Source organism: Nestor notabilis, unplaced genomic scaffold (genome assembly GCF_000696875.1).
Source record: "Nestor notabilis isolate BGI_N333 unplaced genomic scaffold, ASM69687v1 scaffold18604, whole genome shotgun sequence".
Classification (NCBI taxonomy): domain Eukaryota; kingdom Metazoa; phylum Chordata; class Aves; order Psittaciformes; family Psittacidae; genus Nestor; species Nestor notabilis.
The window spans coordinates 1-68,648 of NW_009924509.1; the positions used below are offsets into that span (position 1 = coordinate 1).

At 37.5% G+C, this 68,648-nt stretch overlaps 1 protein-coding gene across 1 annotated transcript; it reads right to left on the reverse strand.

Annotated features, from left to right (window-relative positions):
* Positions 1 to 32,370: 32,370 nt before the first annotated feature.
* TOX3 (TOX high mobility group box family member 3) lies at positions 32,371 to 60,597 on the reverse strand (the record flags this gene model as incomplete). Its single annotated transcript, XM_010012641.1, has 7 exons — positions 32,371 to 34,409; positions 36,290 to 36,370; positions 37,608 to 37,835; positions 39,715 to 39,984; positions 54,860 to 55,111; positions 59,017 to 59,082; positions 60,355 to 60,597. Coding segments are annotated over 7 exons (1,878 nt in total), but the record flags the coding sequence as incomplete, so codon positions are not given.
* Between the last annotated feature and the right edge of the window lie 8,051 nt (positions 60,598 to 68,648).

Consider the following 68,648-nt stretch of genomic DNA (forward strand, 5'->3'; position numbering starts at 1 on the left):
TTAGATAATATTTTAATATTAGTGGAATAAAAGATAGATGGGCTAATTTTTGAAGTCTTTCTAAGTGACACAAAAGAGTTGGACTTTGTGGACAGTTCCCCAGCCATAATATAACTAACTGACCACATGTCCAAGATTTTCTTCTTGTTTGTTTTAGGAAATTAACTTTTTTTTTTCCCACCATGAACCCCAAAAAAATTATTATGCTGTTTTAATGGGTGTCTTAAGTATGCATAAATAAGCCAAAATGTTGTCATTTTCTTACTTTCAACACCCAAAGCCAAAAAGCTACCTCCATCTTTATTTAGGACCATCTAAATCTCTGTGTCTTTAAATAAAAATATACTATAGTAAGTTTCAGTCCTAGCAATGACAAAAAAAATACCCTTATTAATTATAAGATGCCCCTTTTTCAAAACCTTACAAGTAATCCCATTTAAAAGCAGTTGAAACTCTAGTGAGATCACATGTTAATTTCAGATAGTCATCACTAAAACTGTCTAATTATTCCAATTCATTATTCATTATGATGACTGAAAACTCCTTTATCAACTCTTTTGACCTCTATATTTTTATTATTCTTTAAATCATTTACAGCATGTCTCTTACTATAGCTGAAATTATAATTAACCTTAGCAATATCATCAAACATTTTGTCAAATTTGTCATCCAAAACTTTCAGAAAGGTTGAGAATAGTGGGCAGAACTAAAAATATAATGTTCTTAGTCAATGGACTTTGTTCATCCAAAACTTGTTGTGAGATAATGATGTAAAATTAAGATTATATACAAATCATAAACTAAAAATCATCATGCTTACTTTAGAAGAATATTGCCTGAGCTCCTTCATTAAGAAGACAGTATTTTTAATTATATCAAATTAAACTCAATAAACCAATTATCATTAACTCTCAGAGTAATTACATCTTGGCCCGACAAAGATCATACTTCAACCAACATGCTAGCAGAGCTTAGAGACTGAATAACTATGTGGTTTACCTCACAAGGTCATGTCCCTGATATTATTGTCCCTGACAAAGGAGTCAGCAGTGCAAGAGTAGAGCAAGATGGCAAATGTGCACACTTCTCTGATCATGCTTTTGCCCAATTTCCTCAATAGGTAAGTAACATCTCCTGTCGAAGGTTAGGAAAACTGCACAATTCCAGCCCTTCTTAACAAAAATGGAGGAGAAAAGCAATCTAGCCATGCAGGAATTAAAGTAGGAAATGCTAAGATAATGCAATTTTACTCCGTATTTGCTGGAAAAGCTGGCAGAGCAGAAACAAAATCATCCATGCATGGTGTACTTGGGGAGATGCTGCAACTGTGAGACTCTTGTATTTGCTTTAGAAATGGTGAGTTGTGCAATTCTCGGGCTGTATTTCCCAGCAATTCTCTTCCTGTGTAAATATCTTAGAGAAGAGCAAAAGATCAAACCAAAATCTTCTGTTTTCATTCTGTTGTGGTTTAAGCCGAACCCTGGACACATTCAAAAACAAATTCTGCAAAGTTTATAATATCATCTTAAAACACCTCAGAAAATGCTTGAAGATGGAACAACTACTGATTTCACCATACCTAGTTATGAGTTCAAACACAAGCATTTTCTTTAGATTTTATTTAGTTTAGATTTTGCAGAATCCATCTCCCACTAATCCAAATATCAACATTTTATTAGGAAAAGACAAGGCTTTTCCTTGTCTTTTTTGATTTTATTTTGATCCATTTTTTTTGGCAGATGGAAACCCTAGAAAATGTATTTACTACACAGCATTACAACCCTTCCTGATGACGTTAATATCAGCATAATGTGGATATCTCAAAATGCAAAACTGAAAGAGTTGGTATACATTCCTTATTATGATGTATACAATAAATTTATTTCTGAATTGTTTTTGAATAGATCTCCAATTTAGCTACATTTTCTTAGCCCATTCACATTTCCCTAATACCTTCACTTGTTTATATCAAAAAACCTTAGGAAAAGAATTTGGAAAGAGATAATATTAATTCTGCTGTGACACATTTAATACTGTGCCAGATTTGACAGTTGGAAAAAAACTCTGTTTTTCAGCATGAATCTTTCCATTTAATCTTAACTACAGGATTTGAGTACAGATTTTAAAAGTTACATTTGAACTTCAGTGGTAAGCACTTCATATCGGGAAAATAGAGAAGAGGTGAAGTGTTGCTCATGCTTGTGAAAGATGACATCCAGGGCTAAATCCTGCTCTGAAATTCAGCAAGAACTGATTTCAAAGGCTGTTCCTTTTTCCTTGACTCCAGTGAGATTCTACCCAAGGGCACAACGTCTTGATGAGGAAAGGAAGATAACTGCATCTAAGCACCTTCTACTAAGCTCTCCTGCTGTTTGCCAGCTGATACAAATAAATACAGGAAAATGAAGATTTTCTTTATTGGTAAATGGGATGACTTGCAGGACTCACTCAGACCAGACAATCTGAAGGTTCAGGGTTTGTATCCAGCAGAGGGAAGCCACATCTGGGTGGTTGGAATTCCAGCAAACTTCTTTTTCAATTTCACAGCACATCTCTGAGATGTTGTTCCACAGATGTTGTGTATATAATCTTAATAACATACCAATTTAATCAGGTCTGTCACAGTACCTTGGCTATCATTTAACTGACTGAGGTTTATATCTTGCATATTTAATAGTTACATGATTTATCTGCCTAACCAAAAAAAGACAAATATTAACAAATGTTACACTGTGAACTCACATTAAATGTGATGGTTTTATTTCTCTGGATTTTTTATTGTACTAAATAAAGCTCTCAAGCTGAATCTGTAGAGGGGAAAAAAATGTTCCTAATTATACCTTTCCAGTCTCTTACAAGAAAATCGAAGCATCATTGCTGATACAGCTAAAAAAGATCTCATTATGTCCCACTCATCCTTAGCACCAGGTCTTTTTCTAGTAGCAGGTGATCTTTTATTTCCCATTTTTTCCTTCAGGTTAACTGCATTCGGCATTTGTCCAAAAGGCTGCAGCATGTCTCATGACATTTCATAAGCTTTATAAATTCAATTTTTCCCTTTACTTGTTTCCTCTGGTAGTTTTAAATCAGTTTATCTCTCCCACAGAGCAGAGGTCCTGACCTGACATGGACCTTTGACCATCACACTGCTAACACAAGAGCTCACTTATCAGATCCGAGTGCCTTGGAAACCCAAAGACAGCTGGCACTTACTGAGAATGGGAGGTGAGTAAAATTAATGATGTTGTACTGAAATGCAAAAGGTAAATATTATGATATGTTAGAAGAGCATATATACCCATAAACCACATCCATACGGATGCTGCATATGAGTGGGGGCTGAGCCGGAAAGAGAGAACCAATACCAAGTGACAGTAAGTTGTTGCTTCCTTTCCAAAAAAGTTTGTGATTTTTCCTCACGCATTTCTATTTTCTATAATTGAGTTTAAAAATAAAAGAGAGGTCATTCTATTCAGCCTTGGGCTTCCTGGAAAATTACTGAAAGTCAGAGATATGTGGAAGATATCATGACCTTTTCTGCACACCCCATGAAGGGGCAGCCAGGTGAAATTCTTAACTCAATTTGTCATCTAACTTATGACAAATACTTGAATTACATAAAATATTTTGGCGATAATATATCCAAAATGAAATGTTGATATCAAACACTAAGAAGAGGTAGATATTATTTTAGCTAATGTATCTATTTGCTTATTTTAAAGAAAATTAGGAAACAGCTGTATTTTTTGCATAAGGTAAAAGCAAAAGCAATAACAACCTTCAGGACCTTTAGGGTTTATTTAAGATCTTATAAAATCAAGGAATACATAGCATGAAATATATTTTCCTCATAAAGTCATTCAGTTTTCACCACTGGAGGAAAAGAACTGGAATATCTGTAGAACAATTGCTGTTTTAATTATAGCAATACTGGTTCAAGTTTCCTCTTGCTGCCATAATGTTCATATTTGCTAAAAGGTTTTCTGGGTATCTGAAGGAAATTCCTGGATAATTATGTAATCTTGAGCAATTTAAGAGGGAGTATTCACTGCATCCAAAATTAGATCACTCTCAGGAAATAGATCTGGAATGACAAAAGATAATTAATTTGTAGTTTGATGGAGTAAATGTCAAGGTATGAGTTAGGTAATCAGTCTTACCACATTAACTTGAATTGAAATTTTGTATTCCTGCCTTCCTCTGCCATCTCTAGGTCTGCACTGGGACCAAGACAAGAAAACACCCTTTCTGGTTTGGATTTAAAGCTGGGAAAGTGTGGCTATTGTCAGAATCTGCACAGCCCCATCCCAGCAGGGATGCACTGAGAACTGGAATATCTGTTACTCAGCAGGACACATGGTCCTTCGATGTAAAGGTCACATTTCTTTTCATGTTTCTTGTGCTTCCTTACATCCACGTGGGTGACATCCATGAATAGTGACACAATTACCTGGATAGCAAGTAAGCTGCTTCCTAAAAGCTGTGAAATATCTGTAGCTAATGTTTCCAAACAAGTTTTGTAATTGTGAGCAGAGAAGAGGCCACCAAATTTCACCCAGTAATCCATCCAAGTAGTCTGCATTTGTACCAGCAAATATGCTGTGATGTAAGGATGTTAAAGAATGGGCAGATTACCGTATTCCTTGTTAAGCACTTCTAATATTTAATTATCCTCATAATATCCTGCAGAGAAGTGTCATCTAAGGTGATTTGAGGTCCACTGACTTCAAGAAATAAAATTAAGTTAAACTTGCACTGTTTAGCAGAAAGAAGGAAAGAGAGATCAGCAGTAGTCTTCAAAAGTTTGAAGACATTGGCATAGAGGAAAGGAATCATATGTGATGGCTACAGTGGGAAGCACTGGGCAGCCCCTTGAGTGGAAGATAAAACTGCACCCTGCAGTTTTGAGGACAGATTCAAAACATCTGCCAAAAATCCCACCTTGGCATAGAAAGTCTGCCTTCAGGTACTGAAGTAGGTGCCCACTTGAGGAGTCTTTCCAAGATAAACTTATGCCATTCTTTGTTTTGAATCTTGATGTTCATTTTCCACCTACTGTAGTATGACGTGGGTTTATTTGCCGGATTCATGAGCACCATAGTGTCAGGTTTCTGTTTCTAATACATACTCATACCTGCATTTTATTTAAGATTTGCACTTATCATATAGATCAGCATGTCTTACCTTAGGCTAGTCTTACCAAAAATGCAGTCTTCACTTTCATGAACACAGCTAGTAATGTCAATAGGAAAATGTATGAGTAGGAACATGCAAACAGGCTCTTTGTCATTAGATTTTGATTATTCCAGTGAAAACTAGCTTAGCACATAATAAACATGCTGCTATTAACATGTTAACAGGAATATTAATATTACTGGTGAAGTTAAGATCCCAAAGGTATCAATAGTTTTTTTAAAACAGATTTTTTTTTCCTACCAGAAGAGTATAATTCAACACAATCACTTGCCATTTACAAACAAGTTGTGCATGTACTTTAATAAGAATTTTCCTTTTCCATAAGCACAGAAAAACCTCAGGCCCTGATGTTAGCAGGTAACCCCCTGCCTTTATGAAATTTAATGTCAGTTTTGCCATGGGCTTCAGTAAAAATAAATAAATAATCAGGATTTCAGTTCAGTCCTTACATGTTCATTATGCTTTTCTTTCTTGCTTTTGTAATCAAGCACACTCTAGTTTGCTCAATGAAGTTTGTATTATTTTCTAAATAAATCTTTCATTGTCACTATTCTGCAGAAATGGACTAATCATAATTTAGAACATAATTTATGGGAGCATAAATAAAAGAAGGTCTCTTTTCCCCCCACTCATTCTGTCTTCAAGTTTGACTTTGATTAGAGTGGGATTGCCAGTAGTGTTGGACAGTTTACAAGCTGTCCCCCAAATCCTGAATGATGTGTTTCATGCTGAGTCTATGCCCCACAGGATCTGCCAAGCAGGCATCTCACTAATCCAGTATTGAACTATTCAAGCATGTGGGAGTTCGAACTGTCAAGAACTGTAAGAATCATATGCAAGAAACTCAGCTTTTCTCTCTTTTTCTTGCCCATTTTATATAAGTAGCTACATTTATCAATATGTTGTGTGTTCATCTCAACACTAGCCTATTTTGATTTCTTGCTTTGAAGAAGCTGCTATAATCAATCTAAACAGTTCAAGGAGTTTCATATATTCACTTCAGTAAGAGCTTCTGTGAAGAAAAGGCTTTTATAATTCACAAAATATATGAATGCAGTGGTGGGTAGCTGAAATGAGACAAATCTCAAAGTGGTCACAGACTTCCATGAACCCTGAAAAACAATTTGAGCCTCTTTTTCCTCTTATCTGCAAACATGGCCTCAGAAATCAGTGGATCAAGATCTTATTGAAACTGTTAACATACCAAATTTCCCCCATTCCCAAAGTTTAAAGATAGAGGGGAAGAAATGGGCTCACCCAATGCAGTGGAATTGCTTGGCTGTGTGATGCCTGCTCAGGCTCCCCCTGTCTCTCAGCAGTTTGCAAATGAAACAGCACAATTTGGTTTAAATACAGGGTTTGGCTTGGCTCTAAGGATAATGTAAACATAATTCTGAGCCACTCTTCAGAAATGCCTTGACACAGATTTACTTACAGGTTACACAGTGTAATTAACCCTGCATTTCTGAGAAAAGTCTTCAGTAATAAAGAAAAAAGTCCTAAGTTTTTGGTCATGTTCAGTGTAGAGACCCATTGTTGTGTATTACCCAAAAGAAATTAAAAGCAGATCAAGGTAGCAGAAATTCCTCAGAATTGTTATATGACCCCGTGAATGGAAAAGAACACAGATACAGCTCTCTGTAGCAAAGTGGGCAACACCTATTTCAAGAAAACGTTTTTATCGTTTATTATGTCATAAGCAAAAGAGTAAAATCAACTGTTTATTATCACGTATAAAATGCTTTTGACCAGCCAACTGAAAAACTAATTTCATTTTCTCATTACACTGCCTCAGGCGTCCTTTAACGTCAATTTTTATTACAGACAAAGAAGAGAAATTAAAATGATCAGTTACAGCGGAAGAAAAAAACATTTGTTTCAGAATTTTAAAAAGACTAATAAGCAGTGAAGCTGCTAATTATTCTTGGTAATTACCATTAATTTTGCAAGAAATGGAAGAGGGGTCCTAGGGATCTGAATTTTAATGCCCCAGAAGAAACTCTCCTGTGTGGAAGTATTAAGGTTTCCAAAAAACTTGAAACAGTAAAACCAGGAGTCTCTGCAGGGACTGTTAGGTCTCATTGCACTTCAGTAGGAAAGTTAGTTATATAGATGCTCCCTAAATGAGAATTAGAGGCATTTTTCTTGCTTCTAGGTGGAATTTATTGTTCTCCTTTGGGTACGATTAAACCAGCTTCACCAGTAGTCGTATGCCTTAACATCTCTTATACTTCTTTACTACATCACATTGCAACAGTTCTATGGGCTTGCCAAACAAGACAAGAAAATTCCCACAGGGGAGGTCACTGAGAGCCCTCCCCGTCTCCTGAAGGGGTCATCTCAGCCCCTTTCCTTCACAAAGGAGCCATGCTAGGGCAATCCCAGACTGAAAGTAGGCCCCGTAGTGATCCCTGAAAGACACACGGGAAAAGGTAAAAAAATATATTTGCGTTTACCAGTGGACCAGTAATTCATTCTGTACTGTGGCTTTTCAGCAGGTGTGAAGGCATTTTGGAGATATGTGACCAGGAAAACAATAAGAAGCAAGAACGAAACAGTTGACATAAGTATTTACCATTTTTTGGTTTGTTTGTTCCTTTATTATTATTTTCCTTCAAAGATTCGGAGTGCTGATGAGCTCTTCACCGTACAGTGACTGCCAGAGCTTACAGCAAAACATTTACTCATCTGGTTCTTGCAAGACCTTCCATGTGCTTCAGCTACTAGGGGACTGGCAGCAGGGAGGACCTTCATGGATGTAACATGAACTGTGCAATGATACCAAAATTGATGTCCTGCTCACAAGGTGCTTCTGCAACAAACTCTACAAAAGCAGCATGTTCTAACAAGACAATAACATTTCATTAGAAAAGAAAATGTCACATCTTTTTATGTAACAATTGCAATCCAATTCCCAAGCTACTCACAGATGCAGGAATTCAGGCTATTTATTTTCCTGAAACATATTTAGGAACCATCTTGTTTTCTTTCCTTCTTTTTCCTTTCTTCCCTTTCCTCTTCCATCATTTTCTTCCTTTTTGCAGAACACCTTGGAATTCAGTGGGAATGGTGAGTATCATCTAAAGATGGTAGAATACTACCTTAAGTGACTATCACTGTCTTCCTTGGAAAAGATAAGAGGGAAGTATATGCATGAAAATCTGAAGTTGGTGATGAATGGAGGAACCAAAGCGTAAGTGTGCACTATCAATGTGGTCATCTCAGGTCTTTTCTGGAGTCAAACTATAGGAAATCAATCCTTACCCATCTGCAAAAATCAAATTAGAAACCTCTTAAACTCTGATAAGATGCTAATTCTTAGGGGGCATTTTCTTTCAAAACATCCTCCAGGTCAGTCCTTCCTGGGACTTGGGTGAGAAGGATTGTTATGGCCAGTTCAGGCCTGATCCTCAGCTGTTGTGTTCTGGTAAAATTACTTCAATTTAGTCAGTAATTAGGCCAGTTGATGTCAGTTCAGAATATAGTTTTTACATGCCTGTTTGCAATGATATATGTGGTGTCAAACACGACACAAAAAATTTCCTCATTTAGACCTAAGTCCTAGACAGGTGTTTTTCTCTTTTGTTTCCTGAAAATTGTTTAAACATTTCAGGCAGATGCTTGAATGATCACCTTTAAAAGCTAACTTACTATCTATCTCCTTCCTAAACGACACATTGATTTAGGGCTATACGGCATACAGTTACGACTAAGCCTATCTAATTATCCTTTTATTTAAGTGTACACATTATCTAGGTGTTTCTCTGCCAGGCTAACACCAAGATTGTGGCAAGTACCCTTCACTTTAAAGTTTTTCTGGCTTGTATCAAGCAATAATAATGTTATTATTAAGATGTTGAATCCTAACGTAATTAATCTTAAAACAGGCAGCAGCAAACAGTTAATGCATAAGGATGATGAGCAAAGCTTGCTCTTAATGCACTCGCAGGAACCTACCACTAGCTAATGGTATGCAATACAGTTTGCTTGGATCTGTAAAACAATCTAGTTTTTCAGGATATAGAAGTAATAAAACTCTGGATTAAGGGTAAAAGTATTGCTAGAATAGTATTTCCAGAAACCAGGCAAGACAGTTAAAACAGAACACACTCACTATACAGAAGTAAACACAGTATTTTGAGAATACCTTCTATTATTCTTGTGAATATTCTCAGGGGGATAAGGAGGCTTTATATCACAGATAATTAAATGCAGGTTCTTTACTATTATATCTGTTGTATTCCAGAGAGCAGTAGGTTATAGGGCAATAGACTGAAATTAGATTTTAGCAGAACATGTGTCCTGACCTTTCTTTAAAGCAGATCTATTTACTTTATAATGCAGTTCATCTTGTAGGAACTGATGTACTCATAGCCAGTGTAAAGGTTAAGACATACGTGACTCTTAAACCTTTTTGCTTCTAACTCTGACATAATTTTCTGTGTTTATATTGTGCAAAGAGATATTTTAAATAGCCAGTGTTGAAAATAATCTTTTTTGGGGTGATGTTAATTTCAGCTATTGTAACGTTTAGACATGCAGTGGAGCAAATGCTTTTCTAAATTGCAAATCTAATGGGCCTGATCTTCTCAGCGTAAATCAGAGTAGCTCTACTAAACCAAATACTGAAGCCAACAAAATTTCACTGATTTATATCTAGGTACCTAACTTGGAGCTCAAATGGATTAAAGCCAGATTTACATGATTGTAAGTGATAAGATCTTGGCCTCATGTATTTTGATACTTTATGGACCAGATTGTGAAACCCTTATGTCGGTGGCACAACTTGCATGAGTAAGTGCTCACTGATGTGACTGAGGGCTGCACAATCTGGCTCTGTATTACACAGATGTAAACAAGTAACCAAGAGAAAGTTATTAAGTGGCTTTGATGATCTCATAAATAAACAAGTCGTGACACTTAAGTAGCTTTAATAGTACCAGAACCACAAGAAATATGTACAATCCTATATTACAGATGCCCTGTGTTGTGGTCTTTAAACATAATGGATGAGAGTTGATTCAACTATATCATGCCATGATTATGGATACCATTTGATTTGCAGAGAAAAAAATAGCATAAAACAGGACAATGTTGCACGATGCAATGCAAATAGGAGGGTTTGCACATTCCTCGCTACTCTTATTGTTGTTGTCTATTGATCACCCCAAATCTTTCTCCTTTGGCTTGTTGATCTTGGTTTTTTCCTCTTGTTCTTATTTTCTCCTCCTTCATGTAATTTATTTTCCTAGCAAGACCTTCACATTTTGAGCACTACCTTTTTTTTTGCAGTACGTACATTTATCTGTTAATGCTGTCAGTAACTGAATACCCATGCATATAATAGACATTATACGTGTGTGCGCACATTTCACAGACATTAATACACATACACAATATTAACAAATTTTGATTCAATGTATGTTATATATGCTAATTCACAAGAAACAGCCATAACTTTCAGTGGTCATCCAAGCTCTTGAAGCAGTTAGTACGTAGCAGATCTCTCAAATGCATGCCCAGCCCAGAGCCGCTGCTATGTCCTAGCAGAACAACACTTCCTGATGTGACATTCTGCAGCCATGTAGGATCTGTACATGTTCCCATAACACATCACTTAGCAGAAGGTGAGAGAGTTAGCTCATTGACCATGTCTGTAGCTCTTAAGCACTAACCACTACGTAAATTACAGCAGCTAGACACATGGGTCTTTCTGTAGTAACAGTACCATGAACAATAAATACAAAAAAAAAGTGGAAAAAAATAGCATTTTACTTTAACAAATGATGATTCATTTCAGGGAAGTTTCCTTTAAACCTAGCCTGTTTGACCAACTGGATTATGATCAAAATTTGCTGCATACAGGGATAATACTTAAACTTTTAATCAGGTTGGGAGAGGGAAGTGAAGAATAGCATCTCAGTAACTTCTCAAACATTGCAGGAAGCAGATCAACAGAAAGCTTTTACAAAGAAAACATCAGGAAACAAAAGAGTAACAGAGAAATTAGCAAACAGAGACTCCTGGAGATACTGTAGGCTTCAAACCTGTCTCACCCCAAAGCTGCTTGCTTCTTCTAGTGTGTTTTTTGTCACGGACCAGGAACCATTCACTTCCTGAGATGCAGTATTCAGCTTGTAGCACATTCGCCAGCAATGGCACCTCATGGGGCTGGAAATACAGTTCCCAAGGAGCACTCTGTCTATCTCAATTTTTATTAAAAAAAAAAAAAAGTTTCCACTTGGATTAAAGGGCATTCCCAACAAGGTTAACGTAATCTGAACCAACAAAATAGAGAGGTGGAAGTATAAAATAGGTTGTGCAACTACACAGGAACACAAAATTCTACCTTAATCTTCTTGAGAAATATGAAAGAATTATATGCCCTAGAGAAATATATTTTTTTAAAATAATTTTCACATTAGTTTATATACTCCTTACTATTGCAATGCCTCTCATTTATCTTATGGAATTCACATGAATTACAAATTCAGTTTTATAAACCATAGTAAAAAGAGCAATAAGTAGTAAAACTAGGATGTTTCAAGGGAAGAGTCTGGACCAATAGCTCTGTTCTGACATTACATGATAAATATTGATTCACCTGGATGTTAGTCGTTTCTACTGGATTATCCCAAGTCTGTTTTTATTACTGTGCAATAAAGACACATACAGCTGTACCACAGGTGTTAGCACAGTTAGCAAATAGTAGCAATGTGGAGTCCCAGGCCTTACAGCTTTGCTGGGGTTTGCTAATAGAAGGTTAAGACAAGACCAGAAAACTCTTAGAAAATGCAAGCCCAAATACCTAACTGGCACCTAACTATTCTATGATTCTATGACCCAGGGTAAGAGTCGCATTATTGCCTGTTCGGGTCTATGGGAAACCAGGCTCTTGTGAGGCACCACAGTTCCTCTGATATTCCTGTCCTTCATCACATTTTCGTCTGTTTTATGGCCACCTGAGTGAAGAAGTGTGTCTTACTAATTGCAGACAGGGAAAAGGGAAAAAAATTCCAGGTTTCTATGTGGGAACCAGACTTCAGAGAAGCCCTTATATATTCTGATGAACCAACACTTGCTACCAACAACATTACAAGGTAAAAAAAAAATTTTGATGGCTAATAAATACAGCTACAGCCTAACCACTGTCATGTCCACTGTAGAAATGGGAATGTTGAGGGCTGTAATCACTAATGTTGCTGTTGGTATTACAAAGAGCTTAATAGAGGGCCCTTGCAGTGACACAGCAGCACAGAAGTTTTCCCTGCAGCATCCTCTGTGGGTACCCCAAGACTCCAAGGTCTCTGGCAGACAATAAACTGCCACTGCCACAAGCAAGTAGAGGCAAAACAACAGAGAAAGCTGTTTGCCTCAAAGCAAAGTTTTTCTGTGAGAGGGATGATCTGTCCTGTAGTGGAAAAACAGCTTTGAAAGGAGGCAGCCCGTGTGATGGCTGCTACACATAGTCCGCTTACAGGAGCCAGAGGTAGCTGAGAGGCTATAACAGAACATACGGCATGCTGCGGTCTCTGTCTCCCGGCACTGCTCCCAAGGCAGCCATGAGATTTTCCCTGTGAGCTCTAACATATACACAAACTGGCTGCAGGGAAGCTCGTGCAGCCCCTGGCATGGGCACCTCTGTCCCCAGTTTCCCCTTTCTCTCATTTTATGACATTTCCCTTAAGTTTCTAAACTATCACTCATTCTCCTTTCTTAGACAAAGGCTGCATTATGCACAGGGACATAAGGGAAATGGTGAATCATGAAAAACAGTAATTAACGCTGAAATACCATGTGTGGTGTTTTTTGGAATACATTGCAGATTAGTGTTTTGTATGGATTTTTTTTTCCCCCCAGTAAAATACTAAGATTTCTTTCCTAACTAAAATAAAATCAAACCATGAAATGGCACCAAACCCACAAGCTTGGTAACCATCCTCAATAATGCAGTTTCAAATCCCACAAAAATTTACTTATTCTGGCAATCTCAAAATCTGTGGAGCAATTACCACCAGCATAATAAGGGAAATCAGCAGAGATTTAAATGTGAGCAAAATGGCTTCTGCAGTGTTCTTAGAGGAAAAGTAAATATGCTATAGAAGAGGCCTTACATCACAACCTTTTTGTAAGCTTGGATGGCAAGATGATTCTTTAAGACACTGAAGTCATATGTCATTAATCAGAAATTACAGTCTTTATTCATGTATGTTTGACTTAAACTGCATAATTTTAGTCTCCAATAGCCCTGGATAAATGACCCTAAGTACAGCACTTTTTCAAATTGACAGTGATTGATGATGGACCAAAAAATTATGAACACAGAAGAAGCAAACATGAAAAATAGACAAACCCTTTAGTATCACATGGATTTCTTATTTTCACTTTTTCAACTCTTTCCATCTCCGTTTTTATCTCTGTAACCTTGCTCGTCATGTTTTAATCATTTTTATGCTACTGATTTTGTTACATTTTGCCTGCAGTGCCTGCACACTAAACCCTGAGCTTGCTGAAAGATTCATTCAGATAAATGGAATTGATTTTATATTTTCCCATTCATGAAAAGAGTCTTTAAAGTTAGAAACTCTTTATGCAATATGAAACTAAAGAAACTGATTACTTCTAGGCAGCATTTATCTACATCTCTTGACAAAACTGCACAACGCTCACATGACCCTCATTCCTCTCACAGTTAACCAGCCTCACTGGGTATCCAGCAACAGCAGCTACCCTATAACTTCCAAGTCCCTTTTAGAAACACAAACTACCTGACTGACCATGGGATAAATGATGTAAATAATGTTCTCTAAGTAATTAAAACCCCACCCTATTGATCTTTTTACAAACCAGCATGTGCTCTCACTAATTGATGAAACAGTAAAGAGAAACCAGCATCTAATTAAATTCATTGTGCATAAACCAGTCTCGTCTGTAACAATAACCACTGCTGGAATTAATTACTGACCCTACCTTGGACCCGGCACAGCTCTGCACTGTGCCTTGACACCAGCTGATGCTCCCTACATGGAGAGAATGCAGGTCTGAGCCTGAAATTAAATACAGTTGATTTTATACCTTCCTCAAAGTATCTGCTTGTATATGAGGTTGTTTATGGCAAGAAATCTGTACTGGACACATCATGAAAAGCATCCTGTGGCAGAGGGGGTTCATTTATTGCTGACAGGGCTGGTCCACCTCTTTGTGATCCACCAGGCTGGGACCAGCTGGGAGATGGGAGAAGGGCAAGTGCTGCTCTGCACCTATTACCTCTGCCTCCTGCAATCAGTCATACGGTGAGATAAGGTATCTGATTTTAGATGGGCTTTAGATGATGTAGTCTACAAAACACATTTCATACCATGAGCAAAATGACAGAGCAAGAGGAAAGCCAGTGGCTTGTGTAAACGTTTGGATATATTTTGTAATTCATGTCCTTACAAAAACTCAAAGATCTGAAGATTAAATTAGAAACAGATGGTGGCCCTATTGTTGTTCTCTTCAGATCAAGTATTGGCCAAGTATGAGCAAAGTCCAGAAATCACCGTCGCCTTGCTATTCTATTTTCTACCAAGGCTGATGGTTGAGCTGATCCATTACACACAGTTTGATTTCCCCATTGCAGTCAGCAGTGGCTAGTTGTCCTGGCAACTGAAATGCAACTGTAGATGCTGCTTTTATCTGGAGCTGTACAAGAAGAATGTCTTCTGCCTATCAGGCTTAAATGAAAGGTTTTGTAGGTGTTTTTGGTTATGTGGGGTTTTTTTAAACCAGACAATTCTTGATTTGAGGAAGTACTGGCAGTTTTTATGGAGGTAAAATTGAACCTTCTGGGAGATTAAAATTCTACATCGTTTCATTAAGAACACACTGGTACATGTGCTGTTAGTCTGTACAAAATGAAAGGCTTTTACTGGCACTTTTCTCTATCATGAGAGTGACTTTCATATAGGATTAATAAGGCTAATATTGCCACTGCATTATCACTTTATGAAAATTTGCTAATGAGATTTAAAATTGCTTAATGAGAATATCACAGTTCTTCCAAACACCTACCCTGCCGATCACCTGCTGAAAACTGGACTGCACAGTGGCTGCAGCAATGGGGAAGGAGTACTCGATGCCAGGAGAGACAAACTTTGATTTTCTCACTGCGTCATGTAATGTCATCCCACATCAAGGTCTCCTGAGTTACACCATGTAGCACAGCTTATGGCTTCATGCAGTGTAACACAAGGCAACTTGGTGTAATGCAAAGCAATATGCTCCACACTAGTCTCCAAGCTGGAGTGGCCAGACCATGCTGCGACCACCTGCCTCAAAGAGTTGTGGGCAGAGGGAGCATCTGGGGATATGCCCTAGCACAGGTGTGCTGACAGTTGCCATATTTCAAAATAAAAATAAAAAAAAAAAAACCAAACCCAACAGCAACAAAAGTTATTCCCTGCTGTTTACTTTGAACAGCTTCCACTTTGGGGTTGAAAATGAATGATGCTATTTTTTTGTAGTGTTTAAGCTTAGCTTGTCCTCCTTTGCTATTCTTTGCACTGAGCTTTGGTTTGGATACTTGCAGGAAGTAACTGCAGTTGTGGCTTTGCAAGTGAGAAGATCTTGGAGGCTTTTATCACCCAGAGACACCCAGGAGCACTTTGGGACTAGGAGATCACGATAGATATTCAGACCAAGTCCACAGATTTGCAACAGATCCATTGAGAGGAACAGTTCTCGCTTCTTACAATAATTGCTGAAGGTCATCTGACTAGTCTGGAAAGCAATAAAGCTCCATTTTTTCCTGCCTTCCAGCTGTCTCAATTTTCTACTGGGCCATGAAGACAACGAGAAGGAAAGCTGGAAAAGCCTCAGTCATAATTCTGCATTCCCTGGCACATTTCTCAGCCATGGAATTATGCAACAGAGGAATCTGTTCTCGGGTGTCTGTTTTTCTCCTGACATAAGTCATGACTTGTAACACTGCATTCAATACCCAATGAAACAAAAAGAGCCCCTCTCTGTAGGAGGCATTTGGGTCGACGTTAGTTGCATGAAGGGCTCAGTGCAGGGCACAGTGTGCTGTGCTCCAGGGAGCATTGAATGCCGGTAGCATCTGAATTTCTTTTGTTTGGGTTTGGTAGGGTTTTTTTTTACTTCTTTACTATCTTTTCACCAAAGTGAAAAGCTTACGAGGAAGAGCCACTGTGCAGTTTAAAAACAGATTAGCGAGCAGGTGTTCATCTAATCCAAGCACCCACCATGAATTTTTGTTTATTATTAGATCATGTTTAGACAACAAGAAAGATTAGGCTGCTACTAGAGTGTGCATGCCCATGTTGCTCATTAGAAACATCCTACTGCAGGTTTTACTACAGACAAAAACAAGATTGGGGTTTTTTTAGTGGCATAGCCACAATAACATGAATAAGTAGCCATTAGGTCAAGAAGATCTACTTTCACACTGAGCTCCAGGTACCATCCAGATTTGCACCAGCTGAGATTCACCAACACTACAGAGATGCCCATCTGTGGGCCATTAGGACTCATTTGCAAACATACAGCCCAGACCATTCTAGATTTTCTGTTTGATTTCTTGTCACTTCTCCACAGGTTGATATTACTTCACATCACATCTATGCCATCTATTGGTTATGTCACAAATTAGTCAATCCCCAGCATGAAAAAAATATGCAAAGTTACATGAATCAATGTTAATAAAATATTAAAACAGGTACTCCCAAACATTCCACATGTATTGATCAGACAAGGGAAACCACAGAAATGAGCAAAACTCGAACCCCTGAGCCAACTTCCAGCATGGCAATTGAGGGACTCGGAGCTCCTCATTCTCATTCACACGAAGCTTACTGAGGCATCGCTCTGACAACATAAAGATACCTCAAAGGGGATATAAATATGCAAACTTTAAGGTCCATTTATATTGCTGGGTGTGTGTGTGTGTGTGCGTAAAATAGCCTTAGGGTAAATGAGTATTAAGATAATAGATTTTAAGGCCAGAGGGGAATCACTGTAATTACTTAGTCAGACCATAGAGTTTTACTCAATAATTCATTTATTGAGCTGATGTCTTCTGCTAGCAGGAGTGCATCTCAGTACCACAGGCAGTTACTGCACAGTGAGCCATAAGCATATTTGCAATCAATACACCAAGGCTACAAAGTACAGTGAAGTGCTTTCTTGTATCCTGACATCCCAATTGTAAGAGCTGGGCCCCTTGTGTTTGGGCTAGATCCCACCAGGCTGGGAGTGCTCAGGCTAATAGTACTGCTTGAGCACTTAAGCTAGGGTACAGCAGCAGAAAAAGCACACAGGACAGCCATGTAGGGAGAGTACTGAAGAGGAAACCTTCTTCAACAGTTAAGATTACATGTGTGCAGAATTCACATCCTGAAACCAGGGACTGCTGTTGGTGGTCATGGTCACTGATGGAAAGAAACATGGTGCTGATAAACACAGTGCTGAGAAACGCAGCTCTGGCAAGAAGTTAGGAGGTGGGAAGACTTCTGCTCAGAGGTGGATGCAATAGTTCCAGTTTGAAACACAAGAAGCAGCAGATGACCTTGGGGTTCATCTTCCATCCTTCTGGGTACAGAGGTTTATATGCACAGTGCTGGATCAAGCTCTTTGCACTCTAGATGACTTACTTCTAAAAAAATTGGGTTCAAAAGTAGGCCCTTGCAGAAAAAACAGATGCTGCAAGTGAGCTGAACAATCTTTGGTAATTAAATTGTAATAAAAAAAATTGGTCCATTCATTAACTATGGAAATTGACCAAAAAGCAATAGGACACCTGCTATTTTCATTAAAACTGTTCCAATATAATTCAGGATGCAATCTTCATGTGGAACAGGTCATTTAGACTTAACATGGCTTCAGATTATTTTATTAAACAGCTCATAAATATCCTCACTTTGTATTTCCAATCACTGCTTTCAACAGAGTTTGACCAAAGACAAATCCTTAGCCCAGAGCTCAGCATTTATACCAAATAGCAGTTCCCCAGATTTCTAACTGTTCTCATCTTCTTTTGGCCATTCCTCTAGGCCCTATCTTGCATGAAATCTAGTCTTTATAGATGTCTCAAAGTTCAGTGAGTGTTGTCTCCTGTTTTCTTTATTTGTTATTTAAATGTGATAATGTACCATTTTCTCATTATTTTTATTTATTATTTACAATGTGCCAATACATGGCAGTGTGTCCCCTGCAGAGTTACAGTCTGACAGACAGATGTACTGGAGATGGAACAGAGGACTTCTGTTTTTCAGCAGAGGGCTTTTTTTTTTTTTTACATCCTGCACAAGAAGGATTTATTGTCTAATTGTATGGATGTCAATGCTGAGGCAATTCCATTTCCCAGTTGGAAAGGGTTCTTACTGCAATAACGTATTTACCCAAATAGCAATCGCTGTGGCAATTGGTTGCAAGGATCCAACCAAACACATTTCTACCAGTTTTAATTTAAGTAGTAATGGAGTAGTAGTAAGTAGCAAGAAAAAGAAATAAGATGAATTCATATAAAGTAACAATTTCAGTGGTTTTCATAGTGTCAAAATTACCCCAAAGCTCCTAAGTTGTGTCTTGAGAATTTTAGCTAAGCTTCTACTTGGCTGTGTTTTGTAAAGGCTCTGCTTATTTTCAGTTTCAGCTGTACAACTTGTACAGCACATCGAATGACTTAACCAAGCAGATTTAGAGTTCAGTAGACAGTGTTCTTTGTTAGATTTTAGTCACATACCAAATTCAATAGACTCTCTGCTGCAGGCATACGTCAAAATGCCAGGAAGGCATGAGACATTGTTGAATATGTTGGAGTTTATTGTTTAGAAAAAATTAAACTTGGTCTCTCATTCAATCTTTTTAATTAAATAGTCATACTCTAATGCTTAAGGGACAAAGGAAAAGAGAGAATAAAGACAGTTGTTCTGTAAAACACAACAGATATTTCTTTATTTCTCTGTTGAACAAGACAGTATATATCATCTTTTCTGAAAATAAATACAAGTATTTTGGGTAAATGTGTTCCAAGCAATGAATTACCATCACTATCGCTAGCTATTACCTACATAAGATCATTAATGAACAGACAGCTTTTCTGCATAAATAGAGCTGTGTTTGTTTCCTAATAGGAACTGCCATATTCTCTGCTGGTGAATTTTGGAAAACAAGTCTCAGATCTCTCTGTAAAGACCTCACACAAAAACTGAACAGCCATATGTGGTAGCTAGCTAAAAACAAGCAATTTCTCTGCTCCCTGTCTGCAAATTTGTCTTTAACTATGAGCACTGAGCAGACTGTATGTTAGATCCCAGGCGCCAGGCATCAGCATTAAATTGCTTAAGCCCAGAGAACTGCTAGGAGTCTGCCAAGCCTCCCATTTCAAGGAATCCTTTCAAAAACCACTCTTAGTGGTCTGACCACAAACCTGCCCAACTGGATTTGGAGCAGGAACACTTAAAAAGTGCTCAAAGTGTGGGCAATCACACCACAGAAAAATAGAAGCCCTTAACTCCACCACCCCTGCACTCTCTGGGTCACCATGGGAAGCCTGCTGCTCCTCAGCAGATTTCTCGCTTCATTTTGTTAAACCATGGAAGCAAGATTTTAATTTCATGCCATGCTATGGGACATGGTCCTTAACACTCTATGCCATGTTTGCCAGACAGTAAAGCATGTCATCAGCCTACATTAAGAATAACAATGGTTTTGGATGCTTTCTAGCATTGCCTGTATGATTGTCAAAATAACTAACAACGCAAAGGAGAATCTCTTTTACCCTAGTAATTGCTAAATTGTTTGACGGAAGTGCTTTATTCCTGCAAATGTAATGAGAATGGGAAATGGTACAAATTCTAACCCACTGAATTACAGTCTTCAAATCGTAATCCTGTTTTCCTCCCTGCAGACCTTATTCACAGTAACTTGCAGCAAATCAATCAGTAGCTCTTTAAACTGAGCTTCTTAATATTCATATTCTTAATTATCTAGTTTATGCGGATAGTGAAAGTTCATTATTCCTCTTCACTCCAAATATTTTTAAATGCAAAGTGAAACTTTATAAGATTTTGACCAAAATATGCACTGTTTTCTTACACTGAATTGTGAAGGTCAGTAAAGTCATCTGACTAGCTGTGATCAAAGAGCAGCCACAGTCATACAGGCAGGATCCTCTCTGTTCCCATTGAAAGTGAGAGTTATTTGGCAGAGCAAAAGCTGAGTGTACTCAACTTTAGTAACATTTGAAAAATAAAATAAGAATATACTCCTAACGTACATACAGTTTGATAAAGAAAGAAAAAACATAGTTACTGTTCAGTGCTCATCAATTAGGCTTGAGCCTTGGAAAAGACTAACTTAACATGATACAGAAAATTTTTGCCACTTAGCCTCCTGTTTTACAGATTTTGCCTTTAAAGTTTGTTCATGAAATTCAGCTTTACCTTCCCCATTATGAAACTTCCCAAGGCCAGAGCAACCTTTGCAGTCATTTTAAAATTACTCCTTTAAACATAATATCTAAAAGTAGGCATAGCAAAGGTTTACCCAGCCCATTCTTCAGCATCCAAAATCAGCTGCTCTGGGACAAGAGTAAGCACAAGACATGCATAATATAGTATTTTCACAGATTTCCTTCCAGTCTTCAATAAATTTTATCTGGGAGGCTTCCAAAACCAGAAATGTCATCTTTGTATTGAATAAACCTGATGGGTTTTCCTTGATGAGTTTGACCAGTCCATCTTTTGAACCCATAGAAACTTTTAGCATCCTGTTAGGAGGAGCCCAAGAGTTTCAATATCTGTTCTGTAAGAGGAATGGCATGGCTGGTACAGGTGCTTTACAGACAAGGAGAGCAGGATTTAACTTTTTCCATTTCTTTAGCTGAGAGTACAGTAGCTACATGGCAGATTTTTGGTTTTGGTTTTTTTGGGGGGATGTGGGGGGATTGGGGTTTTTATGTTTGTTTGTTTCATTTTTTGTGGGTTTTTTTTTTAAGCAGAAGTTAACTTTTTTATTTAGTTGAACAGGTTTGAAGTAAATTTTACCCACTTTCATTTTCCAACTACAATAGCCAATAATTACTTACAATCCAGGTGCTGTCAACGTGAGCAAGAACCTTTTAAAATGTAAAATAACATGATTCTGTGACAAATAGAAAGGAAATAATTTTCAATCTAAAAGCAGTTGGAAAATTCATAATGTGTACTCATTAAAAGTGTCTTCAAGATACCAAGACAGGCTTTCTCTATAAATGCCAGATGAATAAGAATGATGATAGGTAAGCTATGATGTACAAAACACTTCAAGGAACACAGACAGTTTTGGTTTATGCTGTAGGTTAGGGGTTTTTTAGGCAAACAGATATTGCTTCAAAGAGCTGTATATGGACCAAAAGTAGGAAACACAGTAGAAAAAAAAGCTAGGTGAAGAAAAAAAAAAGCATCAATTGCTTTGTGACCAAATATTGGGATGGTGGAGGCAGTATCGTTTTTTGTATTGACCAGCTGCTAAATTGCCTAGGTGTGGAAAGTGAGACACTGCACTCACAAATACATGAATTAAATTGTACTTCAAGGGGAAATAATACCAGGTCTTTCAACACCAACCATCCCACAATTTTCCCCAAGCTCAGTATTGCTCACAATTGTTCCTGCAGGGCTATAAAGCTAAACAGGACTGCATCGGGCTCTGACTCAAGATGTCCTTCACCTCGCCTATAGCAGGCATTTAAGCGTAGCTCTGAGTTATAATAATTCTTTTACTTTATAAAAGTATTGAAGCTGCTCTGTCAGGATTTGGTTCAGTAGCACTGCAATCTTTACAATTGACTTCAAGAGTTGACGGCTAAAACCCCACCGGCACTAAACTAAAACCATAGGATGGAAATGCTATATATGATGCTGTAATGGGTTAATGAATCTTTGTTCAAGTTCTCTTTAATTCCAAAAGGAATTATCTATCTACTCTGTTCCAAAGTTTCAGTTTCTTTCAGTATGTGACCAGCAAATCTCAGTCACAGCAGTATTTACCTTGAGCTGTAGACAATCAGCCACTCACCCTGAGCTTTTTCACACAGGAAACCCAGAAGGATGCTTTAAAGAAGCAGGTGCAGTTATCAGCATTTAAACATCCCAGACTTTAATTAATCACCAAGAATAATAGTGACCTGGTTCAGCTTTTCATGAAGTCATCTATTTAATCTGCTGCTTCAGTTTTAACAAAAACCTCCATAACAAACTCTTCTTCTCACTTCCCTTTTATAAAGTGAAATCCTTAACAGAGCCAAAAACCAAAACAAAAGCAAAATATAAATCCCTTGGGAATTCTCAGTATTTCTATTTCAAAGTTCTGGAGAAAGAAGAGATAAATTATGAGCAGGCTCTTCTGCTGTTCCTAAATCTTAATTATGTTTCCTACTCAGGAACATACTTCATAAGAAGCTTAACTTTAAGCATGTGCTTAAGAGTCATTGAATCCAAGAAGAACAAAGGAGAGCAAGGATACCAGCAACTAGAAATGGTCTCTTGGCAGGCCACAGATATCATTCCCTTATCTCTGGGTTCAAAAGGTGACAGAGTCCATTGATGCCTGTGGGAGAATCGGGCTGGTTTGATTTGATCTGGGATTTATAATCTTTCTGTAATTAAAATCTATGAAATTTAAGCAGATTTTTACATCTAAACAAATGCTGAGTCAGTATCACCTATATATCAATCAGTTTGAACAAATGTTTTTGCATTGCACAGTAAGGGCTGAAATACAGTTATGCCAGCCTGAGGGGTTAGTGCCCCATACTCAGTCTCGATCCCAACATCCATCACCAAATCAGCCATCTGAACATCCATTTAGTAACACTGCTCCTTTCACCCACCAAACGACACAGACGGGGAGAATGGCAGTGAACCTCTGGAACTACTTGCTTTATTTAGACATTTCCAATCAGTGACACTAAGTCCCACCTTTCTCCTTATTACCTTGTTGCTAACTGTTTTTCAGTAACATACTGAGGCCACTGCACAGATCAGTTCAGCATTACAGCACTTACCATCCCAAGAGCAAACTGTCCTTGACCTCATGAAGTTGCAGTTTAAATACTTAATACTTTGCAACAGAAACAGAAAGGCATCAAACAATTCAAAGTGAAGGATTACAAGCCGGAAATCATCTCTCTCCTGTCCCTTCTTATCTTCCCCAGGCTTTTAATCTCACAAGACAAACATATTTTGTGCATGTGCATTGATCTAGTCCTTTCCAATAAAGTCATATTGGTTGTAGCTATGGATCCTCTAGTGAAGGTGTTTGAAGGCAATAAAAAGTCACCAACTATCACTTTCTGCTACTTGGTTGACAGCCTGCATGCGTGCTGGTGTTTCACAGCCAGCCCGCTTGGGTGCAGACAGTGCCTAGGGCTGAGCCAGTGCCACTGTGTGGCTGCACGTATAGCCCAGTTCCATGGCCCATGGAGCCCCCACGACCCCAGAGTCATGGGGTGACCCAGAGCCCCTCCCCAACAGCAGTTCCCACCAGCACAGCACACATCCTTTCCCATGCAGACAAGTTTTTCTTTCTTGCAAGGTCCTGCTCAGGGTGCACCATGAAGCAGCAAAACAGAAAGTTTGATGTGACCCCGCAGGCGAGTGCCTGGGGAAGACCTGCAGCTGGGTGCGCTGCTAAACACCTTCGTATTTCCCCAAAACTGATGCAGCCAGCAGTCAAAATGCCCTTAAACCACAGCAGGGAACCACGCACCCTGTCTCCCAAGGAAGGTTCCCTCATGTCTCAGGGACTGCCCATGATGATCCTGAAAGTCACTTTACCATCAGCGTTGCCTGGCTGGGACCACCTGACTGTTAAGAATGGGCATCAGAGGCTAATGACACGGCCTCAAGTCTGCATAAAAAGAGTACTGAACCAGTCGTAAAAAACGGGAAGCAACATTTGCCCTCAAGAGTATAGCTTGGACAGTGCCTACATTCGCTCTGCACCCTGCAGGGACTCTGCAAGCCTGTCATGTTTTTCCTAGTTGAATATTATGAGCATCAAATACAGTTCTGAAGGAATTTTTGCTGTACATAAAAGCTCACACAGTCTGTAATTTTGAAAGTTTGGGGTTTTTTTTTCATTTTTTGGTACTCTCAAATAACCTGAAAGCTATTTTATTTCTTTGTATGGTTTCTTGACTTATTCAGCTCTTATTGGCCTGTGTTCTCTGCCGAGATAGTATCATGTGAAATGCTTCTGATTTGCTGAACCAGATGATGCTGATACAGAGTGCTTGTGTGCCGTTGCATTTCCTTGGCTCCCAGATGTTGGCTGGATACTTGTGTGATTAAAACCATGCTTCGTGGTATGAATGCTTATTTGGAGTCTCTGCTTGCCCTAGTTTTGGTTGAGATAGAGTTTGGGTGGGACAGAGCCATACTCAGCTCCACATAGGGCATCAACTGCTCCTTGTTAGGCTTTCTTGAGGGTTCAAATTATCCAGAACAATAGTGTATGTACTGTATACCAAGAGATGTAGATGAGAAAATATCTAGTCATGTCCTTTACCTAAGATTATTTCTGTTTCATGCCTTTCCCAACAGAGAGGAGGGCTCCTGCAATCACCATACTTCCACCTGCCAACACCCAAAATTACTCTTCGAGAGCTATGGCCCTGCCATGGACAGGCTCCCACAAGAACTGTGTAACTTTCCAAAGAGGTAACCTTCCTCTGATACTCTGGTTTGTGGTACCTCAGTCCATCTGTTTGCTTGGTCTTCTCGTGTTCCTGGCTCCCCTGGAATGGCCCTGGAGAACTGTGAGTTACTAGAGATAAAAAAGATGAGGCCAGCACTCTTGTCAACTGGGACAGAAAGGACTTGAAATCCACCTTTACTACATTTGTGTTAGCCAAAACTCATGTCCAGTTAGGAATACTACAAATATTTTGCATTTTTTCACAGATAGGGCACGTCATACTGTTAACAGCTATTACCAGGTATAATTGCACTGTAGTTGTATAAAATCAAATGTAACATAATAGTTATGCTTTCCAATTACACAATAGTATTTGTGAAAAATTATACAAAATACCAGGCTTTTTTATGGTTATTTCTAACACTGAGTTTGTGTACACTCTAATAAACACCATCTGTAGAGAATGAAAGACACAACTTCTGTTTGAGCAAAGATATATAAAACTGTAGTGTCAACTTTCCAGTGAGCATCCAGTTAAACAGCTATTGTCTGTCTTCCTCTAAACCTCATTAATTCAGCAACTTAGCCATTTGGATTCAAAGTCTCGCTTCATTGCAGCCATGCTTGCATACCTTCAGTATTTGATTATTGCAAGAACATTTATGCATATGCCCTTGTCTGTACGACCGCTGTAGCTGAACCCAGGACAGCCCTGAATCCCTGACTCCTCCTCCATCCAGTAGCACCACATCCAACCCCTCGCACCAGCGGTTGACACAGAGCAGTGGTTTCTAAATTCTTGCTGTGAAAAGCTTTTGAGGTGTTTCAGTAGAAAGCTGCTAGTTGTGAACACCAAAGCAGGGGCTTTCCCCTTCGCAGCGGCCCCTTAAGTATAACGTACAAACAATAAAAAAGAAAAGCAATAAAAAAAGAGAGATCTGGGCTTTGAATCCTTCTTAGGGTCAAGCACTAAACCCTCTTTTGACAGCTACACAACCAACACTTGTCCTCCTCAAGAGAATTTGACCTCCATTACGGAATTGAATAAAGTATTTATTTTATCTACAGTCGACAAATATATTGTTCTAAAGCAACAAACAAACTTCAGATAAAATATACAGATAGCAATAGGAAAAAAAAACCCAAACCACAAGCTCCCAGAAAAGAAACCCCACTAAAATTTATGCAAATTTAAAAAAAGAACAAAGTATTTCTGATTTCATTGACTTTCTGTTGTATGGTAGAAGGTTAATCAATCTAAAGCATTATATTTCTCCTCTGTTATTAACCGAAGTCAAATAACATTATCATTTTGCTTAATGCATTTAAATCAGGAATATTTTCCCAGATGCTCTGCACAGGCACTTTGCAGATTTCAGTGGAAGTTGTTTACATGCTGAAGCATTGAGCCTGGATACAAACACTTTGCTGTGATAGCAACACATACCAAACAGTTTTCATTTTCTCAATTCAGGAAGAAAATTGCTGTTCCTCCCCCTCTTTCGAATTAGCTCTCTTTCTGCAAGAATTATTCCTGTGTTTCTTGAAAAAATTACAAGCATGTTCATAATGGCTGCATTTTTGTGCCCATCTTCAGCTAAGCCCTACCTCAAAGCCCCCTGAAATTGCTGCAATTATTTCTACTGGCTTCACAACCTCTTATTCAGTTCTGCAACTGATTGTGACCTGGCCAAGAAGATGCTGTGGTCCATGGCTGCCTGATCTTGCTCCCTTTGAAATTACGTTATATCTTGCATTGACTTTTGACACTGAAGTGATGTGAAATGAGATTAGAGCCTACATGGAGGGACCTACACCCGCTGCCCACTGCGTCCCTCAGCCGTGCTGCGGGCACTGGGCCTAGTGCACATTCACAATGTGGATCTGCCTCTTGTGCAGCTGAACTGGCAGAGATGCGGAGTCAGGTATCAATTAATTTTTGCTGATCAGCAGCTTTGAAAATTGAAAGAAATCATCAGAACAAACTTAGCCTTGGGTTTAAAGCCAAGTGCAGCTTCAGCAGACTTCAATGGAAGTGAATGTGAGAATGTTACGTTTTTATTACTATTTTTGTTCAAAGCTTGCCAGCAAGCTCTGGCCATCTTCTAAAGTTGGATAAGGATTTAATTTGCATTGAGATAAAAAAATAAAAGAAGAAAAGTGGAGCAAAACAAGAAAGACTGCTTATTCCTTAAACTGACACTTGGACTTACGAGTATTCCACCAAGAGCTCAAGATGTGCTGTAATATGCTATCTGCTATAAATGACCAAATTACAGATTTAGCTGCCACAATAGTTTAAGGGAGAAAGTCTGTTTATGCAAGGATGATAATTATCACTAGCTTCATCTATATTCTGTCATAGCCACAGTATGGTGAGCAGTAACCAAATCCCATGCTGCAAAGCACCTAAAATACTACCCCAAAAATCCCCTGACGCACACCTCATATTTACATATATTTTAGAGATTTTCCACATAAAATTAGGTGCACACATCTGGACATTTCTTTATTTAAACAGATACCTATCATGTATGTAGACTATTTATTCATTGCCTTGCAATCTCCAGGAATAGGAGGAACAAGAAGAGGAGAAGCTATTCAGGAGGAGCTCTCCACAGGTGGTGAACAGGTGCAAGACCTGGTATGGGTAAAGTAAGCCCTGGCTGCCACTGTGTTTAGCCAAGTATAAGGAAATGTGGATAGGGACAATAAGAGCGAGAAGAAGCTGAGAGGAACAGGGAATATGATTTGGGTGACACCACAGTGCAGAGCACACAGGGAGGCTGCTGTATGAGGTTGGAACACATACCTGGATTGCTCACTATTATCAGTTTATACTTACAGACACACACATACATCTGTGCAGCAGTGAGAATCCCCTGATCAACAGCTAATACAGCAGAATTTTCAAATGTGAGCTCTGATTTTCAGATGCTGATTATTCAGCACTTTCAAAATTAGGAACAGGAAAGAAATTAAGCAACGGTACAGCTACTTATAATTTTTTTAAATATCCATGCTGTATGGTCAATTTTCATGAATAACAGACTCTGAAAACAATTAAAAAAATTAAGCACCATAACCACCAGTATAACTCATGGGATTTCTTATTTATGTATGTTGTGCTAATGCGATGTATATGATTGTTTTCAGCGCACTATGGGATATAGCATTAAAAACATAACAGCCTGCAGTAACTATATCCTTCAGGTTTCACAAATATTGCCAGTAGGTAGAATGGTGCTTTGTTTGCCTGTGTTTACATCTGTCCTGTAAATACACATATGTGGTCAGGGCATCTGCTCAGTCAAGAGCTGTGACTGCTGATGCAGGTACAGGTTTTCAGACCTGTGCACAGTAAAGACCCATCTGAGTGACTGAGTACACAAGTCACCAGTCAAATGTGTAAATTCTTTACACATTTATGATGCTCAGTAGTCACTGAACCAGCACAAAGGTTAGACACCTGTACAGAAAAATCAGACAGAATCTAACAAAAAAAAAAAAATGCAGAAAATGTAAGTTAGGTTATGTTGAGTTTAGGTTCTGATTTTTCTTGCTATCATTACTTAGAACTGTTTGGAAAACAAATACAACATTTTGCAATTAGATCCCTGATCTATGAAAGCACTTGAGCAACTGTATAACGGAGCATATGAGCAGTCACTTTAATGAAATTACTACTTATATACATGAATTATCCACTCATTTTAAGTGATTTGCTGGATCAAAGTCTTTCTGTTTCAATTAGAGCAGCAGAGTTAAGGTAATGCAGCAACACCAGTTTGTTAAAAATAGCAGACCACAGTGACTGTATCAATAAAGATATTCCTAGAGGGGAAAGAAAATAAATGGTATCTGTAGAAAGTGCCCATGTAACTACACCGCATCAAGTATAATTATCCATTCAACTTTTTTTAACCTAGAAGATTAAAATAAATTTAATTTCAAACCCTGTAAGAAGATTCTGCACTATTTGGTTTGTGTACGGACTGAAGATGTTAATGCTCCAAGAACTTGGACAAAATCCTCACTATTTAAAATACCGTTGCTGCTTTTTAACTAAGGTAAACATTATAATCTCCAGCATAGCCTATTCAAGCACCAGGACAGTTCGTTCAAAGCAATGCATTCTCTTCTTAAAGATTTTAGTATTACATTTGAACATTCTCTCCCTCAGATGCACCTGAGAAGCATTAACTTTTTGGCGACTTAAAGAACCAAATCCTTTAATACAAAACTAGCTTTTCCCCCAGGCACTTGAAAATATTTACTTTTTTCAGTTGAATGCAATTTTCATAATAAAGTAACTCACTCAGCTACCTGACACCAACAAAGACACCAAGTGAGCAGCTCCTGCTAACTTAGGCAGAGCATGATCGCAACTCCCAGTTACATACGTAAGTAGGCTTTTAAACATCCAATTGCTGTAACAATTCAAGTAATTTATGTTATTGTTATATATTATATTCATTTTTTGTAACACACGCATTTTATTCCACAACATCCAGACATCAGGTATTGCATTGTCTCCCAGTCAACCTTAACGGAGGGGACAACTGATCTTAAATTACTGTAACATTAAATTCTACCTCTACGACCAGTTTGAGGACATCAAAGCTGCCTTTTTCTACTCTAAACACAATCTGGATGCCTAATTTTAATTTTAGGGGCTGGTAATCAGAATTTGTTTAATATAAAATCTCTTCTGCTACGAAGCAGATTCCTCCACATAAACACACGCCCCTTTCTGAACAGCACCAGTCCATCACTACTGATCACTACTGACACTGCCTCTCGACTTTTAGTCAGCTCTTCATTTAAATTTCACTGGCAAACCTCTCAGAAAAGTGTAAGAATGAGGTATATTTAGTTCTGTGCCCAAATACTCAGTCCAGTCTATCAAATCCAAAACGTTCCTATTTAACTAAATCTCTGGCAGTTTCAAGGGTATCATTTTAAAACTACAGCATATTTTGCTAAACCAAGCCCTACAATGATCTTATTTTACTTCCATCCACTTAGCCTGTTAATCCAGGCTAGTACTACGTGTTCTTGTGGCAGCAAAACCTAAAGTGTACCGGGAAGCTACAGTGATAGATTACATGTACATGCTGTGTCATATCCAATTAACTCAAATTGACTGTGTACTGCATTATGCTGTTAGTGCATGGAAGATCAATAAATATGGAGAAAATCCAACGAGGCTCTCTCCATTCCCATCCAATTCTAGTAGGTCTGAGACAGATCATGCTCCTATGATGTGTATGCTGCTGCTGAAGAGGGCAGGTGGTGCATAGACACCATTCAAACTTGGCCTATTCAATCTAAACTCCTCTAACTCGCCATTCATGCATAGCAAAACACCATCTGGTCCTATTTTGCCTCCAGCAATCACAGCTGACCAAAAACGATAATAACAGCTGTTGCAAAACAAAAGCCAAACAAAGGGGGGAGGGAAAGGTTAGAATGAAGTCCAGTGCTGCAAAATACTCCATGAAGTGAGAAATGGAAAAGGAACCATTCAAATAGGCAATCCCCATTGAAAAGAGTTAGTGTAAGACTTCTGGTTAAACTTGAGATATTTAATCCATCTGTCCTGCAAATCACAATGGTCAGGTGATAACATAAAATTGAGATTATGTTGCACAGAGGTATTTAAAGGCTTTGTTCTGCAAGTTAGAAACTAATGACCCTGTGTCAGCTAAAAATTAAACCTCCTTATGTTCTTTCATCATGTGTCAACCTGGGTTAATGTGGAAGTAGAATGTGGTTAAACAGGGTGATAAAGCATCTTAAACCTTGGGAAAGAAGGGAGCAGTTAAATGCTTGTAAATGATATGAAGGAAAACATTCTTTAAACCATACATAACACTGAAATCATACGGATACTGCATTTTTCCTGTATAAATTGCATATTAACTATTTAAATTAACAGTTTTATTTATGACATGATCGTGAAGTTACTCAGATTTGGGGAATATGAACACCAACTTGCACAGTTTGAAACACAAGATGTTCTGCAATATGCTATTGTGGGTAATGTAAAACATAATTTTGTAGCAAGCAGGGAGATCCAGTTTTTCAAGATTCAAATTTTGATATTTAAAATGTATGGTCCTGCTTCATGATTTTTATTTTTTTTTTCCCTGCAGTAATTAAAACTATTTTTCCTGGAATTGAACATCAGTAGTTCAGTAGCTCTTAATCAAATGTGATAAAACCCAGGATTTATGAAACCATTTAATGAGTGTAATAACACCTGCTTCTCACTGCAAATAGTTGAAAACAGACTTCAGTTGTAATTAACTCTTATCACTAGTGACCTTTTTCCAACGATACTTCATAGGTCTTCAAAATGACAATTATAGAACTAATACACAATTACTGTCACATGCAGTTTAGCAATTATTTCTGAAGACATTTGTCTAAAGGTTTCAAAACAACTATAAAATGGTTCCCTTTGTTATGTAACATTGGTTAAAACTGACACACACAGAAATCTCTACGAATCAGACATTTCTAATGCAGGCAGACTTCCTCGTGCCTGGAATAAACATCCTCTGTCCCAGACATTCTTAGATATCATACTAAGAGTATAAGGAGAAGAGGTAGCTGTCAGCTAACACCTACTATGAAAAGCTTCAATTTATACAGGATTTTTTTTCTGCTCCAAGAAATCTATAAATTTATAATTAGACTCTCTTGCTGTTCAATATTTGTACATAATAAACTGAGTACCTGAGGATGCTGAAATATTGAAAGCTGAGTTATTAATAAACTCACACAGTGCAGTACTTCTTCTCTCAAGTCTGGCTGCAACTTTTTGGGGATCTATATTCCATACAACCATTATTTTTTGGTTGTAGTCTGAGCATAATAGCCATGGACATCTCTTCAAACAGGATTAGGATTCTACTCAGGTTTGACACTTGCTGGTTTTAATTTTCATTTTATCATAAGCAGTTTAAGATTGTTGCCAGTAGTAATTTGCAATTTTTATCAAGACCTCTTCATTATAGCTTCTGACAGGACAGATGCTGTAATTAATCATGCCAGACAACTGGGGATAGTGGTCAGACTGCATTTGCTGCACAGATAATGCAGGCAAAAAGAAGAAAATAAAGAATTTATCCTCTCTGTCCAGAGAAAGACAGCACTAATAACCTGACAACACACTGGATATGAATGTTTCCAAACCCTTCATATGCAATACATGCCCTCTCCACCTCTCCTTTATCATGTCCTACTTTTATGATACAAGTCAGACAACTCTGGATCAGCCCAACTCTGAGCTGGGGGCTTATAGAGGGGAAGCCATGGCAGGAGCAGTATTTACATCTGAAACGGAAAGATACAATGAAAACCACAATTTGTGCTTATCTCTGAACATCACTGTGAGAGACAGGTTGTCTGTGGCCCTCTTGCAGAAAAATGTAACACAAGGTATCATGAACTCTTCGTAACTCTACCACCTGCCTTCTCTCAGAGATGTACACAACTCTTCAGCAGGGCATCCTAATGGGGACACGAGCTGATCACATTCTCGGATTCCATCGTACCTGCTTACCCAGTACGTGCAAGAAAAATCCAAAACATGAAATAAATTTTCCAAGGAAGTGTTTGCATAAGGCAACATTTTCGGGTTTTTTATCAAAGACTCATGGCTCATCAGTTTTACTGAAATGTGTTTATTCTATAGCAAGATAAAAGCATTTATTTTAGATAAGCAAAATACAAACAACTTAATTGCTGCTATCATAACTCATAAAAAAGTATAAAACAGCATAAAAACACAATAAGCAATGTAGCAATTAATAATTCATGTTACCAGTGTTTACATTAAAGCCTCATTTATGAAAACTTTACAACACATGATATGAAAACTTACAACTTTTAAAGAAAATATTTACATTGATTATTCTGTTGTGGAGTTTCATTTAAATATTCTACTGGTTTTACAGAATATTAAAAACTCTTGCTTTCATCTTAGCTCTCCATAACAACAGTTTTATTTAAGTGCATTCCCCTTTTAAAAATACAGTGTATTCAATCTGAAACTCATCACTTCAACACAGGATATAATACTCACATTTGTTCTGTAACTGGAATTAACGTAAGAATGTAAATGTCAATATATATTTTTTTACAAACTATGATAGGTTTATTTGGAAAAATGAAGTGAAAGGTTGTCTCAAACATTTAAGTTCAGTTACTTGCATTCTAAAGACATGTAGGAGAGAAAAAACTTAAGAGCTTTGGCAAAAATCTGTGATTTACTCTTTTTTTCCATGACAAAAATGCCATCAACTAACTCATGTCATACAAGTATGATTGTATGAAATCCAATCATCATTTTACAGGTAGTTACAACTGTGCTTTAAGGGCTTAATGAGTTCATACTGCCTTGAAGTGCATTACTCACTTTTAGAGAAAGTAGGGTTATATCTTATAACTCTGAAAGGCCATTTTGCAGTCATAAGGTCCAGGTATTTATTAGGCCATTTGATTCACATATTGTAGGTAAAGCTTAAATAAATTAAAAAGGCATCACATGAAAAAGAGCACAGCTTTTTTTTTTTTAAACAAAATGATTTATAATCAGCTAAAAGATGATACACAGCTACATTGTAGTTCTTTATTGCCTATCTAATAGACACTTTAGAGGCTCATTTGATCTGTTATGCATCCCTGCATAACTACCATCAACAATTTACAGTTTTCAGACAAATATGGTTTATGTTTATCCCCTTTATCAATAAAAAGCCATGTTACAGGACCATTTCTCTTCAGAAAATGCTGACCTGTGATAATACTTGAGTCTGTGTCTGAGATTGTATTTGTGACTGGTGCTGCTGAGGTGCTGGCTGAGGGCTCCCAATGGCAGGGATGGGAGAAGTGATCTGAGAGGCTACTGGAGAGTGCTGCTGAGGAGAAGGCTGTGACTGGTGTTGCATATGCTGCATTTGCTGCTGCTGCATTTGCTGCAGCTGCATGTGCTGCAGCTGCTGTTGCATTTGCTGTTGATTAATATGCTGCTGAAGATGCTGCTGCTGCTGCAAATGTTGTTGCATGTGATGCTGAAAATGCTGTTGTTGCATTTGCTGTTGAAGTTGCTGATGCATTTGATGCTGATGTAGTTGCTGCTGTTGCATCTGCTGCATCTGCTGCTGCTGGAGCTGCTGTATCTGGTGCTGCTGGCTTTGCATGGAGGGACTGACTTGAGATGGAGACGGTGTTGCCACCATATTTGTTCCCATAGAGCTTATCAGTGGGGCAGCAATGTTTGTTGGCATGTTTGGTGCAATGGTAACAGAAGCTACAATCTGATTCATTGGCAATCTCATGGTTAAAGGTTTTGGAGCAATTGCTCTTGGAAGGGGCTGTTGAAGAGCTTGAGGAGAGGCTGACACTGTTGCATGCTGAGAAAGAGAAGTATTCAGAATAAGGGAGGAAGACAGATTTGTGGATGCCAACGTTTGCTGAACAGAACGAATTGTCTGGGCCTCAGCAGATTCAGCAGCGGCCTGTGTTTGGAAAAGAATTTTATTTTTAACAAAAAAGACATTGTTACTGTTCACATGAAATAAAAGTCACAGCTACTCAGAGAGACTTTTTCACCTTCTGTTTTCTATGAGAAAAGATCAGTGATCCACCAAACCACTGTATTACCTCTTCCTCTGTCTCTGTATTGTCTCTATATTGTCTCTCAATTCTTTCTTGGCCAAAAAACTAACTCATGCCCTTGTTCAACACCAGAAAGTCACCGATGTCACGTACATCTTGTGGCTGAAAGAGCTAAAAAAGGCCCAACAATTTCTATATTTAGTTTTGAAAAAACCCTGTTCTTTGGAAGACAAATCTGAGCAGAAGCATATGACCCCACACCAGTTACAGCATAAGAGTTTACAAACAACAAAACTTCTCAAGCAACTTTTAAAATTTGCTTGTTGTAGGTTTTCACATCTAAGGAATCAAGACCAAGGTAACTACAAGAGACAAAAGCCTAAGGGAATGCTATCCAGACATCCAACTGAATACCCTGGAAGGGATACTGCTTAAGGAATGCTGCCTTCTTTCAGTGTTCTGGAGGTTTCTGATAAGACACATCTGACGGAAAACTACAGTCCAAAAAGGCCTATTGCAATAAATTGCATGCCTACTCTCAGCAACTACCTTGGATGAAAAAGCCACAGCAATTATGTCTTAGGTTGGAGGAGATGAGATGAAAACTGCATTTAGAGTACAATTTCCACTCCATCTTCCCACAAGTTACTTGGCAGCCTGGGTCCCACGGATATTGGGAGAAAATTATTTCTGATGTTTTTGAAAAAGGAACTTAGGATTGAAAAAATAAATCCTCTCAAAGGTATTTAGAATCCCAGCTGTCATTGAAGTTAGCACTGTGATACTAAACACTTTGAGGATATTATGTAAGTTCTAGAGACAACAGAAAAATGCAGCTTCTCAATACAAGGAGAAGAAATTTTCCAGCTTTCAGGAACACATGTATAATGTCTGCTATTGTATTTTTAATCATTAATTAAAACACACAGCAACTTTCTGTGCGATTTACTAACACTCTGCAGTTGTATATTTAAATAAATACTGTCAGGAGTTAGCATCACTTCCTTCTGTTGCTTTCTTCAGATCAAAGATATTTTTGTAATTGATCTTTATGAAATATTGGTAGAGAAATGACCACTTCGATTAACTTTTAATCATGTTTTAGAAGTCCATAAACATATTTCCATTTATGGTATTCAGATGCAACAGACCTACAACCAGTGTAGTGCTGCTGGTTAGAAAGGTAAGTTCTCATATAAGACAACAAAGCTTTGTTTTCTTCACAAGTTTTATTTTAATTCAGCATCCACTACAATACTCCATACAGCTTAGTGCCAGCTAGTCCATTTGTAAGTGCTCTCCAAATTCAGAGCCACCACACATTTCTTCCCCTCACCTGCAAGAAATACTTAAGCTTTGTCATGCAATAACTGCTCTCTAGCTTCACACAAAGCAAGTCTGTTTTTTGAGCAGTAGCACTTGAGGAAAAAACAGAACACTGCAAATAACTTGCAAATGTTAATGTCAAAATGTCAGTGTATTTTTCATGACTGAATTTTACTTTTGTAGTGAAGTGCATTATTTTGCCACCATAGATAAAAGAAGATGTATATTTGCAAAGTTATTGTTTAGTAATCATTACTGTGCCATTGGAGAGACGACTTTTTTTTGCAGAGACTAAGCAGGGTTCAAGCAGAAGCACAACATCTGGTAGAGCTGTATTAATGAAACCCTAAGATTCTACTTATATTTTGCATAACACCACACCTTCCACCACAAATATTTAAACACCATTGCCAAGAGCTAACTTCCATTACATGGAAGGTATTACCAGGCTTACCTTAGAAACAAGGCTTGCTCTATAGGCTGCAAGTGCCTTTAGGTATTCTTTTTTGGCAGCTTCAGTTTTTCTTTTATATACCTATTAAAAGAGAGCACAATTTCACCATCTTCAATTATTAAGGTGTTTTTGCCAGAAAGCAAAGAAACAAAAAACACATGCAAAAACCACCAGAAAATACTCTACTGTTAGATGTGCTTTTTCTTCCCTGGCTACAGACTTTCAGGTCTACTTGCTGGAGCAGAACTTAGGTTGATTTACTGTGAATAACAAAAGTGGCTAGAACAGCCAACTGTTTGACAAGACTAGCTATGCACACTTTACTTCCCCAGGAAATTTTATCTTAATGATCCTAAGTAAATAGAATATTAGAACACAGAGTATTTCAGATGCTAAGAAGTATCTGCAGTTGTATAAAATAGCAAAAGATGACCATGCAATATTTTTTAAACAAATATTCAAACTCTATATAAAAAAAATACATCTTTAGAAAAGTTGTTTCATAAAGCTTGGACATTTCACTTTCCCCAAAGCCAGTATGAGAGAATAAAGTTCACCTTTAAATCATGTTCACCATCATCTGTTAGATCACACTGAAAGTTTCCAAATGTATTTGACAAACAAGATCATTCACATCTTGCCAGAAGGTGTCCTATGCAAAATTTACTCTTCCATCACAGCTTCCATTAACTGTTACTAGAAGCTTCACAGAGTATCAACACACAAATAGCTTCAAAGGATTCCCCCCCCCCTTCACTTCCATCCATGTGTAGGAGTTACATGTGTGTAGAAAGAACAACCCTCAAGGAAGAACAAACTCCTCGTTCTGTACCAAGTTCGATTTGGAAGTAACATTTCACACATGACATTGTAATGAGGCACAGAGGATTGGCTTCAAAGGTTAGAAATCAACAAGCTTTGTAACAAATTCATAAGGCGGATCAAAGGAAAATGCTAAATGTGCTGTACTTTCCCCTTTTCTAAGTTATGATTGATTGGAAAGAAGAGCTTTAAAATAGGAATCGTCAAAAGACAGTCTTAACAGGACTCCAGGACAGTATCACCTGAGCTTTTTTTACAAACTGCCCTTTAAAATTTGAAGACAAACACAGTCATTTAATACTACCTACTGCCTCTTATATCAAAATGCTTTTCAGATACCACGTCTTCAGCAAGTTCAAAAATCAGTATAGCACTAACAAGTAAGAGGTCTACACCAGCAAGCAGCATGGTCCACTCAGAATAGAGGTAGGAGGATACTTTTTTACAAGGATTACTGTTTTACTTTTTGTGAGACAGCCCTGCCTCAATTTTTTACCTGTTTTTGTTCTTCCCCTAAGCTGTCCCACATAGATGCCACTATTTTTGAGACCTCTCCAAATGTAGCATTCGGGTTCTGCCCTTTAATTGCAGCTTGTGTATCCCTGAAGAAAAGGGCATATGCTGACACTGGTTTTTGTGGCTCATTGGGATCTTTCTTTTTCTTCTTCTTTGGAGTCTTGGGCTTCTTGCCAGAATCTGGGGCAGCTCTTTTTTCTCCAGTAGCCTAAAAAATAGTAACAGCAAGAATAGTCAATATATGCATGAAATAAGTCAGGTTAATTATGAGAAAAATATTGACAATCTGGTTTAATAATATATGGATAAAGTTACATGTAGGCAACATTCTGCAGAGTCCTGTTGCACATGCCTTTCTCCTCCCAAACAGTTCTTAAATCTCACCAGATCTACTGGAACTAAATGTATGAATAGTTACTACTCATTGTAAGCATGGCTCTGAGAGACAAATCCTATGAGCTTGACCTGAAAAAATACACCCCAATGCTAATCCGTATTTAAAAAACAAAAAAAAAAAAAACAAAAAACCTCCAAAAAACCCATATAGTATATTTTGAATATGCCATCCATGTTTCTCTATTAAGATGTAATTTCAGCAACAGAGACTCAAAAGAGAAGAGCTTGGAGGCATTTCCTGATTCTCAGACTTAGACTGTCAACTAAGACATGGGTCTGAGGTTAAAAAGCCCACCCTTCACGCAAAAAGCAGTAGCAACTCTGCAGCTTCTATCTACCTGCAGCAAACACCATGTCCAGCACCCACCTCCACTGCCTCAGTGCAGGGTCAGGCACCTGTACAGTAGCATTGGAGGCTCAGTTCACTGCCAGGCGCTGGCCCTGCTGCTACGTCTCCCTTTTCCCCTGGGATGGGGAACCCCCAGAGCAGCACACCAGGATACAGGTAATGCTGGTCCCTGTGTGCACCTCGTCCTGTACCATCTTTCATTGAACTATGCACAGATTATTGCAATAAGGGAACAATGTGGCTCTAAGTATACCTCTGTGATATACATTTTACTGTGATATTTTGAGGATCCTGTGTAATGATCTTTCCATATGCACAATTTCCATTAACTGAATGAGAAAACCTTTCATGGAACAGTCTAAATTACATCCTTTAAATGTACTGCTATGATAATGATTGTGCCCTGTTTTGTTGACAAAATTTTCCCCTTATAACAGATTTATTTAAAGCAAAGTGTAAAATGACTAAACTTTCAGTTAAAAGAAAGTTTATTTTATTTCTGTCTAAACGCATCTGTTTTATATGACTCCAAAGAATACCAAAATGACAAAACTGTCCAAAGATTCACCAAATCTAAAAAATCTGAAATCAATTATGAATGTATTAGACCATATATATATATAGTCAGGGTAGCTGCAATACATAATGGAGCTGTGGAGACAGTGTTCTGGATGCTAAAACTTTACATGGGATTAGAAGGCAACAAGAGAAGTTCAGGAAAGAAAATTTCTCTGCAAGTTCTTAACTATGAAGACATCGCTTCTAGCTCAGTAAGCACCTGACTGCAAAACGTGTTCTGGAGAAATACCATTACTGAAGAGGGCCTATAAGGATGTCAGAGAGGTATTCTTCATCAGGGACTGTAGCAATAGGACAAGGGGTAATGGGTTCAAACATAAACAAGGGAGGTTCAGGTTAGATATAAGGAAGAAGTTCTTCACAGTGAGGGTGGTGAGGCACTGGAATAGGCTGCCCAAGGAAGCTGTGAATGTTCCATCCCTGGCAGTGTTCAAGGCCAGGTTGGACAGAGCCTTGGGTGACATGGTTTAGTGCGAGGTGTCCCTGCCCATGGTGGGGGGCTTGGAACTAGATGATCTTGAAGTCTTTTCCAACCCTAACTATTTTATGATTCTATGTATATTTTTACATTTATTATTATGGAGGTATTACGGAAACGTCTGAAGTGGCTAAACAGGAAATTAATCATATTCCACTGTACTGTAACATCTGTGTTTTATATGACCAAACTGCAGCTGACATGATCCTACCACCTGCCACATTCATGAAAATATAACATATAGACATGTAAAGCTTACTCACTACAGTGCAGGGAATAACTTACTCTATTTGATTCATCTGCATCTTCTTCATTTATAGAGCTGGATGGGGAAGGAGTGGCTGATTTACTGGCAGGTGGGGAGGGAGAAGTGTGTGGCAAATTAGTGCCTCCTAAATTTAGCCCCAGCTGTGCACTTAGCTGAGACTGGTTAATGGTGGTTAGCTGAGAAGGAGGCATAATTCCCGAATGAGTAGCATCAGTCATGTGGACAATAGATCTCATAATCAGAGAGTGATCCTGGCGATACTGGGAAACTTGTGTGTGACTCTGATCCTAAAAGAGATTGAAACAGTATTTAGTCATTAGCAGTTACCATATAGCATGATCAGGTAAAGTTACTTTCACAAGCTTACAGAACTGACTTGCAGAACTGTCAACTTGCAGTTTGGTTTGTTTCTTTTTTGATGAATTAGATGCATTTTTAATAAATGAAATGCAGAATTAGTTTCTACACTTGACCCAGACTTCACTTCTTCCCCCAATTGTGGGTGAGGGCTATTTTATGGAATAAAAATCCCCATTTTTAAACATTTCTGTTCTTGATGCAGTGGGAAATACCCAAATAAACAACAGGGAAACAGGCTGACTGATGATACTGGTAAAATACTGTAACTGAGAAGACACAAACTGCTGTCAAATAAAGAAAGTAAACAAAACCAGGGCGGGGGAGATATACAGAAAGAAAAGCATCTTCTTTTACTGACATTCAATTATTCGTAGCTGTTACTAGTAACAGGACTAGGTATAAGACAATCCTGTCTGAGTGGGATTTTAAAGTTGTTTTAAACAAAGAACACTGCCCTGCCAGACCTCGAGTGAAGACACCGCAGCACACGGGAGAACACAGTCATCCTAATCACTCCTAAAAATCCTTGTTCCACCACACAAAACTACACGTTTTTATCTTTAATCCAGCAATCAAACACATGTGGAAGTAGCAAGCTATGTACCAATCTCACACTTCATTTTTCTTGTACTTCATGTCTCAGAAACAAAACGGCTTACATGGCTGTATTTCTACTGTTTCCTGAGGGCACAAATGATGTCTTCTTCTACATCTGCACAGCACTTACCATATTTGTAAATTATAAGCAAGACCCTGAAGGAAAAGCCAACTGGGATCTGTCTATGAACAACTCAGTTTTCTTATTTTCAACCACACACAGATCAATACACAATGAACAAACATTTAAACAGAAAAGATTTCTTTCAACAGTTAATAAGTGAAAACAATAAACAGCTCACAAATTGATTCAGCAATCTGATTAATCTATACCCATTGTTTGAACAGACAGTAACATGAGAAATAAGTTAGATTTTGAAAACTCTTTCATTATTAATAACCTGCATTGCAATCAGTAGCAGGTGCAATGATCCTTAATGAAATGACACAGAACAAAACAGCAGTGCAGGGCCCCCAGTGTACAGCCCACTGGACTTCCACAACAGAGTCTGACCTTCCCAGTGCTCTCTTAAGATAAGCCCAAACCAGTTTTCAAATATCTGTGCCTTCATGGAGGTAAGTTTAGCCCAAGAGACTTTCCTCATACGTTTATAAAACTCTTTCTTGACAGAGATAGTCGTTCTGTGCTCCTGAAAGCCTCTTCTTGGATGGGACAAGTGCAGCCATACAAAGAAGCAACACACGTGTTAGCAAAGATGCACACCCTGCCTCATTCATCTTACGTACAAGTGCTACAGCACCCTGCTTCCCTGTAGCAATAAATCATATTATTTGGTATTCATGTGTCTTTCTGCTGATGCCTATACAGTAAAAAGAAATCCTTCTTAGCATAAAAGTACATGTGATGTTGCATCCAGTACAGATGAAGGTAACCCCACAAGCTCATAATCCAGATCCTATACACTGAGTCTTATCCTCATTCTCCCCATGCTTCCCGTGTCATTACCAGCTTGACTCATCATCCCTACTGTACCATGCTGCTTTGTCTACTTCTTAAATTCTTTTAATATTTGCAGTAGCGTGCTTCCTTAGAGACGAATGCATGTGCCAAAAGTGGAGCACTTGATACAGAAAGATCAAAACATGAGACTTATAGGCTGAAATACCCGTTTGCTCCGGGGCACCTTTCTGTGGAAATTTACTACCATTAACTACAGGGTCATTTTGACTGTGACTTGTATTGGCAGTGGCATCTGGAAGTCATTCAAAATCTTATCTAAAAGGATATCACTTTCTGCATATTACTCCATTCATTTTAGCTTACAGACATTACTTTATTACATGAAGAAAATCTCTACCATTAAAGCAAAGGTGCAGATCATCCGAATGACCATTTCTCTTTGAAATGAACTTTTTTCATTATTTTGCAGTCAGTACTTTCTTGGAGGTGTTCTACACCTAAAAGGCTAACTTTTGTCTCTCTTCATTATTACACAATATGGGCCTTTCTGGCCTTTACACTGAGGCAACAAAATGTAATGACACAGGTTACAAACCATTTACTCCAAGTCTTGTCATTTCGGTTGCATCTTTGATTTTATCGAGACTAAATTCTCTTGACTTGCACTGACCCAGAATCTAATTTTATACACAAGCCCATGAATTCTTAACTGTCCCTTTTTCTGACAATGTTCAATCCTTGTACAGTTTTTTACATCCACTTATTCCAGGTTTTCTTTTCTGGATTTTTTCCTTATTTCTTAAACTTTTCTTTTTATTTTTTTTTAAAATCTTAAAACCTTCATTAAAAGCTAGAAGTGGAAACAACAATATTTTGTAGCTGGCTATCTAGAATAAGACAAGATGTATTATATGAAATAAAATATTTTGTATTATTTTCGATCTCTTATAATTTACATGCCTTTACATTTACGTGCATATGATACTGACAAACAATACATTTTCTGCACTTTCAAGTTACATGGCTAATCAATATTTAGAAAATGGCAAAGGAATGGGGATTTAGTTTTTTACTGTGTGGTACAATGTTGTGGGCCTCAACATAATGTATCTATAGAATAGCTTCCAGACAAGGAAGCATAATCCATTTTTTATGTTTGACAGTGGTTTGACAAGTAGCAAGAAGGTAGGGGAGCTAGTCAATAGCAGCATTAAAGTCCATAGCATTTGTATATAGCAGCATTAGAGTCCATAGCATTTGTATACAAGCAAACAAAATCTTCTAAGAAGGAATCAAGAAAACAAAATTTCCATCAGTTATCTTAACTCTTATTTTTTCACTTATGCTACAAAGACAAATACTGAACCAAAAGGATCTGCAGCATTTCATTATGAACAAAATGTTTATCAAAGAAGTGTTTAACAACGAAAATCATCTTTTAACAGGGGCGCACATAGAAATACAAGTGCACTAAAACATCCACATGACATCCTAATTACATTACTACATGAAAATTGAAAAGCTCATGAATTCAAAATAATCCACTGAGAATACCATGAAAATTTTAAAGACTAACACAAGCTCTTTTACATAAACTTAACCAGACGTAAAAGTGATACATAAGTATTATAAGCATTTAAGATTTTTGTAATATTATGCAAAAAATGACAGATTAGTTCTGACAAAAAATCATGAACTTCTCAAGTGGACAGAATTGAATTTTGATTGAGCCTGATCTGCTTTACAGTCTTGGATTGAAGCTAGGCAAAACTTGGTCATTTTAAACACAAGTCAGGCAAAAAACTCAATCACTGATTTACTCAGCATGACAATCAGGCAAGGACATAATGTGTCAAACAGAAAACCAAAGAGAAATAACTCGTGTGATTCCTCCACAAATTAAAATGACTTTGTCTTGGATCTTACTTTTGTTATTCTACATGAATGATACAAAAACCCCTAAGGTATAGACACATCTACCGAGGGGAATGCAGCCACCTCTATGGTCTCTTCAATTATACACATGGATAAAAAAAGGCAAAATATGGTCCAAAATCTTTCCCCTCTTCTCAAAATGACTTTATGGCAACCGTATCTAGGCACATTAGCTTTCTGTCACCACTCTCTTACAGAGCTCCAACAGTACACATTAAAAAGACATTCAGCATTTGATGCATAGTAGGCCTCATCAAAGGAACCATAAGGATATCCATCCATCAAACTATCCTACTCTCAACTATTCTAATCTATTTAGACAGTTATGCCAAAGAAGTCATACTTAGTCATATTGCCAAAGTACACATCTCATGGCATATGCCATATCTATAGCTTATTTTGGTTTGTAAAAGTAAAAAATTGACAACATATTAATTCCTCAACAGCCACTGGAAAGCAAACCACAGAGTAACAAGACTTAAAAAAAAGGAATGTGCGAACTCCTATGCTTTAATTTATACAGTATGATCCAAGGTGTTTTTCAACAATTACTGTACATGAGCCAGCAGAAGTGAAACACACCATTGAGTACTAAGGGAAAAATTAAGGTAATAAAAGGAAGTTCATTCTTCTGTTATCAACTCATTAGCATCCAGTAGTTAACACAGCTAGTAATACAGCTCATATTTATTTTGACAGGTAAATGCATCCAGCCATTACATCGAGATATGCCCTAATTTCCACTCACCCTTCATTTTGAGAATCATTTACATGCAGTAGTTTTATCCTGGATTTCTACCCTGTTACAATTATAATCTCTATGAGTAGTCAAAATTATATTTAGAAATATAACTAGGAAATTACTTCTTTAGAACATTTTGAGTAATACTGAAATCTTGATTAAAATCAGTGTCTACAGCCTTCAATCATTTCAATAGGCAACAGTTCCCATGTAAGACTCTGTAGCCATGCCAGGACTGAGCCCATGGAAGTGCCTACAGAAACATGTAGGGCTAGGGTCTGCTCCTGTACCACATGAGCTAGTTTTAGGAAAGTGAGAAATCTGCCAACAAAAATAACTATGCAAAACCAGGCATTTATGGTTATGCTCAATGTGCCCTGGTTTCAGAAGTTGACTTAAAATATTATATATTCTATTGCCTTAGGAATTTGTCACTGTCAGTGTAACATAAGCTGATATAATTTTTTTAAGGATATATTGAAGTTGAATGAAATGCACTGCAATGTAAAGAGTGAAATCCACATTTATCTCTGTCTGTAAATTACTCCCTTTACTTTGGGGCAAATCAGCATATATCTAGAAGAAAACCTCAATACTCTTTTTCTCCACGAGTATAGATAAAAGAATCCATTAATCTATATTTTTACAAGATTGGAATTCACTGCCAATCAAAACAAATCAAACTAACAGGATGCTTTTTTCTGTCCAAGATTAAATCCCTACTTAATAGAATACCAAACAGTTGCACTTGGTACTGCCACCACTGAAGAAGTGTCCTTCCTTTCTCCTCCACAGATACTGCCATCACTAGTAGATCTGTCAAACTGCAGTTAGGAGATTCACTACAAGCAGCAGTTTCTTTTTTCTGGCAATGAGAAAACTCTCATGCTTTGCTTCATGTCTCTGTTGAAAAGTAAACTTTACCTAATTTAATTCCCAAATAAAGACTTCAACAAACAGTACATGTCCATTAAAAAAAAAAAAAATAAAAAAAATATACAATTACGCCTGCAGCTGGATCTAAAACATCAGTTGATGAGAAGAGGCTTACACGCGTTCTGCTCTCAGAAGAACATGAAGAATACTCCATTTCTTGGTCTGTCTACTCCCCAAGTCCCGCTACACCAGAAATTACTCTTTTCTGTTCACAAAGAGCACATACACCACAGAAGAGACATGAAGAGAAGAAAAAAAACCCAACAAAACAAAACACAAAAACAAACACGAGGGCCCACTGATGTAGTCCTCAAAACTAAGAAACTTATCTCCTTTTGTTCTGACAATAACATGTCTCTAGAAATTCACCTCCTGCTATGTGAGTTTTCTTACGTGGCTGCAACCTCCATGTTAAACATGTCTTATTGGAATCTTTCTAATTTATTGTGCCTTACTTTTCCTTGGGGGTCTGACCTGCAGCCATGTTTGCAGTGACCTCTCTCATGGCTGCACACTCCCCTGTGCAGCACAGAGCTTCCTTCAGAGCAGACCTGACGTGCTCCAGGACATGGTAAGAGCGCTGTGAGACACCAAATCACAAGTTGAAACCATTTCTTCCATGGAACCACACTTGGGGATTAGGCAGTAGAGCACAGCACCACCTCAGAGGTGCAGTGCCAAGCAAGAAGGTGCCAAGGGATGGATGGGGCCAACCAGCCTGGCCGCCTGCTGACCAGCAATGCTCAGGTCCCAGGTCTGGACACCTCTGCAACACCTCTGTGGCCTCTACTCGTACCTGCCCACTTGCAGCATGCTCAGCTATCTCTAACAAAATGCTGTATTACATGGTGAAGCAACACTAAAAGCTCACAGCTAGGCCAAAATCACACAACTACTGCAGTAAAAGACAAAGACTTTTCTCTGAAATGCTTTCAATTCCTACCCAAGATGACCCAGCACCCTCACATGGAGGGTTTGCTATTTGGGAACTTTGTTCTTACCCATTTACTTTCCTGTGATCCCGTCATTCCCTCATGCAGTCTCCAAAGTAGGCTGTGAAAGAGCAATGCTTCTTGGCTGCCTCAGCTACTATTAAGTCCTTCTGCTCTGGAACCCTCCACCCACCAACAGCAGCAGCTATGGACGCTTTAGCATCACTTAATTCTTTATAACCTAATTTTTACACCATTTTGCAAAGGCATTTAGAAACAGATTCCTCACTCTCTTCTCCCCAAACATCTACCATACTTTAAAGCATATTGAATCACACTCCTTTTGGACAAGGTACCAAACAGCATGATCACAATACATGTGTGACTCAGATCACAGATCTGGGCTCTCATCTGATGAGCCTGTTGGCACGATGAGCTTCTCTCCAAATTAGCAGTACAAGCTTAGGTCTGCTGTATGCAAACAGCAAAGGCACATTGCAAACAAACCCTGGATACTTAAAATTAAATCCCAGAATGTCAGATAAATGCTGTTAGCAGTTTTGTTACAACCTCTACAACTTCAGGTACTTCAGCTACCAAATCAAAGGCAGACTTCAAAGGTTCTTGTTTATGCAGTAAGCAACATGGGGAGAGACTGCAGGAAAGCATGACAACTAACAAACATTATCAAAGGTAACAAGAATTGTGCAAGAAACTGGGTGGGGACAGACTTGGGGGTTACATAGCACTTGTTTTAAAATTGCTATGAGTGTTGGTAACTATGTTCTGGGGGGTATTTTTTCTTTGGGTTTTGGGGGCAAGTTGGGGGGTTTTGTTTGGATTTTATTTGTTTGTTGTTGGTTTATAAAGCAAACCAGAAAAGTAGGTCTCATTACCTTTTGTATTACCAGAGTCATGTATTTTCTTCCCAGCTACCTGACAACATAGAATAATTTAAAACTCTACAGACCCTTAGCACTTCTTCATAGCTTGAGAACTTGAAGTGGAAGATGAGTATTGGGTAAGCTGTCCAAGGGGAAACACAGGTGTTAACAGCAGGGAATAGCAGGAATTGCAAAGGAGGTTTTCAAATGATCCAAGAACAAGGGTGGCTAGGACCAACAAAGTCCTTGGCCAGGTACAACATATTCAAACCAGGTACATCATCTGTCTCATTTGGCTGGCTTAAGAAAGTAACACCTGATTTACAGAGGAAGAATATTTTAAAGCCATAGCTGAGGCTTAAGGCTCAGCTTGTGTCCACAGTCATATATGTCTGCGTTCCTTCTGAGCTCAGATCTTAGAAGTATCAGAGTCTCTCTAATTCCTGACAGCTTTCCAACTAGCATATGTAATTTTTCACGTACTCATATGGCACATCAAAATTTTTTCCAGAGCTGATGGTTCTTGATCTAGGCATTATTAATATAAAATAGTCACAGTCATTTTTCCCCAGACTGTTCAGCCAATGTTCCTGTGTTTCATTTCTTTCATGCCCAAGTCCCTCATGTATCTCATTATATAACCTTCTGGCATCACACTTTAATTATTTTTTTTTTATCACCAGAAACTGCTATTCAGATAGGTGGCTTTGGCAACTGTCGCCAGTTTGTATCATATGGACAGGTCCTTCCCTGCAGTTACTATGAGTTGCCAATTTTTGAAAACACCAGAATACGTTTCCTTCTCCAACCATAACAGTTCATTAACAGATGGCCCATTGTGCTGTATTTATGAGAAAGGAGGGAAGAGCATGTCTCTCAGAAAAGTGACTACATTATCCACACTGATTAGTACAATGTCACTGAGGACATGAAAATCTACACACTATTAAACCCCTATTATTTAGTACATCACCAGACTAGCACTGTCTTCATATCACACTAGAGTTGTAGCATGAAGCCACTGCTGTCTCTTGCCACAGGGTTTCCAGCCCATTGTCCACCTCCCCCCAAGGCCCCATGAGCTGTGCACATACACTCCCTGAAAAGTAACTAAAAACACACAGATACATCATTAGACCTAAAATAACATCTTTAACCTTACACCAATAAAAGAAAAAAGACTCTGTAAAGTCCTGAAAGTTCACCAGCAAAGTGCATAGCTCAGATCTGTGGATAGAAACCAGACCATCACAGCACTGAGCTGACAGTGGACACCAGAGCTGCAAAATCCCAACAGAGTCTGAACAGTCTAATTTTATAAAGAATCCGCCACCATTTAAAAGGTTCTGTATACGACCAACTGTTACTGATCTGAGAAACCAGAGCATCATTTAATTTGGTATTACTTAATTTTGAGATTAATTTTCTTGGTACCAAAAAGTATTAAAAACCGTGATGACAGCTACCATTTCTGCTGGGAAAGTCCAACACAAGGTGGAATGACACTGTTGGTTTTAGAACTCAACTTTGGTTAATCCACCAAAGTTATTAAAGAAAAATAGAAATAAGAAAACTCTGAAGATAATGTCTCTAGTCAGAATAGTTGCCCCTCTTATAAATGGATAATTATAACCTTTTGGAAGTAGTTGCATGTTTGATATTAAAGATGAAAATAAACATGTTCATAACAATAACAAGGGCTTGTTTTAATAGACCATTCCAGGCGTTAAACACATTAATGACCCATGAAATAACTGTTTCATCTGCAACACATTAAACAATGTTGTTATAATATTGTATTAATTGAAAATCTACTCCATTCTTTCTAGATAGGAGATTACAGACTGGGTATTAAAAGAGAAATTTACAAATAAGTTACATTGTAAAGGAAAATTCAACATACAAATTAGATGCACGCAGTCAGGTGAGTAGTGAAATAACTGTCTTTTGCCAGTTTTATATTAACTTTTTTAGTTTTTATTCTTGCAATCTTTTGCTAATCTATTCTATTTAAAGCTAATTAATAATTTGGGAATTTAAACTATTAAAAAAAATTTCAGACCTTTAAATAAAGGCACTACTGTTTCGAAACTTAAATAATATTTCTGTTGTGTGCGGCCTTTAATAAGCGCAAATTTGCAACTCAGCTCCTTAAAGCCACATCATTGAGCTGTTTATTAAAGGTCTCTTCTTGAAATAAAAGCAATAGTCACCATTGTGTCTTTGATTTGAGCACAGTGCCACTCCTAAGTAGCAATGTAATTAAAGATGAGTGTATTCCACTATGAATTAGCCTTATCTGTGCAGAATCCTGAATACACTGACGGCACCACAACAATTACAAAATATAAACAGTCTCAAATCATCAAATAGGAAACAATTTTCTCTAGCAGCATAAGTAATACAAGCAGCAATACACGTAAAATTATCTGTCTTTGTAACATCTGTACTTTTTTGAATAAAAGAAAAAAAAACAGACTGAAAAGAGACAATTATTTTACTGTCTGTTTCTTAGATATCAGAAAGAGAATTTTGAAATCCATCAAAGCTAACCTTCTGTTATGTACAACAGCCTAAGCTGAAAAGAATGTTAACAAGTTCAATTTTCATTTAATCAGCACTACTGCTCTCTGAAATGTTTCATTGCAGGAAAGAAATAAAAATAATCTATATGGTAATTATGAGGATGAATCCCCCAGTAACTTTCAGCTACATGAAAGGTCAGTTCTATTCAAGATATTTTATCAGTCCCCTGCACATACTCCTGTCCTGTCATTTTAAATCTGAACAGCATTTTATTTTCCCATTTACAGCTACCTGCAGAATTAAGTACTTAAGCCAAATAAGAAAAAAAAAAAAAAAAAAGGAAAAAAAAAAAGGAAAAAGAAAAAAATGTTGAATGCTGGCAAAGGCTATAATAGCATGGAGACAAATCGTTCAGCTGCTCTCTCTCAAGCCTCTGGGGCTGCAGATTTTTCTTCTCCTGGTGCACTGTGGGTATTCAAAACTTGTTCAACATGATTTCATTTCATTTCAGGCACTGCCTGAGAAAACTAAATTACAGAATCAATCATACAGAAGGTCAGAGTGAGACTTCATTACAAGTATTGCATGCTTGCATGAATATCTTTCATTTATGACTGACCCAATATGTCACAATAGCTGTCTAGTAAAAATAATCCACTTTCTGAAATTGATGTACTACTGATGTCAATGCTACTCAGCAGGCTGGGCAGATTAGAGAGGTGTTAAAAAAAGGAACCCTCAGGAGCACAAGTTGTAGTTTTATAGAATTGCCACAGTTTGCAGATTAACATAATTTTTCTATAGGCTGCTCAGCAGAAAACAGAGCGTTAACATAAAATATTGGGGGCTGATTTTTTATGAGGGTATCGCTGCTGATTTCCACTTATTTATATTCAAGTATTTATAGGGACAATATTTGCATCATATAAATTCACGTGTTCTTTCAAGTCAAATGTGCATCAACACTCCATTTTTCAGCGACTCATTTTTGAACATCAGAATTACATTTGCACATTATTAAAATATTAAAATTAAGCAAACTGCCTCCATTTTAACTCCTCTTTTTGTTGCAGTTGTCTCTTCTTAAATGTAGAAAAATGCTGTTAAGTAAGATAAATGTGTTGTGTTTGTTGCCAGTGAGAATAAAGTTCAGTAGCATTGTGACAAATTGTCAGTCTTTCCATAGAACGTACACCTTAACAATATGAACAACTCTTAACTCATCAATATGATCTTTTAATAATTGCTAGGCCACATTTATGCTGAGAATAAATATCCTTTTGGCACCATAAAGGATTTTTTCAATATAATAATAGACAAAGAATATGCTAAAAACAGAATCTTATGGTTTTGGTCTTCCTGTGGGAAATACGTGAGATACTTGAAGAAGTATTACAAGATGGCTAGCTAACTCTACACCCTGAGGGAAACATAGGAAAACCTTGACATAACCTATTTTTAACCATGCCTCTGGTGATTCTGAATTCAAATTTATAGGTGAACATGTCAGGTAGTACATTGAAAAAAGCCAGAGACACACAGTATTAATCATAATTCTGTCCAAGTCCATTTTAGTTTTTCAACATTTGTGATTTAAAATCTCATGACATTTCTTCAAGGTGAAATTCTTCTACTGGACTTTTCAACAGGGTAGGACTACATTTATCTAAATTAAATACTACTTACAAGAAAGCTCTCTAATGCTTCACAAAATAACAAACTCAGTGCAGTTCATATTAAAATAATTTAAGTTTATATTCAGCTAAAGAAGCTTTAGTGATTAGCAATACACTACTAATACAGCCTTTAAACAAGACTATCCTAGTATCACTGGCTAAGAACATTGTTCTGTAAGACTATATGAACATCATAATTATTTTACAACCCCATCTTTAGTTCTTTCAGATACAGTAAATTCAATTGACCATGAAATGAAATTTCATAGTTAAAATGGCTCCTTTACATTTTTTTATTGCTGTAATAAAGTTTTTATAGCTCCAAGGCAAGGTAATTCATGAAATGTCTAATTTAAAGATTAATTCTAATATTATTAATAAATATTTACCAGTTTAATAAAGTCACATTTTTCACATAAAAGATGATATAATGTTTTCATTTTCTATTTTTGAAATACAGATTAACTGCTGGAAAATTTGAATACTAAAGAGAAATATGTGAGCTCAAAAAAAAGGACCCTCTGTTAATGTTTTTAGACTTCCTGAAACTACCTTGAATTTATGAGCAAAAGAGAAGATGACTACTGACTAAAACACAACGGTAGGGGCCACTCCAGCTCACACTATAAAACCAACCAAGCAGTTGTGGGGAAGAGTCTGACACACAAACCTCCCTATATGGCTCCTCCATGTGAAATAACATACAAGTTCCCAATCTGCAGCTTTGAACTGGCAATCACCGAAGAAAATGCTTCTGGACTACAAGGGATAAGAAGGCATGAGCTTCTCTAGATCTTCCCTTTGACCTATATGGGAACAAATTCTTACCACTGAAGTTAACATACACTATGCCATTAATTTCTACATTGCACAGTCTAGAAGAGAAGCAAAATACAAAAAGCCTTTCACCCAGTGCAAGAAGAGGTGAGAAAAGAGATATCTAACCAGGAGGCCTCTTCTGGCCGGAACTGTTTAGGTGACAGTATTTACTCATGAAAGAATCACATTCAGTGAAAGGTTGCAAATTAAAAGGCAAAACTGGGTCAGGTTACAAACTACTTGATAACATTGAGGGAGTGTTGGTTGATGGGAAGCTTAACATGAGCCGTCAGTGTGCACTTGCAGCCCAGAAACCAACTGTATCCTGGGCTGCATCAAAAGAAGCGTGACCAGCAGGTCAAAGGAGGTGATCCTGCCCCTCTACTCTGCTCTCATGAGACCTCACTTGGAGTGTTGTGTACAGTTCTGATGTCCTCAACATAAAAAGGACACGGAGCTGCTGGAACAAGTCCAGAAGAGGACTACAAGGATGATAAGAGGGTTAGAGCACCTCTGTATGAAGACAGGCTGAGAATTTTGGGGCTGTTCCACCTGGAGAAGAGAAGACTGCATGGAGACCTCATAGCAGCCTTCCAACATCTGACGGGGGCCTACAATGATGCTGGGGAGAGACTCTTCATTAGGGACTGTAGTGGTAGGACAAGGGTAGGACAAGGGGTAATGGCTTCAAACTTAAACAGGGGAAGTTTAGGCTAGATACAAGGAAGAAGTTCTTTCCAGTGAGTGTGGTGAGGCACTGGAATGGGTTGTCCAAGGAAGTTGTGAATGCTCCATCCCTGGAGGTGTTCAAGGCCAGATTGGACAGAGCCTTGGGCGACATGGTTTAGTGCGAGGTGTCCCTGCTCATGGCAGGGGAGTTGGAACTAGATGATCTTAAGGCCCTTTTCAACCATTCTATGATTCTATGATACTCATACTCGTAATACAACACTAATCCAGCCCATGATATTTATTATATATCTCTGAGCAAGTTTCATAGTATCATAGAATCAACTACGTTGGAAAAGACCTTTATCATCAAGTCCAACCTTTCCTTTACCCCAGGACTGCCAAGTCCACCAAATTTCATTGTATTCAGTGTACACATGCTCCATTGTTTAATTTTCAACATAACATTCCTGACTCTCAAGTTTTTTTAATCTGATTTTTCTTTAGTAGTTGCCCAAAATGGCCAGTGCATACAAAATTGGATCTGAAAAGAAGCATTAAATCATGCAAGGCCTGTTTTAGGCAGTTCCCGCTTTGTATCTATGGAATTACTGAATTCTGTACCTCCAAAGTAGTCAACAGTTTGTGCTTAAGAGTTCTGTGCTAGCTACTCTTCATGAAGTTTCCTCTCCAAGGAAACATTAAAATTTGCAACTAAGTCAAAAGCCTGCAGAATTCCAGAGAAATATTTGCTGCATGTTGATTTGTAAATCTTTAATTAATTTTCACTTGCCAGAATAATAAAAAAGAAAAATAGATGTACATGAAATCATAAATATGACAACACAATCTTTATTACTATCCAGCAGTAAATCTGTATTTTCACTACACAAAGTTTAGCAAAAGGTCCTATATAAAAATCAGTTGATGTAAAATATCTGTTCAAGCTAAACACTTGCTCTGTCTTCAATACGTAATATAGAAACCAATTCTAATTGTAAGCACTGAGTTTAAAATGCTAAGTATGGTAAACTGACTCACAGCTGTGCCTCATCACTGCAAGTATGAATGTTACTGCATAAAGCTTAGAGAAATCCAAGCAGTGAGATCCCCCAATAAAAGGGAAATACAAGTGAAAACTGTCTGTATGCCCTCGCACTGAGCTCAGAGGCATACAGTATATACAGATTCTGAAGGAGACTCCATGCAGCCTTGGTTTTGATTTTTGTAATTAAAAGGAATCATCACAGGAATTAGCCTAAGCATCTCCATCACTCGGGCCTTCCCCACACCTGGATCATCACTTCCCATTTCTGGGTGCTAGAAACAGCCCAGAACAGGAGAACAGGCTCAGACTTCTTCACCTACAAGAGCGCTAGACAGAACAGTCTTTTTATGGCCCTGTATTTCTCAGTATGGTCAAGACCCCTATCACTCCTATTTTCAATTAAAAAAAAAAAAAATCTATTTCAACTTAAGCAGATTTAGCCCATGCAATATACAGAGAAATAGGGAAATAAAAGAGTTCTTATTGCTAGCATACTGTGTCTGGCTCCCTTTCTGAGCTGCTTTCAATACTGTACTTTCAAAATATCCTGATAGCTGTCAGATGTGGGTCCTGTACTTAAAATGTAGACAAGCAATTCCTTCTGAATGCTATAGTTCACCCTGACCAACACAATGGTCTTTCAACTCTTGATGCTAATGTCAACTCTGTAACACAATTTTGAACTTTAGCAGCACTTGGGATGCACATGATGCCAATGGATATGGGTTTCAAAGTCCATTCCCAAAATCTGAACACTATGTTTATAAAACCCAACTGCTTCTTCATTACAGATCTGTTCACACACAGTATACCATTGCACTGTACATTAACAACCATGTTCATCTTCCTGAATCCACCAATATTAAACCCTTAACCATTTGCCAACTGCCTTAGGGAACTGTTTACTGTGTAACACTGACAACACACGTCAGTGTTCATACAGAACACGCCTGCACTTGATACAGAACATTTGCAAATACTTGTTTGGACCAAAACACTGGAAAATCATCAGATCTTCTGAGAGGTCAATTAAAACTGATAGATGACACAAATCTGTATTACTGTGCTTTGACAGACGATATTAGGCAACGGAAACATACAAAGAACCAGACCTACCATATGCAATCCATTGCTGTGGAGGACGCCATCTTGCTCCACAAGATTGCGGGATATTGTAATGGAGGGAAGATCCAAGCTCTGGGGGGGAAACTGTGGTGTAAATTCATTTCCTTGTGCAGGCAGCTGGTCACTAAGGCTCTGAAAGGGCATCAGTATATCTGTCATGCCCAGCGTGGGATCTGACTCAGGCGGGGGGGTAATGGGTGGGATTTCGAACTCCTCATCCCCAAGGCTTGGCGTATGGAACGTCTGCTAAAAAAGGACAGGACAAGTGAAAACCACATTGGGCACATGGCTCTCAGCAACCACCTCCAGACCTGCAGTGCAAATCTTGTTCTGATTTCAAATGCAAACTCTATATGCAACAGAATTTTTAAGTTTTGTATACTGAGGGGGTTTGTGGATCACTCTGATTAAAGATTTAAGTCTCATTATCATATGGCTTTAATGGAGTATCAGTATTAACAGTTTTTTAATGCCTACTTAATTAGCAACATCTGTCTGTTGTTAGTCAGAATATCAGCTACATTGCATTTGGCTGTATAACAAATTGCCACTTTATTGATATGTTAGTAAAATAGCACAAACAGCTTACATTACTCTCATGCTTCATAAAATACTGACAATTTTGTAGTGTGCATGCACACACATATAACATTAATTCAGCACTGACTGACCATTTCACACCTTTTGTTTCTTTTTTATGCACTAATAAACATGAAATATTATAATTCTGGTCTTATTTCTTTTCTTATCCATCCCAAAAGCATAATGCATCCTTTTAAGCAGGGGTTGTATTTTGGAGGAAAGACGCATATAAAAGAGTGATAGTGCTTAGTGCAGTTTCCAGTGCTTTCTGAAGCAAGCCAGTTTTGTTTGAACAGTAGGTTTGTTAAGAACTAAACACCTGTTAAGATGCCTTGAGCAAAACATTTACTGCCAGTTATCTTCAGGGTTTGTGCATGTTTGTACGTGTGCATGTGTCTGTCAAAGATAATCTTTATTCAAGTGGAGTCTGTATCTGGCTTCAACATTGCTGACTTTTATTTGGGAAACAAATGAGCTATGCTTATTCAAATTTCTTTTGAGTTAAATGAACTTTCATATATTATTTCAGGTCCACTGCTACTTAATAATAGAAATTCAGTGCTTGAAATTAGGCCATTTTAAATGTACCCAAATCAGGACTGTCTTGATCAAACTGGGCAGTTGGCAATCCTAAAATAGGCACTCTTGTCTTGCTCTGGACATGCAAGGCTGCTCTGGGATTTGTTTGTTTGCATTAGTTCAGAATTCGAGTTGGTGGGGGTGTTTTATGTATTATTTACATTGTTTGAAAGAGTGACTTAATGTCAGTTAATTTTCAAATGATAAGTTCAGTGAAAGAGCTCATTAACTACTGCAAATTGTCATCCTTCAAACTGTTAATGATGATATAAATTAATAACCACTTGAGAGAAGATGGAAACTGAAACACAAGAAAACCTTTGCTTGCATATAGAACCTGTCAGCTGTCATTATCGGTCTCACACCACAAATGATGAGGTCCCAGACTGCTCCAGTCTGCATTACCGTCAGTCTGCTGAGACTCTACCCATCTCACTCAAACTGCAGGACCTCAACTTAATTCTGGATGTGAAAGCTGGGCCTCGATTAGGGAGACGTTTGACTTCCCTGTTGCTATATTACAAAAGGTGTGAATTTTCCTTCCTGTGGACCCCGCAGTTCACAAACAAAGGATGGATTGGCCAGGAGAAGTGGTTGGCTAATGAACCCTATGGCTGCATTTGCAGTTATTTTGGCACTAATGTGGTCTAGTAACAGATGCAACTGTAATTTGTGACTCATTTGCTACCCCATTACTGCTTAATGAAATCTAACATATCACATTAACAATACAGATAAACACTCATTCTTGATATGTGGCATTTGGCTGTTTTCATTACCACTGTAATTAACACTTGAAATATTATTTCAATAAATATTTAAGGTGCTTTAAAATAGGTCATAGTAACCATGACATGGAGACAGAAAACATAAAGCAAATGTGTGGCTTCTAAACCTGAATGTGCTCTAGGATTACACTCTTAAGGCATTATTTACAGGAATAAAATGGGCTTCTAGCTCAGCAGTGCTCAGGTCCAAAATCATAGTGAGAAAGCTACATTCATGTTAATGTAAAAACACTATAATTAAACACATTGTAAATGCAGTGATTGTAAAGCTAGGGTCATGTTTTAATGCGAACACTAATACTCATATTTTTATTCCTTGTTCAAGCAAAAAAGTTCAGTGAAATCAGTATTATTATAGTACATTTGACCCTCTCTTTACTTGACGTATTTATGAGATAGTAATTGTAAGAACTGGATCTTTTCTTCCCATCTAACAGAATAACTCCAGGGCAGCTGTATAAATATATAACACAGCTAGACAATAATACAGTATTTTACTTAGAAAAGTAGCATTCATCTTAATACTATAGCTTACTACAAATGGAAGAGTAAGTTCATGAATACCTGAACATTTTTTAAACGTGAATTTGATTCTCACAATATGTATGTGTTCTTTTTTAAAAGCATATAATGGAACCAAGATTGAGGATAAAATACATGTAATCTAAGAAGAAAGCAAGCCCCTTAGTGAAATAGTCTTAAATCCAAATCACTGCAGCATTCAGTCTGTAAAAAGAGCCTGAATAGTATGCAATTTGGTATTGCAGGAAGGTGCTGTTAGACCAAAAGATGGTATAACATTTGTGGGATTTATCTTACCAATCATATTTTTTAAAGTTATTAACTTTTCAAATAGTTATATCTTACACTTTAAAAAACAAAAAACAAAACTGTGTGCATGGTTAAATGCCATCTGTACTGAAATGTTCAAAACATTTGTTCCTTTTGATAAAAATGCAAATCTGGAGAACTGTTGTATCAACATATAACAGCCAATGTCTGACACGGTGAATTATCACAGCTGGAATTAAATTGTCTCTGAACAGCTGCTGGCAGCAGAGCTTTCATCAATGTTTGATTCAAATGTAGGAAAGAAATTCTACAGAAAGAAACATCATGTTGTCATTACAGATGGGGTTTGTGTTCATTATCACAAATAACACTAGAGCTAGTGCCAAACAATATTCCCTTATCTAAGCAGTCTTGCTGGGTAAAAAGAGATGGTGACCATTGTATAAATGATTCTTAAAATACAACTCTTAATTCTAACCTTCATATTTATTGTTACACCTTTCTGCTTATTTTCTCTGAGATTGCATTTTAAAAAGCGCACAAGAATACCTGTGACTTAATCCCCACTTACAACCTGTAAAATCAAGGCTGCCCAGTCTTCTAACCTTTCCTCATGTTGGGAAGATAATTTATGGCATGCATGCTACATAAATACTTAGTTCTTGTTCTCCATATTGCTATGCACATTACTAGACAGTGCATCTTGCACTTTCCATCCTTCCCTTTGGAGTAAGAGCTGCTGAGTTTTAGTGATGAGCAAAAGGTCTGGAGCTGGAGTTGGTATTAGCATGTTGATAAGTCTATTCACTGGCTGTAAGGTAGCACTGCTCTAAAAAATACATGGACTGCAGTGGCTATCCTTCCTCCAGCTCCCATTCTCAAAGGCAGCAACCAAATACATCACCACCATAACCCAGTCAGGCTCCACCGGCCTGATGCCAGGGTTTGTTCTTGACCCTTGACAAAAGTTGCTTCATGCAGCACATGCACTTCAGGCTATAAAGCTGGGTTTGGTTTTCTAACTTATATTCATATTAAGAACCCAAATGAAAATGTTTGAATCTGTAACAGAAATTAGCCCACTAGTTAGTAATGACTATTACTAAGCTTGCTTCCAAAGTGTACACCTACTGTGCTTTTTATTTGTTTCCTTCTGTTTATAATTTTTTTCATACATAAAGCAGATTTGTTTCTATTGACATGCTATGTAAGTAACTGCCTTATGGACAGCTAAATTGACTAGTAATGGAGAGCTGTCAGGTTATTTTCTTTCTCATTAAAGTCTTTATTTTGTGCTCCATAAAACACACAGAAATTCAGCATTTCACTCTTCATCCATTCAAAGTCTGTTAAATTATCACAGTGAACAGCAGAATATAAGCATAGATAAAAAAGATAAACATCTACCTCATTTGCAGTGAGAAATGCATTATTTGCTTCTGCCATGTTCATGTAGTTGTTATTGTTTCCAAACTGAAAGAAAAATAAATATTTGGATTTTAATGAAGGCCACCATAAACTTTTCTTTATCCCATCACTGGCATAGGAAAAGCTGAATAAAATCCCAACAAAACCAAACAACAAACAGATGAGATGTAATTTTGCAAATGTTCTTTGAAGTCAGAACTAGATTGGATTCAACTATTATTATTATTATGATTATTATTATTATTACATACTCTGCATCCCAAGTCTGTACTTGGAAGATATCCAAGTGTATCTCTTCAACATTCTTTGTCCATGTTGCAAAACCACCCCACAGACCTAGAGGTGACTCTGGAAATTAAGTGTCCATTTGAAAGAGACTGTTCTCCAGAGAAGACATTTTGACTCCACTACATCTTTCCTGACATGCATTATAATATTTATGCAGGCGATCCTGATCTGGAGGACTGCTGCAGCTAGAAGTAGCGGGCATATTACTATTCCAAGTAGACCTGGTCTTAAAGAGATGAAGGTTAATAAGGGGAAGAATGAGAATCTGCAGTGTTGTTCATAAAATCCCATTATTTCCACAAAATTTAAAGGACAAACAATCCCCCTTTGTCTATCCTTCATTCCAGTTGCACTCCCACGCCCCCAGTGAACATTAACAGCAAAAGATTTTGCAAATCAGAGAAACTGTATCACATTGAGACCTTGAGATCTACCCAAGGTGGAATGAGCCGAGTGCCTACTTGCTCCCACTGAGATACAACTCCTCTCACACACGTGATCTGAAAGGATCCTCCTAGATGCCATACAGTAATTTTCTCCAAATTCTCAACTATGAACATTTGTTGCAGAAAATAAGTACTTTTTCTCTTACAGACTGAGCATAGGAGAGAAAGAGATTATCAGCATTTGGTTAATTGGCACTTAGTGTGCCTTATTCCCTTAAACAGCGCTTCCAAAGAGCAAGTAGTCTGGTAACTATTTCTGCATGTGCTGCTGGAGCAGGCAGGGGTCTAGCCTTTGCTTCAAGGAACAGATACCACACACGTCACACAGCTACACTACAGCACTAAATCACAGGCTTTAACATTTTTATATTTCTGCTATCAAGCACAGTGCACACTGTGAAGATTATCAAATAAGGAAAGTCCCTGTGCTGTCCCTACAATGCCCTGCCACCTTATTGCTGCTAAAGCCATACTAAGCATTCCTCCTTTAACTCCCATTTTTGATGTCTGAAAGGCAAAGTTTTTCAGGCAGGCTTTATTTTATCTTGCCAGATCTTCGTGGGCCTGCCCAACCCAACCCAACAACAGCAAACACCACCACCACCAGCATAAGTTCTGCAATAAGTGCATGAGGACGGGTAACCATGAACTTGTACAGGTTGTTCTTTGCAAGCAAGAAACTCTGTTGTGCTTTCAGAGCAGCCGAACATGTCCTGAAACGAAAACCACTTTGTTCCAGCTCCATTCGCTGCGGCAGTACTTGTGCCTGACTGTTTTCAGCAGGGAAGCGTTTCAGTCCCTGCCTCTCTGTTGTTTCTCCGGCATCCTAGAGCAGAGGTTCAGAGTGATCCTTTCAAGAACAGCTCTTTTCCTGAAAATTCCAAAATCTATTTCTTAAAATAAGAGCAAAAGTTAAAAGTAGAAGAGGAAAAAAAACCCAAAGAAACAACAACAAAAGAAACACAACAAAACAAACAAACAAAAACCACCCTCAAACCAAAAACCAAAAAACCAGCTATAGTGATAGAGGATGAGAAAAGGAAGATGGACAAGAATTGGACCCTCAGGTACATGATGTATTGTCTGGTTATTAAAACAGGACACCAACAAAATCTGAATACAATCATGGAGGAAAAGCAATACAAGATGAGATTCCTCATTCTGAAGTATAAAATTCCATTTCTTTACTTAACATGCTGAATCTTTCAACCTGTAGCACATGCTATGCAACAAAGGCCTTAACACAATATGTAGGCTGCCTCATAGCTATTAAAACTCTGTTATCCTCGGCTATGCAGATACTCAAGTAACATCATCCATTTTTAAAAAGCCCAGATGTCATGCATTTTTGGAGATTAAAAAATTCAAGTAAAATTTCACATTCAAATTACTGTTTGGCACATAAGGATGTGGAAGGGGGGGGATTTGTTGCACAAAGACATAGTACTTGAGCTCACAGTGAGATCGACAGGCTAGATTTTTCTCATGTCAGTTAGTGGCAGACTAAGAAAGATTTATATGAAAAGCTCAAATGACTTCAATAAAGCTGTTCTTTCTACAATGACAAATAAATGAAAGTTTTCAAATTATCCCAAAGTGCAAAGGCACAATATGTATAGCTTTAACACTGGATAAATAAGTGGGAACGAACTCTCTCCTATTTTAATGATTTTAGCATTCTAGGGGCTCCAGTGCCTCAAAATGGCCCTGCAGCTGATTTTTACATTGAAGAATAAAATTCTACATTGTTTTGCTCTACATTTATTCCTCACACCACCAGTACTACTGTTCTGATTGCCAAGTGGTTTTATTCCTTTTTGTCTTATTTAACTAAAACAAAGGCGAAAGTGACAACATAATTTTTCACTTTATTAGGACTATGGAAGCAAATGATGTAAGGATGAATGTCAAAGCTAAATGTTACAAGTACATATCCTTTGATTCATTCTGTTCTTGGGCTACAATCTTTAATACCTTATTCAGTATGATTCAGGCACTGATGTCATAACCTGGCATATTTAAAGCTTTTGTTAGTATGGATCATAACTAATATTATTTAAATTCATTTTTTTGTTTCTGAAGTAGAAATCCATTGAAGGCATACAACAATTATCTGTGAGTATTTCTAAGATTAAATTTCCTTATTATCTAATGGTACCTACAACAACAAAAGAAAATAAAATGGTTATTATCTTAAGGACCTAAACAATTCAAAAAACAAATTAAGCTTAGAGTGAAATAAGAACTGGGTTAGAAATCCTCTTCTGAACAGTTAGTCTACGAATGTAATTACTGAAGAAACTACAGCTAATCAGCTGTGAATTGTATCCATTAATTAGTATTTGCCCTGGAGAAATGAGAAAAATCTGTAACAATGTTAACACTGCAATGCGCTGATGAGTACTGAAACACAGGGCCCTCAGCATTTAGTCAAGCAGGTGGCTCCAATGGTCCAAGTAATTTAAAAAGCTCTCACCTGAAGTGCAGAGCTGGAATTACAAAGCACTTCTTGCATATCTTTGTATCTATATAAGGCTATAATTAATGGCTTTTAATTTAGAAACACTTTGTGATCAGCTGGGAACAGTTATAAATCATTCTAAATAGAACAAGGGGTTCTTGTCTATTTCAGTAAGTTAATTTGGGAATTATGTTTTTTGTGAAATGACTTGTTGCAGTCAACATTCTTCTCCATTTATTTTCTAAAGGATCTCTTGCTCAGGCCCCTCATAAACATCCCAAAGCACTCCTACAGTTGACAGCAGCCATTCAAATTAAAGGTGAGATCCAGCAACTGGATTGGCCCAGGTATACTCCTGTGGAGTCCCACCTGTTGGATTTCCCTGGGACAGAAAGAAAGAAAGATACAGCACCAAGTCCAGCTAACTTTTTGTTTCATGCTGGCCTTGGGATGCTTTCCAATCACATAGCCATAGCAATTAGCACAGTTTTGCATAAACTTTTGCATCTAAAGATCTCAGAGCACCCTTGCCCTGTTACAGCAAAAACCGTAAAACCTTTCCAGCTTCCTTTGGCAATACATATCGTTGCCTTACAAACTGCTATTTGTTTCCTTTGGTTTCAAGAGTTTTAACTCCATCTTAAGTTTTGACAAGTACACTAAGCGTGAGTACCACAAACAGCAAACCACAGGCATATGCTGATTTCATGAAACGAATTGCAAACAAACAAAAGCAGTTCTGAACTTGTTGTGAGTCATAGCTTTCATTCTTCATGTAAATCGTTGCATTAATACTACAACAGCTCAGTCCTCTATTCTTTAATGCTGCAAGGGCACTTGAATCTTGGGCCTACTGAAATTCATGTCCAAGAAATGAAGACTGTAATGAGATACTGGATATTTGCTTACCAATACCTTGTATAAAGAACGTCAAGAAAATTGGTTATTTCTACAACGGCTTGTTGAAGCTCTTCTCTTGGCTTTGACTACCAAACATGAAGCATCTGGCTTTATTCATCTTCTCTAGGAAGAGTGTATATTTGCAATGCTAAGAGAAATTCATGTCCTCTACTCCTTCCCCAATGCATGACCTAACAAAGGCCAAATCAATTCCTGCCCAGGACCAGGGATATAAAAACTGTATCACTGCCCCACTTCTAGAGACTGCATGTTTTCATAGACCAAACTTCCCTGGCCAGACGCTGTGATTCCTGTTTGCAAATCAAGGGATTAGTCGCTTTGAATCAGCACAACGCAGTGCTACTTGAGTCTTCAAGCCACCCTTTGCACTCACCAGAACCTACTAATTGGTTGGTTATGAAAGCTGAGGCTGATGAACAGGTTGTTTGAAGAAAGAAGTTTGATATGATGAATGTCACAGAAAACCTTGGCAATTTGCGTTTGGGTAAAAAACAGTGATTAAATGTCCACAGTCTGAATTCCCACTGAAAAAGAAAATCTCAGAACATCTCAAAAGATTAAGTAGTGGTTACTGTCTGGCCTCTTCTTTTGCAACTGTGATGACTCAAAAGCCACACCAAGAAATAAAACAAGCAAAGCAGAAGTTCACACCACAAAACCAAAATATTAAAATCAGTATAAAAAGTTAACCAAATAACTGATTTTGAAAGTGTTACAGACAAACATAGTAATATTTTAAACCTATAAAAGTTAATGGCAATTTTGCTACTGATTTTAATGGAAAAAATATTTTACTTGCAACATTCAATCATTAGTATTTATTAATAATTCTTACATTTCTGTCCTTAAACCAACCCAATTGTGGTGTAACTCTAATATGAAAAACATTAGCAGTCACATCCACTATTCATTCTTAAAAAGTGAAAATACCAAAAAACATAAGTAACTTAAAACCAGACATAGAGGAGCTCAGACTTTTATCTGAGAATCTCCGTGAAACAAAAAAGATTTTTTAAAATACTGCCATTTTTATGCTTAACAGTAAAATTCAATTCACCAGGCAAATACATTAGATTTTCTAAATCATTATTTTTATATATTGCTACTTAATAGTACAACCGCAAGGAAGAAAAAAAACATTGGAAGGGTTATTGTTCCAGCATGGAATACCAACAAAACCATGGAATGTGAATGTCCAAAACGAAAAAGTCAAACAAAATATATATCCAGAACAGGAATGAAACACATTTTGCAATCACCTCTTAACTAATCCAGAGATTTACATTTTGCTTAAAAGGAATAATTGCAATCCTGTATCCAAACATTACATACCTTCTATCTGAGAATAAATAAAAAAATATTTAATAATTACTGAACCCACTCCCTGCACCTTTGTTTTTTAATTAAAGAAAACCCTATCGCAATCCTTACTGCAAAACACAATTAAGGCTTTGTTATCATGACACTAAAAGTCCTTTCATAATTACTACTTAATGTTTAATCCAAATACACATTTAAAGTTTCTCAGGATAGTATCTCTGGCAAAATTCTCACTGGCTTCATGCTGAACTGCTGCCTGGAGAACTAGCTCCAGATTAATTCTGTCACAAAACTGCATATCCACTTGTGTATGTATTTTAGGCAGTTGCACATCCAAATTCTATCCTTTCTGATGCCAATTCATTGCTTATAGTTTATGGCAACCTCAACTGATCACATTTTCAGTATTCCTGCAATAAAATTAGAAGCCATATTTTTTTAAAATACAGCCATTAATAAAATCATTCTTTTATGGTGTGCGCATGCTCATTATTTTTATGTAAAATATCCACTTGCACAAATATATATTATGGCAAGGATCTCGGTTCTATCTTCATATTTGGCAAATTAATTCCTCTGAGGTTACACTGTCCTTATGAGTAAAAAGAAAGATAATGATCCCAAAAGATGTAATTACAGACCAAAACTAAATTACTTTGCAGGTCTAAGTACTGTATCTTAATAATTTCACCAGAGAACATCTTCACTGCATTTGGGCAGATTGGATTTTGCTGCCTGACCAATAATTACAGCTCTGGCAAATACAATGTCTGATAAGGACATCAATTAAGAATGAGCATTGTGTTATTAAAAAAAAAAATTCATCATGTTCACAGCCTGTCTGATTGAATGAAATGCCAAATTAAATTAATGGAGATTGCTAAGTCTAGCTGGCTGGTGGGGAACCATGCAGAAAGTGGGACAGCACAGACAATAAAATGTCTGTAATTAAAAGATGAGAAGCTCAACTAATGCTACTTCAGCCTGATTACTCCAAACAAAACAATATACACTCAAATTATTCTGGCAACAGAAGTAAATGGACTGGGAGAAGGGCTGGGAGAGGCGGCGTTTCTTTTTTTTTTAATAGTGTCAACTATCTCCACTTAAGAACAGTGGCGTCCTCACAAGATGTATTACATTAAATATTGGGGTTTTCCTCATCAGGAAACACAATTTATTTTCTTAATGAAAGTAGAAATAACAGATGAGAATTCTCCAATCATTTCTGTTCTAGATGGATATCCAGCTAATCTCTGTAGAAGCTTTACTTTTAAGTATGATGTGTTCATAGCAGGAGTAGAGTGTTTTTTTCTGGAAAAGCAAGTCTTTCATGCCAGTTTCAATATTTCTTAATTCATACTATTTTATAAAATAAGAGTATTCTATTTTATTTTTTTCTACTAGAAAAAATGAGGTAGATTTTAGTAGCTGGTTCATGGAGGCAAAACCACCAAAGTTGTTAGGGATTTATATTGTTACAGGCGAATGAAGCACCTTTTAAAACCTGAATTTTAAAACCTTGTAAATAAAGAAGTAATTTTACCTCAGAATGAATGCAAAATGTTATCCTCGATTTTGACACTACGCTGCTACCCACAGAAATTTCTGGACCCCCATGGCAGGGTACTAACATTGTAGAAGAAATACCAACCGCTGCCAGGCGCAAGCAGTATTCTTCACCATAGACAATATGCAGCTATTGGAGGTTAAGAATTGCATCACTGAGAATGAAGGAAGTGAAGAGTTGGACCAGATGCAGTTAAAAGGCCATTTGTGTCCGCCTTTGACCAAATATCAGTATGCAGATCATCCCAGTTACATCAAAGATCAAACTGCTACATGCGTGCATGCACAAGGGTATGGATACATGCACAGAGGTAATGATTTTGTCAGCAAAAGATGAACTTCTTTCTTTGAAAGAAGAATTTCATGAAGTGCTGGACTACTAGGTAACATGTATTATATATGCAAGTTTATACTTAAGTCTTTCCCTTCATATTACAGCAAATTTACAATTAGTGATTGTTATAGGATAGTACAATAGAAATCAGTTTTCTGAGACAGATTACAGTATTATTCTTCTTTTCAGTAGATAATAGCTTGTGGAAGGGGGTTAATTTCCTGCTAAGTTTTGCCCACAAATATTCTAGGAAAGATCTTCATGTGTGTGTGAAAAACTAGCCAGGAAGCATCAGCCTTGGTGACTTCAGCCACCAAAACTTAGTACACAACAGTTATTTCTCTCCATTTCTTCCACATCTAACATACTGTTATCAGGATCCTGAAATAGTCAGGAGGAAACTCTGGCCCCGTTGAAAACAAAAGGAGTTCCTATATGGGATTTCTCACCAGAAAGCTTAATTTGCTTAAGAACACATCAGTGATGAGCAACTACCCAATAACAGACAGGAGCACAAAATGTTAAAATAAATGTGTAAGTAAGTAAGTACACAGTTCTGCAGTCACATCCCCGATGCTGAGTTTTAGGCAAATGAATAATCTCATTAGTGGTTTATTAATTATTGAATCTGTATGTAAGATCTGTACAATCATAGGTTTGATAGTCTTTTGACATTTAAAATCTTAAAAGCCTTTAATTCAGGGGACCATTTAGATTCTAATGTTTGAGTCTTAAACATCTGCCATACTAATTGTTGTACATATGTTTATATATGTGTGTCTATGCATGTATATATTATGTATATATACACATTCTTTTTGCTGACAGTCAAAAAAATCTCACTGAGATAAAATACTTGAGCAAGATGCTAAAGAAAAACAGACATTGATATTTTATTCATACATTCTCAGATCTCCATCAGACACACTGCTTTCAGACAGTACAGACTTAAAAGTTTCAGGAAAGCAATTAGAATGAAACACTTGAAGTTACTTTAAAAGCTTTCAGCCAGCAAATAAAAACTTTGACAATAATAATAAAAAGCGCTGACTAAATCTCTCTCATTCCAGCCAAATTCTTTATTATGAACTCCTTCAGTGAATTCCATGGCCAAATCTGTAACTGAATGATATTTTGCAAAGTGTGATACTGTGTGAGTCTTAGAACAGTAATGAAATGAATATTTAATGGTCTCATGTTAGACATTTTCAGATCTCTTAAGAAGGGTACAGTCTATAAAGGCTTTTATAAGCAAAAAGTAACTTTGTATGAATATGCACAGTATTATTCTGTTGACTAACAGCCAAGTCAATTCAATGTATGTTAGATTTTTAATGCTACCTTTTCCATATTTAAATGCTTAAATACCAAAAGGTGGTCCAAAGTGCAGTCCTGGTCAAAATATTTATACAAGATTAAGGTGTTATAAAATTAGCCTGATTATTGAAAGTTGTCTCCAAGATAAACATACTAAATATTTTCCTGTCACGTGTTCAAAGAGTTTCAATTTATCATTGTGGCTCTTTGTAGACAAGAATGATTTTCTATTCTGCCAACGTCACATTCAAAGGTAGTAAAATGGAGAACCAAACATGGATTCTGAATATATTCTGCATCCACTACATATACTAAAACTACTTTTCCTAGGCTAATACAAATATAAAACTTAGACCAACCCACTAAGTTTCACATAAAAAAGATTCCACAAGGTCTACAGATGTTACTTCAAAAAGTTCTGAAGTACATTTGCTATCATCACACCCTGTTGTTGCCTGAAGCTTAAAATATATGAAAAGACCAAATGTTAAGATAAACACATTCAGTAACAAAGCCAAGGAGAGGCCACTGTAGTTCAAGTATTTGTTTAAAAATATATGAATATTTAAAGAACATGTTTTCTTCATTTTCTTTCTAACCTAGAGAAATTTGCAGTGATGCACTAGAAAATTATTTTTGTGATCACTCTCACAAGCATGTACTTGTTGCTGGAATAAACCAGACTAGCCATAAATGTCACAGAAGAAATGGATTGCTAAAACACAGGAAGAACTTGCTTGTATGGCCAGGTCTCTTGTTTATGTATTTTTGTCTACAACTTTGTAGCAATTTGGATTCCACATGAGAAAGGTCTTCTCAAATACGCAGTTTCACAGCATCCATTCAACGTATGTACTTTACAAAGTACATGCCTCTAAATAGCTCAAATTCTATGTAAGATCTTATTTCCTATGACATCAGAGTACAGATGGCAGTTAAACTATGCTTTTCCCTA